This window comes from Ptychodera flava, chromosome 3, assembly GCF_041260155.1.
Source record: "Ptychodera flava strain L36383 chromosome 3, AS_Pfla_20210202, whole genome shotgun sequence".
In the NCBI taxonomy this organism is placed as follows: Eukaryota; Metazoa; Hemichordata; class Enteropneusta; family Ptychoderidae; genus Ptychodera; species Ptychodera flava.
In genome coordinates, this window is record NC_091930.1 from 41897282 (window position 1) to 41969370 (window position 72089).

Sequence of the window (72089 nt, forward strand, 5' to 3'; positions counted from 1 at the left end):
GTTTGCAGCATTTTAAAGACCAGTCACCCCCCCCCCCTCTCGTGCATTTTCTAAAGCAATGTGCTTTACATCAAACAGGAAATTGAGTACTTAACTAGATGTATCTCTGATATCATCTTGGAAGGTTGCATAACTTTGAAACAAAGTCGGTGATGTACATGTGCAAGATATTAAGGTTCCAAGACAAGAAATCGACCTTTCAAAGCTAACTATTCCTTATTGGTAAATAAGCTCGGAACCTCCTTAAATTATATATTTTCTGAAAGCCTAGATATAGGGGAACATTTTTGTTACCATAGTGTCATCATTGTTTACATAGCTATCACGTACAGGTAATTTGCATAACCTTTCAAAAATCGGTTTTCCCTATGTTTTGTTTCAATGCTTTGAGATATATGGCTGAAATTTGTGTGAGTGCAAGCTGTCCCAGGGATCTTTAAAAGTGTGTCTCAGAATTTTTTTAAACCTTCTTAAACAATTTTTATGACAGAAAATCTTCCAGAGCAGCGAATTTAACCCTAGTTAATTTTTTTTAAATTATGCTAAAAAACTAAGCAAGATATAAAAAATATGAGACACACTTTAGAAGAGTGTTGTGTGACAGCTTGTATTCCAGTGAGTTTGAGTCAGAAATGTTGAAGTATTGAGACAAAACATAGGAAGACCGATTTTTGAAAGGTTATGCAAATTACCTGTCATGTGATAGTTATGTAAACAGTAGTGACACTGTGGTTACCAAATTGTACCCTAAGAAAATATATAATTTATGGAGGTTCTGAGCTTATTAACCACCAGAGAATTGTTAGATTAAAAAGGTCAATTTCTTGTCTCGGAACCTTAATATATTTTCAAATAATTTAATGTTTAAAGTAAGTTGCCATAACGTTTGCTAATTTTTTCAGTATTTTTATTGAGTGTCCCTATAGTTTGTTGTTTTGCTCTCCATGTTGACATAAAAAGCATTGCAGCCATGACATGTATACACTGAATTTTTTTTTGCGCACAATGACATTTTAGTCCTGACTGAGCTCTATTTGTATACACAGTGATCATGTGACCGACAGTTTCAGTCCAACAATCGTGCAGTGATGGTAAGGAAAGTTCCAAAAAGTCAGCAGGTCACTGAAAACAGTCACGGCTAAGCTGCCAACAAACCGTCCAGTAGTCGTTCTCTCCGCTGTCGTTATCATGTTGCGAGTGTTGTCGAGGTGGTCAAATGTCAGACATTTTCAACGTATCACAAACACTGCGATCGGGCGAAGATTCAAAATGTACGGGACGTCAATGAGGTAAGCTTAATGCACAGTGCACCGCGACTCGGCAGTGAAGTAGGTAGCTATCTAGACACTACCGGGTCACCGGGTCAGTACTGCCGGTTGTGAGGTAGTGATTGATCGCTTTCAAATACGGCCGAGTTATGGTCACGTGACCTCTTGCAGAGAGGAAGTCTGGACACATCGCCTCCTGAAATTTTGCACAATTTTTTTAATAACCACTGGGACTTTTTTTGTATCAAGTCAAGCGCAGAAGCTGTATAAGTGGAACTTGGACCGTGAGTAATAATACTGAAGCGTGGAGAGCAGTAGTTAGTGGTTTTTTGCCACCAGAAATATTGGCGCACTGTCTGCCTGGATTCCTACTCGTCTTACACTACGGAGACCCAAATCAACGGAATATACAAGAAGTGTATAAGCAGCTTTGGTGTCAGCTATGTAGTGCTTGCTGTAGTCACCTCTCTTCAGTGCTTACAGCGTGGCAGAATTAATACGCAAGTTGACATTGACATTCCGTAAACAGCACTGTTCAGGCAAAAACAAGGAGCAGTAGATTAATATACTTGCTCCAAGTCTGTGGGCGTTTCATATCAAAAGAGAATGAATTCAATGAATCAAATTCAGAAGACTGCCACGCTAAACAGTTGGCTGTTGCGTAGATCGCGGAGTAAACGCCTTGACTTGGCTAGCAGTAACTCAGCTGTCGAGAAAAGCCAGGTGACAGGGGACCAGTCTATGGATAAACATCACTTCAATTGAGTAGTGACGCGAAGTTGAGTCCTTGCCCTTTGACAAAAAAGAAGCAATTATCTTCGGTCCACTGGTTCTATTTTGTCACTCATGGGAAGCAATAAAACGTCAATTCGTGATCCTGAAAATACTCTATAATGAACATACTGGTGGACATTCAAACTGAATTGAAGAACCCAAGACGTGACATGGAAGTTGAATGACATGACGTGAGAAAAGAAAGCGAGTTATATTTAGCGATTCTGTATCGACCCTTCAAGAAAGTTATGAGAAAACCTTGGGAGAAAGTGAACCAAAGGTGCGTAATCTGCTATAAGGGATGAACAGACAGTCGAACCCAATTACAGGGTGAGGTACCCATAACCCAATACAAAATGGATCAATGAGGAGAAAAGTGCGGCTCAGGGGCACAACACCGTGCTGGAGCCGCGAACTCAACATCGGTCATGCGTCCGGCGGGTCTGTCATCGGGATACAAATAGCCCATCATCTAGCTACAAACGTGTAGCTCTATACGGTGAGTGGGTCGCGGTGACCTTTTGGTTTTTGCGACCTCGCTCACCAGTTGCGCTACACTGCCGTTGGTACGTGTGTTTTCAAAATCATCTTAACACCTGTGTCACTCACTCATTTGTACAAATACTGGAACTTTTGCTCAAACTTTCCCAGATAACACTTTTCAACAATTCTCTTGCCAATAACAATAAGAATCTGGTGGCACCGTGAAAAGTTTGGAACTAGAGAAAAATTACGCAACATTTTGCGATATTTGAAATTCAAAATGGCAGCCATCCCTGTATTAACTCTATAGGGAAAAAATTAAAGTTTGAATTTTCAAAAAACTAAAATGTTGAAAATTTTTCTTTCTGCATGAGCTTTAAAATGAGTCCCCACAAATGACAGATCAGAAAAGCATTGTAGAAATTGAGAGTCAAATATCTGTCCCCGAGGCGCGTTTTTAGCTCAAAGCAAAGCGGATACACCGTTAATGTTTCGTTTGTCAATGATGTTTGTCGAGTGCGATCGCTGTGACCCAGGCGATTTTTAACCCCTAAACTGACAAAGTTAGTGTAGATGATTCTGAAGTGTTCTATTTTGATAGATAAGTACAATGATACACAGTAGAACGATATATTTGGTACCCCGAGTGCACGACACTGATTTCGCGCTTATTTTGAGAACAAACATACCAACCGGCCGGGCATTGTAGCATGCCGGAAAATGCCGAGAGAGTTTGACCGGTTAAGAAGGGCTTGACTACGCAGTTTCTGCGTAGTGAAGCTTCATTACGTATTCATGGTGACCCCTGGCCAGCTGTCAATAACTTTGGGGGCTTTTGTCTTTTGGCCTGCTTTGCATATGCGTCGTTAGACACGACCTGCCAATCACCCAGGTAGTCAATTAAACTATTAATTGACTGTTTACCGACCCAATTAACACTATCCAGCAGTATCAGTCATATTTTAATCGCGTGGCCCGGGTGGGCACAACGTAGGAACGCGTGTATTTCTGTGTGTACGTTTCACTTGTGTGTGTTGTTTGTACCATCGTGTGTCCTTGTTTCACCTACAGCATTACCTTCAAGGTGACAGGCTTACTATTAATGTTCAGTATCATTGCACCGAGTTCTGCCCACGGTGAAAACCACCTGTTTTGCCTACTAATTACTGCCCGTCGCTGCCCGTCCTGAATGTAGCCTATCTATAGCTACAGTAATCACATAAATCATTTATCAGTTTTGATATATACTCCTAAATTGTAAGTTTGATCAAAATCGAGACCACATTCAAGGGCTATGCAGACTGTCCATGCATGGTCCATGTAAGCACACACAGTGACAAGGAAGGCGGCAAACACCTACTCACCAAGCACATCGAATCGGCGAAAAGAAGCGTAAAAGCTAGGCTTATCGCCAAAACAAACGCGCCAAGCGCTAACAAAAACCCATACCAAGCGGCCCTTTTCAGGGCCACCAAATACTCCAAAAAGGGAACTACCAAAAAATACCATAAGATGACATAGAACACACAAACACTTAAAAGAAATAACAAAAATCGTACACATAACAAACAACTGAAACACAACATTAAATACAAAATAAACAATCACAGTAACGTAACAGAAAACATGGCCGTACGTGAAATAAATCAGCTATTTCCAAAGAAAAGCCGACAACAACATGAAATTCAACAACAACCTATCATCGCTCAAACTATGAAACTCCGAAAAATAGTACTAGGCAAAAGCCTTAAAATTCATTCGGACACCAACAAACCAAACAGAATAAAACCACCTCAGGATTTCAACAAATAAGTCGTATAATGTGACTACGCTACATCGTGAGACACAAACAATCGTAACAACACCATTCAAAGAAAAGTCAAATTGGACTCCACGAACAACAAAAAAACAAAAACTTGAAAGCTATCTGAAGCTGCTAAACTCGCACTTCTAGAGATACCCTTTCAAACAAGGAAACAAAACATGTCGCGTGCCAAAGAATCGCGATAAACCAGCTTGCAAACATTGGACAAATTTTGGGAAAATAACCCTTCGACAAGGGTCGGTTTTTCGTTATTGTCAACACAAACGATTACGTACTCGAATGCGAAAGGCAATTACGTAACACTCAGTATTATACACAACAAGCCAGAACAAATAGTAAACAAAGTAAATGAACTATTATTTAAAATGTACGAGAACAAGCACATCAACCAGGATACTTGTAAGTATCTTGATCCAATAAACATAAAATCCGTACCCCGCAGTGGTACTTATTGCCTAAAAATTCACAAACCTCCGCAAAAATCTAAAAGACACACCAGTCAAAACAAAATTTACCGAAGTAAAGAAATATAGAACAAACAACCGAACCACCAAACGGACTCACAACGTGACCAAAATTAATATACTTTCCTCGCTAATCGAAAGCAAGACCACTAAAATGCATTAAAATAAATTTTCACAAACACAAACAAAGAAAGAATCTACACTGCGACTGATGAGAAACCACAATCGGGTTTCGAAACGCAAGCGTCAAAGGGCGACTCTATCAACTTTGTAACAACATAGGTCCGGCTGCGTCTCGCCATAAGCTTTCCCCACACAAACAAAAGATTACCGTACACACTAATCCAAACTTCTCTACAAATATCCAAAGCGAAACAAACATTTCATTAACACAAACAATCGGATAAGAATGTAGGAACACATTTTCGAAACGAATCAACACAAACTCGACACAAAAACATTTAGGATAGTTAGGTGGGGAGCCTGTTTCACATTTTTTACATCTCGCTATACTGTCTATGATTCTAAAAATAAAGTCATCTGCCACTTTTTCTGTATACGCGGTTTGGCAAAACTCATCTCTTCAATCGAAAGTCGGGCGATTTCATGGTTCTTTGGGGCACTTAAGTGTACGTCGAGCTTAAGGAATGTAGTTACATTCGCGATGTTTTATTCGAAAATTATTTATTCCTTCAAGGGCAAATGCACATAATTTATGCTGTTGGAAATACTGGCCGCTCATAAACAAGACAATAAACTCAATATATGTGCATTTTTACTTATATTGTCAAAGTACCACAGACACCCACAAAAAACCAAATGGTTCAGTCCAGGTATTTGCAACTCTGCCATCCGACTGGTCAACAGGAAATCAACCATAGGTGTCTTTTGGCACGCGTATACGCCAGTCACCTAGGCGACGGTAATCTGCACCACTTATCACCATCGGGAAGGTACTCCTCCCCATATACCACTGGTGATCCAACCCTCAAGGCACTGCGTCATTCGACCAAGCATTGTTATTGTAATTTCCTGCATAAAATTAACAGCGAGGTCAACCGGTCAAACTCTCTCGGCATTTTCTCCTCATGGCGCTAACGGTGAGCAAGGTCGCAAAATACACCATTTATATCTACCGCTTCACCTTAAAGCTATAAATTTGCAGTTACCCATCGTCCCCGATCCCTGACCGTACTGATAATGACCCTGCAGAAATATCTTGAAACAGCAAAGTCCGCGCTTCAACTGTACAGAAAGGTCGAACATTGGTTAAAGGCATAATTTTTATAGTTAAACAGGATTTTTCTCCTTCAGTCCGTGCTGAGGACGGAAGTATCATGTATGCAGAAAGCTATTGAGGATTGAAAGACGGAAGATTGATACATGATACTTTACTTGCAGAGGGAGAACGAATCAAATTCGATGAAGCGACGTAGGGCAATGTCAAGTCATAGAGGTTCGGTCAGGCCAAAACTATACTGAAGGACGAAGCAAGTAAGACAACAGAGAAAGCTAAACTGTCGCTGGTCTTATAAAACACAAACGGACTAGAAAACATGTTATTAGCCCCAAATCAGTGCATTGATTTAAATACTAAACTAGTAACATTTGGGGAGTTAACGGGCCGGGTGAACGATGTACGGACCGGTTTCCATAGTTACAGCAAGTCGGTCGGGTGAACCCCTTTGACGTTTTCGTTGTCCTTTGACGTTTTTGACGTCGCGGTAGACGGTTAACACTAATGTAAAATATCCATAAGCGCACTGCTTCTTTGACTTTCGTTAAAATCTGTTCGATTCTGGTCGATAGAGAATGCCCTGCATGTAACTAAATATCATATAGTGTTAACTGTGAAGAGGCATGTGATAAAACTATTATTGCCCGAATACATAGATTATGTGCCCTCGTAGCAAGGGCCAATTTGCCCTCCTGCTGTCGGGCCAATTGTCACATGCTCCTGGACACAAAAACTCGTGTATTAGTTTGGCCGCGGCCCTGTCACCGAAATAAACTAATCTTTACGGCCATCTTCACCAAATATGACCAAATAAAATTAAAATGATTAATATCACAGGTATGCGAATATGTTGAGAAGTATACAACACAGGTCTGTGGGGTTTCAATATCTCTTGTGATTTTCATTTTTGATTTCACATCGAAATTTTTAAGATGATTCGCAAAGGTCGGAAAGTCTGTCAAACAAAGTCCAATTTGCTCTCTCCTCCGAGTTGATTATGTTGCAAAATAAACACAGGCGTTATGTGAACCGGGTAGTTTGAAAAAGTGTAGTTTATACTACGTTCCGACATTCTGATACGTAGTCTTGCCACCGAGGTTTAAAACGGACTTGTCTGGCCTGCAAATGAAACTGCCCGTTCTAGTCGAAAAATATACACAATAATGGGTTGCGTTATTACAACGGCGGACTCCAGAAACACTGAGTTTGTCAAAACACAAATTTCACCTGATGTTTTCATTTTATTGTGACACGAGAGTGTTTTTGACTGTAGAGAGTCTTCGAAGTTCCGCATCGAACGAGGTAACTGACTGTAGGATTTATGTATATTTTTCGACTAGAACGGGCAGTTTTATTTGCAAGCCAGACAAGTCCGTTTCAAACCTCGGTCGTAAAGCTACGTATCATAACGTCGGAACATAGTATAAACTCACAGCATTAACTACACTTTTACACACTACCCGGTCCACATAATTCCTGTGTTTCAGCAGTATTGATTTATCGCATTGAGAACGTTTTGTGAGTAAAGGCAATCTGTTGGTTTACTTTAAAGCTCCATAAGCTGTCTTTTTTGGTTATTTTTTTCAGAACTTTTGTTTTGTGGTTTCCCTACACTTTCTGCATTGAATCCCTAAACTGTAATTTAATGCCAAGTATTTAGCATATCAACACAACCTATATGAGTATAATCTACATTGTTATTGTCGAAAATTGTATTCAAGTCCGGACTAGAATTCATTTGTAAACAATAAACAATGATCACTACACACATACAAGCTGTGTTGACAAAAAGAATACTCGAAATTTCAGCATGACAAACGGATTAGGGTCAGACACGGTAGTTGATATACAGAAGCAGAATACTGAAAAAAATGCCAGAAAGTACAGCTTATGTCCCTTTAAAGAGATATCAGTTGTATTCAAGTTTGTACCTGCTACATATCAAAGTTTGACCACTGGGAAATCAGACTGAATCATGGGACATTTCACGTTCTTTGAGGTGTGAAAGGCGGGCCACTATTGTTAGAATGAAGAGGCATTTCCAAGAACATGCAAAGAAAGTTTAGAAATTTGATACCACAGAAATTTATTTCGTGGATTATTTACTTTTATTTTCGACTTCAACATCTTCACGTATTTTGCTAAAATCCCCTGTCTTTCTCCGCTATTTTCTAAAGGTTTGTTATTCGTTATGACAAAATAATTTGGGTTGTAGCTTCATTGTATTTCACTTGGGCGCCCAACACAAATCTCTGGGCTATCTTACGAGACTAAATTGTTAGTGATACATATCATACATTCTGTATAAATCAAACTTGAAATAATTGGTGCAAATAGTATTCTATCAACGGTCTGGAAGCGCTCTCTCTCTCTCTCTCTCTCTCTCTCTCTCTCTCTCTCTCTCTCTCTCTCTCTCTCTCTCTCTCTCCAGTTCTATCATAGTTCTACCATAGTTCTATTACAGCTGTATAAGTTTCACAGTGTTTGTATATCTTTCTGACATGAGGATGTACTTTCGATTGTCAAGTCCAGACGTCATTACACCTATGCCAAAGGGATGCACACGTTCCTCATTGAGGTCAAGTTTACGCAAGCGCCTTCCATCTGCGCCGAAAATATGGATACCGTTGCCACAGCAGACGTAGATGGCGTCGTTTTCGTCGACAGCAATGCCGCGAGGCTTCCCACTGTCCGCCCGGGGTTCACCGTCGACGACGCAGCTGAACTGTGCGACTGCCCTGCCGTCCGCCTCGAGGACCTGAATGCGACTGTTGCCATTGTCCGCGACGATTAGTTGCTGGCGGCTGTTGGAGGCTATGGACCATCGGAATTCGAATTCTCCCGGTAGGCTTCCGTGTCTTCCGATAGTGTTAACCAAGAGACCATCACCGTTGAACACCTTAAGATCGTGGCAAAACCAGTCCACGACGTAGATTAGGTTGTTTGACAAAACCGTCACATCATAAGGTTCCGTAAGGTGTCCGTAAGGTGTCCGAGTCCGAAATTCCCGAGGATGCGGCGGTTGCCATGGTCATATAAAAGCAAGCATCCATTGGCAGAATCCGTAATCAGCAACTTGTTACCAGGGGCTTTACAAATACCGGTGGGGAAGCAGGGCTGCTCATATCCTGGAAGCGGGACGTCCCCGGCGAATTCGCCGTCGCACTTAAACTCGGACAGCGATCTTGCGTCCGTCGCGAAGAACTTGCCCTCCTCTACGGCAGCGACTGCCCAGGGCATCTGCCAGCCTCCGGGTCGGCGGAGTTCAGTGGGCAGAACCATTCCGTCTCCGTAGCTCGGGTCTCCCACTCTGTCGACTTGCCACCGGGCATCGAAGGTGTCCACAAAAACCTCCTCCCGGGTATTTGCTGCGGAGAAGTTTCCGCTACGTTCGTTTGCTGCGGGGGCGTGGTGCACTTGAGACGCGCTGGCTTCCGCCGGATTTATTGAAGTAGAAGAGTTCCCCGTTTTGAAGTCAAGCGCAACCAGAGCTACCTCCTCATAACTTGTCTCCTCCATCGCCAAGCACGAAATTTCATCCGTTTCACGTAAGAGCCTGTCACAAACAGCAATAGCCTCCGCAATTCTCGATTGTCCTTTCATTAACTCTTCTTTGTACGAAGCGCAGTTCAGATTGTAGTCTTGCAACAAACCCCTCATGTGTTCGTCTATTTCGGAGTCGTCTTCGCCGGCAATTCCCGCGTTCATATCCATTCTAGATGTCGCCAGGAAAGCCGCTTTCTGGTCCGCGTCTGTTTGCACGCCCAAACACATTGCTCGCAGTTCTCTGAAGCGGTCTTTGCTCTTTTCCACGATATACGGCAGGCAGACGAGAGAGTGGCGTGCGTGATCCCCCGATTTCACACAACTGAGGCAAATTGCAGTCTTGCAGGTGTGACAAAAGACCTTCACCTGGTCCGTTCCATGAACCCCGCAAAAGGCGGACTTCAGCTGCAGCAGGCGATCGAGGATTTCATCGCAGGGCATGGGCGAGCCATCTTCACCAGCCTCCTCCTTCGCCGCGTAACTTGCTTTTGAAGAATTCACTATACAAACGCAGCTGGTTAGGTAGTAGTTGATGGGCAGAGCCTGGATGCCCAAGACCGGTAGCTGCAGTATTGAACGACAGAGTGCACATTTGAGGCTGCGGCCGTCCTCCGTCGCGATGTTGGACAGACAAGTGAAACAAAAGCTGTGCCCGCAGGGAAGCAGGCGTGGTTCCTTGAAGAACTCCAGACAAACTGAACAGCGGAGAATATCGGTATCCATGTTCAAATCTACAAAGTAAATAAAAAAGAACATGTCAAAATTGTCGCACTTGAACTGTAAGAATGTTCATACGTATTGAATTTTACCTATCTTTTTAAACATCTTCTATTGCTCCATACACACGTATAAATTTTTGACAGTGTCTAGACCTCTTGACGTATTTGCAGTGCTGTGCGCAACTCCAAGGCAAAGGTTAAAATTCGTCGTTTTCGAAGGACGACGACTAATGTGAACCCAAAACCATCATTCTAACTGCAAAGATAATACGTTTGTCACGGTATTGATTCTTGATGCAATATGGATTTCCGAGGTTTGATAATATACTACATGTCAGCTCATATGCTCCCAAAGTGTTTGTGATTAAAAAAGATAAAATAATCTGATCTGTAATTTCTGCTCGTTGTAATGGAATCGTCCATGCGTACAACTGAACCAGATCTCGATCACCCAGAATGTTAATCTACTCAGTACTGGTCGCACCTACTGCCAAATTATTAAACGCACTGAAATGTAAATTGATTATCATAGTTCATCATCAATATGAGTAATATAAGGCGTTTGTGTCTACACATCTAGATCTAATGCTGTGGCAATATTTCCTCTATTAGAAACCCATCCCGTGTTACACCTCGGCTCTTTAATGACATTCGCACTCCCAAATGTTATGCTCTTTTAGTCTATCACTTATTGGGTTCATTTAGAAGCTCATGGTGAGCGAAAAGTTTCTCAGGTCCAGCCATGTTGAAGTCGAAAATTGATCTCATCCACAGAGAGTTAACACAGGGATGGAGGCCATTTTAAACTTTGTTTCCGGAACTGTGGGGCATTTTCTTTGTTGTACATACGTTATGAGTCGTAACCCCTAATATTTCTTCCTTTTTTCAAAATGGACTATATCTAACATTCCCCTAAGTTAAGGTTTTCCATTTAGAGGCATGCAATACCTCATTCACGAGTATCCCGCCCTAGCGAAAAGTAAGAATTGCAACATGGGAAGCACAAAGGGCGATTAGTTTCCCAAGAATCAACATATAAAAAGAAATAAATTTTTAATTTTATCCCACGGGATAGCCGCCAAAGCTGAAAGGTATATTTGGATGGCATACAATACCTGTCCTTCTATACTGTTTGCGTTTCTGCTCAAGCGGCAGAATTAGTTACAAGGCTGTGCAGCAGCATTGTGCGTGGGTATCGACCGTGTTTTTGACCTGTATGCATACATGCTGTCCTTGGCAAGAATTTACTTAAAATCAAGCGGCAGCATACTCGTGCATATGTCACGGCCACTACTAGGGAGGGATTCACCATTTGATATCCGTGTGGGGACGGGGACGAAAAGAGATTGGATCACGAAACAAAATTTATCATTTTACCTGTATAGCGACAATTTTTAATTACAGCTTTAAAGCGTTTTTGTCAAGTAGAGGTACAGTAGCAAGCGACTTTTTTAATGAAAAGGGAAAATCAGATCAAGCTTGCACTCAATCGTATAGCACTTTAACGTTTATTACATTTGAATATGACATTAAATACGATCTGATGCTACCAGTGATAACCGCTGCCTGGCTGTTTGAAAACTTTTGCGCCGCGCATGCGCTTACCCCCGGCGACACACGTTCTGAACAGTTCATATAAAGTGTACAGTGTCAGTGCATGGAGAAGCAGTATGTGTTTGGTTGTCAGATTCTGCTGAAATCATTTCCCCCATTTAGCAGACTGTGCTCTCGCTGTCGCTCGTAATGTTCGTAACTTACGACAAAAATGACAATTTAGGGAAAATAACTAAAGTACGATCGGAGAATAACGACAGTTTTTGTTGATTTTGAACTAAGATTATGAATTCTTGGGAAATACTGTCTATCTCATCTTTAAAAAATTATCCTGCCATTTTCATCGGCCGTTGATCGACAGCGAAGTTCTCGGGCATGCAACTGTTAGGTGACGGCCGTAGACTTTGACCAGAGCTACAATGAGCATGCGCGGAAAGGTTTCAAGATCCCTCGATGGCACTCACGTACTCTGTATTGGGGTAGTTTCGAGACATCCAAGCACTCACAAGAGGGCAAGGAAAATCGAACAACGATCCTGCCCGTGATCGAACCAGGTAGCGCAAACTTTTTGTCTGTGTATGGGGTAGAAGTATGATAGCCCAGGAATGTTTGGTCGATCATACATTTGCCTTTTTTGCGAGCTGCCAATTAGCTTTCAGTGAATTTGCAAAATCAATAGTAGTAGTAAGTATGAGAACCAGATAACAATCAGCCTGATTTATATATATATATATATATATATATATATATATATATATATATATATATATATTACATATATTATTTGAATGACCATTTTATATTGCATAAACTGATCAATCAGTGATTACACAGAGGAAGTTATTATTTATATTACAATATACTAAAGAGTATTGTGTAATGAAATTTGGTTCATTGAACAATATTCATGGCCCGATTGACCAAAATGGCACACTTTATTTGAAATAAGGAAAGCTGTCAGTAAGGAAGAAACAAACAAGCATTTATAACTTGTGACGTGCCGTCATGCAATGGATCTTTTGAAAAGTGTATCAAAACTTTAGTGTTCGGTGTAAATAAAGAAACATAATTCAAAAAATTCAAAATGTAATTTTTTCATTACTTTGCTTTGTCTAGCTGGTTTTGCCTCAGTTTCCTATCATGAATACATTCATCATTTCCCACCTTGAAATAATTCATTGAGAACCAGAAGTGATTGAAAAAGATGGGCGGGAGAGTATGTCATATTTTCATAATTTGTGCTTACTAACGGTTTTCGAACCAAAATCGTAAATTTAAGCAACAGCTAGGAAAGACTAGGGAGAGAAGAGTCGGTTATACTGTTTGTCTCGAAAATTCTTCGGCTCCTCCTTCCCCATATGTATCAATTGGTGTACCCCCTAGGCCGTTGTACTTTATACATTGTTAACCGTCCTCGACGGTGACCTTGTCCTGTCTGGTTGGCAACGCTTGAACACCCGTGACGCACACTCGGGAGTTATCGGTATGTGCAGTTGACGGATGCCACACTTCTTGTGCGCTACTAGTACCTACATCGTTTCTTAATTCTTTACTCTTTCTGTCATGCTGGTTTTGTTATCCGTCCGGGCGTGAGCTCGTATGTTTTTTTTTTCGATATCACAAACCATAAAGTCATTTGACTTCGAAATGTAAACATTGCAAGCTGATACATACTCTACAAGTAAGAGGTAGTACGGTCAATCATGCCGAGGTCGGTCGTCTGCAAAGTTAAAAGTCGCCATCCATTGAGGAAATGGGTGCCAAAGACCTGGGATCTTCTTGTGAGACTGAGTGCAGCGCTCTTTTCTTATCCCTGCGCATGACTGTTTGGTGTGCTCGTCTGTGAGTATTTCACACACACCAGCAGGTGAAGCAAAAGTTGCTGGTTTACAATCGATGAACAAAAAGTTTGACTCTCAAACTGTTACAATATATACCAAAGATTTTAATGGCTTACTTTTCTAGAGATTTGGAATTTTATCTTTCCAATTAGAGATAACATGGGGGTACTGGTTATTTTGAATTTCAATAATTAGTAAACATCGGGTTATTTTCTTCTACCTTGATTTGCAGTGGCCAACTATTTTTATTTTTGCCTTTTGGAGAGAATTGTTGAAAGTTTATTTGAGGTAAAGATTGGGTCTTTCATTTTCAAAGCGCGAACTCCCTTAATGAAAAAATAAGCTAAACCATGCTGTAGATAACATATTTGTCTGGTTGTCAACTCAGCGAGGTGTGGATTGAATCTCCTGATATGTCAATGGTTGCCGGTTCAGAGAGATGAATATGCAATACGTATAATCAGGCACAAACCCACCTGCCAATTTTCATAAATCGTTACCACGGGTGTATTAATTATAACTATAATATTCTAAACACAATTTGGACAAAATTAATATGTTTAGCAAAAAATTGATAGTTGGTTTGTAAACATCACCACGCCCATCACTACTCTCCCGTTCCGCGTAAGCTCCCTGTTTCACCTCTCACTCACTGAAAATCTCCCACTACCCACTATTTTCTACATATTTCTGCTTCCGTTTTTGGCATAAGCCCGGCAACATCTGAAGTTCTGGCGAACTAATGAAATGTTTCTTCCCTCCGATCAAAACAAAAACGACCACCTACTGGAACTTCGCTCGATGGCACAGAATAAAACTTTTTCTACCCCGAAAAACTAAAAAAAAAAACCCCACTCATCAACAGCTTTTAAGCACGGGCAGCTGCTAATGACAAATGGACTGCCTATCAGCTGCAGATTCCTGTCTTTTGGTCCAAACATTAGCAAAAACAGACCTTTGGAACCCAAAACAACAAAACAAAACCTCATATACGGCAGCCATATTCGATTTTAATCGCCAAACACGCCAACAGGCGTGATTTTGAAGCAATTTGTCTCTTACATATTTCACGCTTTTATATAACAGCAGGGCCCAATTTGTAATGAAGTTTCGGACCTTGAACTTGTCTTATATGGGACTACAGGATATCCGTAATGATGTTTATAACAATGTTTTACACTGACTGAAAGCTCGATATCGCAAAATAATATAGATAGCTGCGCTGGTATTTGATAGTGGTTATATAGTTAGCCAAGTAGCCTCCTTTTTCCTATTCGTCGGTATAGAAAATACTCCTTGTGGCAATAGACTAGTCAGTGGTAACAATACCTTCAACAAACTACTGCCCCCTCCCTCTCTCCTCTCTCTCTCTCTCTCTCTCTCTCTCTCTCTCTCTCTCTCTCTCTCTCACTCTCTCTCTCTCTCATTTTGACAAGGTTGGCACACAAGCCGCAGGTACCCAAGATCTAAGCCTAGGTGGCGTTTGTTGCTCAAATATAGTGTGTTTTTTTTCCCTTACGATCTGGCTTTGCTAAATGTAGCGACAGAAAAAAAAGGAAAGCCTTTTAACTCTGTCACGAGATCATAGCAATATGGTATGTTTGGATTTTACATTCACTGGCAAAAACAGACCATTGTAGCACCAACAGCTGCGCACATGCAACGCTTTACATTGTTAGCGAGGCTCGCGTGTGTGCGTTGTGTATAAAGCCATCGCTCAATGCTTAAGTTCAAGGTCGCAGAATGTGTACCTCTGCGAATGAAAAGCTCAAGATTATGAATGAGCTTCATTCAATCGCTCATGAATCATGCAGTGAGGATATGCTCTGTGGTAAATGTGCTTACCGTTTGTCGACCAACAGTAACGGCAAGTACTGGTTCCTGAGTAAAACCTAAAAATCTATTAGCATGTCATGATTATTTATACAATGCAGTGTTGTTTTCCTAAATACGTGGACTTGATGACTGAAAAAAATATGGTTGAACGGGGACTCGAGTGGCATTTCCATGGCTTGGCATTTTAATTCTCTTCGGGATCCGACGGCGATTATCCCGAATCCCGTGTCAAAATAACGATAGGCATCCTAATACGACATGCAGCTGTTGTATAACGGTAGCGCTGCCCCAGTTGGTGTTCGCACAAGGTCACACAAATTCTCTTTTTTGAGTGTCTTTTTTGTTGTCTGGCAGTGCCTCACTCCGCCAGTTAAATCTCCCGCTTACACGCCGGGGAGCTATTTTATCATTCACAGAATTGTTTGGGAGTTTGAAGGTCAAGACATTATTTATTTCATTTCAAAACTACACTAATTGAATATCATTTTCCCCCAAAAAGCACTGTGTGGAACATGTCTACAGACATATCATGTAAACAACCATGAACGCCCATTGTCTGAGTGTGCTAAAAAGCACATTTTAAAAATTGGGTTCCTCATGTAATAATATATGAAAACTGATATAGCGGCGAGGTACCGTGTGGATCGTAATAGCTCCGTTACAATAATCTCCTTTGATCATCAAACTAATGTGTTTGCAAATGGCTGGGAAACCTAAGATTTCTTTTAATTGTCATAGTATGCACCCCACGGGATTGTTTTACTGCTGTCGACCGCCAAAATCCTTCGCCGCGATGCGTTTCACTTCAAAACCGCCTGCCAAAAAGCGAAATTTCTTGACCCGCATACATACATCACTTAGTGACGAAAATGTGTCGCTGATCACAGTCCGTCCTAGACAGGCAACTGAATAGTATCACGTGAATAGCTTACCTTTATCTGTAAGTCAATAACAATAAGGCGAAACCTACCTCGTTTCACGGAATTATGATGAGCTATATCGAATACAGTACCATATACGATATATACTAATCCACACTGAACTAGTTCATTTACATTTTCTGAATATCCTCACTAGGTAACTGGACCCTTTCCTTTACGAAATTCAGGGGGGCTCCCTAGTTCAGGTAAAATGGCATCTGTAGCAATACCATTGGCTTAGGGCGACATAAAACTAATAAATAAGCAACGATATCCAGTGTTGGAGTTTTATATTGACTGGTTTAAAATATACTTTTGATGGCATTATCCCAGAAGAGCCTGAATTGGCTTTTTACGACGTTTTCACGATTCGTTTTTCTTTAACTACAAATCACATTTTATTGTTCTACCCCCACCCTGATGAATTAAAAAAAATCTCCAGATAGGCTGTCAACGATGAGCAATAAGTTAAGAATGCAACGTAATTTTTGACATTTAAATTCTAGTCTGAACCAGAATTGTTTTGCCAACGACAACTATGTAGTTTACAGATGTATAGACTGAGTGGACAAGCTAGCTGAATGTAATGTATCTCATAAGGGACTGGACACAAATTACAGGGGGGGGGTGGGCCGGTGTTTTTCGCGCAAGCATTTTTGAAGGGTCATAAAATTTTGTGCAAGCCTATGGGGGAGGGCACCTTTTTTATGCATCAAAGCTGAAATTGCATGTGCATGTATTAAAGAATATGGAATACTGAAAAAGAAAACATACCTCCTGGCACTTTCATTTTCTGTCATTTCCATTTTCCGCGCGCCCTTCGGGCGCAAGTTTAAGGGTATAATAAGCAATATATTGATGATCCAAGCAGCCACATTGATTTAAGTTGTCATGGTTTCTACTTATCCAACTCCTCTATTGTACATATAAAATGTCCCTATAATGACGCTTTAAATAACAATTTGGGAGATCACTTATTTGATATCATTCTACCATTGACAATACATTTGGTATAGGTCGGTGTCAAATGTTCATAAAGTTGTATGTACATTTTTCATTTTTTGAGGACATTGACGGAATACAAACTATTCAGTATAGTGAAAAATGTCATCAATAACAACTGGAAGCTTCAGGTCGAACAACTTTTGAATAACAATTAAGGATCAGATAACCTATGAGTTATTTGTAATTTCCTCTTAGCCTACAATGTACATTTAAAGTGAATCAACATTTCGGTGAAATTCCAAAATCAAATTTTTTGCACAACCATGGACTTGAAACCACTCTAGTCTAATCATGAACATTAATACTAATAATTAGGTGTACATAAATGCACAGATTTACTGGTTTTGTATTGGAAAAAATATTCATAGTTTCATCATAGGTTGCCATGCGTAATGAATGGACATTTCAGTGAAATTCCAAAATCAAATTTCTTGCACAACCATAGACTTGAAACCACTGTAGTCTAGTCATGAACATTAATACTAATAATTAGGTGTACATAAATGCACAGATTTACTGGTTTGGTATTGGAAAATAATGATCATAGTTTCATCATAGGCTGCCATGCATAGTGAATGGACATTTCAGTGAAATTCCAAAATCAAATTTCTTGGACAACCATTGACTTGAAACCACTGTAGTCTAGTCATGAACATTAATACTAATAATTAGGTGTACATAAATGCACAGATTTATCTAGTTTTGTATTGGAAAAATAATATTCATAGTTTCATCATAGGCTGCCATGCATAGTGAATGGACATTCAGTGAACGAATTCCAAAATCAAGTTTCTTGCACAACCATTGACTTGAAACCACTGTAGTCTAATCATGAACATTAATACTAATAATTAGGTGTACATAAATGCACAGATTTACTGAATTTGTATTTGAAAAAAAATATTCATAGTTTCATCATAGGCCTGCCATGCATAGTGAATGGACATTTCAGTGAAATTCCAAAATCAAATTTCTTGCACAACCATTGACTTGAAACCACTGTAGTCTAGTCATGAACATTAATACTAATAATTAGGTGTACATAAATGCACAGATTTATCTAGTTTTGTATTGGAAAAATAATATTCATAGTTTCATCATAGGCTGCCATGCACAGTGAATGGACATTTCAGTGAAATTCCAAAATCAAATTTCTTGCACAACCATTGACTTGAAACCGCTGTAGTCTAATCATGAACATTGATACTTATACTTAGGTGCACATAAATGCACAGATTTACTTAGTTTTGTATTTAAAAAAAATATTCATAGTTTCATCATAGGCTGCCATGCATAGTAAAGCGACATTACCGATGAAATCTAAATATTACATTTTTTGTACATGCATGTACTTTTTATCTGCCACTTCATGCAAAGTACATTTACATGGCTTATCACACACATATGATTTGATATTTTTTGGACAAAGCGTTATATCGGCCGCATTTCGCCTTCCTTTTGGAGGGACTTCAAAAGTACAGCAAGTCAGAAGGAGGTCTTGAACGCATTGCGGGTTTGTTAGGGGGGTATTGAGTTACAGGGGAGGGTAACTAATTTTTATGCACGGATAAGGGGGAGGGTCACTAATTTTTGTGCATGAACTTTTAAAGGGTCATAATTTTTGACGCAGCGGTGTTTCGAAAAACACCGGCCCACCCCCCTGTAATTTATGTCCAGTCCCTAATCCTTGGAGAATGGCAAAAATACTCGCTTCGCTTCTTGTGCGCTTCTAGTACCTGCATCGGTCTTTTATTTGGTTAAAGGCAGTGTAAACAAGAGGAATGCTATAAATGCAAGATAAATAGTGACAGGTTTTCTTTTTCAAAATATATTTTTGAATTCTCAATTGTTTACTACACCGTCATGCTGGCTACTTTTGTTATCCGTCCGTACGTGAGCTCGTATGCTGTTTTTGATATCACAAGCCATAGAGTCATTTGACCTCGAAATGTAAACATTGTAAGCTGATACATACACTACACGTAAGAGTTAGTACGGTCAATCTTGCCGAGGTCGGTCATCTGCAAAGTTAAAATTCGCCGATCTTTGACGAAATGTGCCCTAAAGACCTGGGATCTTCTTGTTAGACTGAGAGCAGCGCTCTTTTCTCATTCCTGCGCATGATTACTTTTGGCTTATCGACTGCTTGGTGTTCTTGTCTGTGAGTATTTAGTACATACCAGCAGGTACTAACATGGACGATACATGAGCAAAGAGTTGCTGGTTTACATGTGGATGGAATATCTGCAATAACGCGCCTCATGGACAAAACGTTGGTCGCTTAAACTGTTACAATATATCTCCAAGATTTGAAACAAGGTTTTACACTGACTGTGAGCTCTATATCGCAAATAATATATAGCTGCGCTGGTATTTGATAGTGGTTATCTTGCAAATGTACTCACTAGTTAATCAAGTAGCCTCCTTTTTCCTATTCGTCGGTACAGAAAATACTCCACGATGCTGGAAATTGCACAGATGTGTGGTCGAATATTACCCCCTGTGAAAATGTTGCCTTTCAAGAACAGTTCACAGGTGTAATCGAGAACCGTTGATATATTAGACTTCTTGGCGTGTTGAGTGAAAGAGCCGTCGCCTCTCTATGTGGCGATGAACTTGCCAATGGCCTTTTTTTATTGGTTCCGTTGCAACGTTGAGTGGGGAAATGGCCAATGACGACGCGGCTCGCCAACCACGTGACAGCTGACTGTACCTGTCGACATGGTCAAACCAGGTCAATCGATTGTCGGGGTCGTGCCTATCTACCAAAGTACACCGTCAATAGCCTTCAACCTCAATAGAAATTACACGGTCAACAAAGTTTGCCCATGCGTTTCTTGGGCTGGGCGGGAACATGACCTCTGTTGGTCTTTTATCAAGTTTGGGCAAATTGACCTACTTGCGATTTTATAACTCCCTGTAGGTAATTTTGCTGCTCAAATTTGTCGTTACGTTAAAATCATCAATATTGCAACCCACACAGACAAGAAATGATGTGTACATGAGAGCAAATAGCCGACCACACGCAGTTCTAATGTGTAAGTGAAGAAGAGACCTACTTCACCCCGCGCGCTAAAACTCATCGAAGCATGTTTGAAGAGGTTGCAAAGGAATACTGGAAATGGACAATATTTTCGAAAAATAACTTTATTATATATGTTCTTCTTTGTTCCTGTTTTGAAGCCATCACAAATGACTTATGAAATGCCCCGCCCTGCCCGACATTTCAATTGAGAATTTTTTCCCCAACCGTTCGCCACATTTATTGACATAGTTCACCCTACTCTCATTGACCCACGTTTAAGGTTACTTTATGAGTAAATGTTCTTAACGTGCCTTGCTGTACGTCTTTGCACGTTTGTCTGCAGGACGCATACATGGCGTCGGAGAATTTTCCAGCGGAGGAGAGAACATGGTCCCCAGCCTCACCACGAACGGGGAGAGGGACCGTGCCGCTCCACCACTTGTGCGTAATAGTAGTAGGCCTAAGCAAATCGCCGTGCCCAGAATTTTTGGGGAAAAGTTGCAGTGTGGACAAAATAGACAAAGGGACTGACCACACCTCTTAACTTTGCCTTCTACTATAGGCAATGTCAAGTTTGAGTCAAAACCAAAGTTTTGGTGGATCACTCTGTCAAAGAACACAGCCTTGGACAAGCTCTCCTCAATATGTCCACAGCGCGATTATGATTCATATATATCACGATTCTGCACACATAAAAATATCGTGTAGATAAAGAATGTTTCCAACACACGTGAAATCAGCCAAAAGAGCTGCAATTCGAACATGGCTTTTTACGCTATAATACTTATGCCTGTTTCTGAATTAATTTAAACTGAACTTTCAGTCAATGGTGAAAATATCTTTAATAAAACAACTGCCGTCTCTCTCTCTCTCTCTCTCTCTCTCTCTCTCTCTCTCTCTCTCTCTCTCTCTCTCTCTCTCTCTCTCCTCTCTCTCTCTCTCTCTCTCATCATACACGTTGCGGCATGTGGGCGTACTTGTCGCCCACATGCTGCAAAGTGTATTTGTAAAAGGGTAAGCTATTGACTACCCATGACCTAGGCCTAGATAGCGTAGAACTTCTTTTCATCTTTAATACGATCTTTCTTTGCTTAATGTAGCGCATGTTTGGAAATTACATTCAGTACCAAAAAACAGGCCATTATGGAACTAACTGCTGTACATATACAACACTGTACATTCAAGGCCAAACAATTGTTGTTAGCGTATGTGCCTTGTGTACATGGCCATTGCTCTACGCATAAGTTCAAGGTCGAAGGATGCGTACCTCTGCGAATGAAAAGCTCATGATCATGAAGTGAGGATATACTTTGTGCTAAAATGTGCTTACCGTTTGTCGACCTGAATACAAGTTGGATGTAAGCATATTATGATTTAAAGCTATATACAATACAGTGTTGTTTTCCTTAATACATGAGTTGATGGCAGAAAAAATGGTTGAACCGAGCCTCTAGTGGCATTTTTACAGCTTGGTAATTTAGACGAATTCTCTTCGGAATCCCTGTCAAACAACGAATGGCATCCGAATACGACAAACAGCTGATGTACGACGGTAGCGCTGCCCTTACAAGGTCATACATGTTTGAGTGCCCCTTGTTTTCTGGCAGTGCCTCACTCCGCCAGTTTAAAACCCTGCTTTCGCACCGGGGAGTTATTTTATTATTCACAGAATTGTTTGGAGTTTGAAGATCAAGTTATTTCATTTCAAAACCACACTACTTGCAATACAAGTGTTCCCCGAAAGCACTGTGTGGAACATGTCGACAGACATATCATATAAACAACGCTAGACGCCTATGTCTGTGTGGGCAAAAATGCATATTTTAAAATCGGGCTACACATGTAAAAATAGAAGAAACGAATATAGCAAAGTACCGTGTGGATCTTAATAGCTCCGTCATAATAAACAGTCTCCTTTGATCATCAAGCTTATGTGTTTGCACACAGGCGGCAGGTGCAAACCAAAAATTAGATTTTTATTTAATTACTATTTCAAACCCCTATGGGATTGTTTTACTGCCGTCAACCGCAAGAATCGTTCGCCGCGATGTTTTCACATCAAAACCGCCTGCCAAAAGCGAAATGTTTAGACCCGCATACATACATGACATAGTGATGAAAATGTGTCGCTGATCACAGTCCATCCTAGACAGGCAACTGAATAGCACCACGTGAATAACTTACCTTTATCTGTAAGTCAGTAAATAACAATACGGCGAAACCTACCTAGTTTCACGGAATTAGGATGAGCTATACCGAATACAGTACCATATACGATATATACCAATCCACACTGAACTAGTTCATGGAAAATTTCTCAATATCATCACTAGGTAACTGGACCCTTTGGGGTACGAAATTCAAAGGGGTTCCCTAGTTCAGGTAAAATGGCATCTGTAGTAATACCATTCGCTTAGGGCGACATAAAACTAATAAATAAGCAACCATATCCAGTGTTGAAGTTTTATATTGACTGGTTTAAAATTTAATTTGATGGCATTATCCCCGAAGAGCCTGAATTGGCTTTTTACGACGTTTTTCTTTTAATACCAACCACATTTTATTGTTCTAACCCCCACCCTGATGAATTAAAAAAATCTCCAGATAGGCTGTCAACGATGAGCAATAAGTGCAAGATGCACCGTAATTTTTGACGTTAAAATTCTAGTCCGAACCAGAATTCTTTTGCCAACGACAACAATTCAGTTTACACATGTATAGATTGAGTTGACAAGCTGAATGTAATTTATCTCAAATCCTTGGAGACTGGCAAAAATACTCGCTTCGCTTCTTGTGCAATTCTAGCGCCTGCGTCGTTCTTTTACTTGGTGAAAAGCAGTGTAAACAAGAGGAATGCTATAAATGCAAGATAAATAGGTGACAGGTTTTCTTCTCAAAATATATATTTCGGAATTCTTAATTGTTTACTACACCGTCATGCTGGCTACTTTTGTTATCCGTCCGTACGTGAGCTCATATGCTTTTTTTGATATCACAAGCATAGAGTCATTTGACCTCGAAATGTAAACGTTGTAAGCTGATACATACACTACACGTAAGAGGTAGTACGGTCAATCTTTCCGAGGTCGGTCGTTTGCAAAGTTAAAATTCGCCGATCTTTTTGACGAAATGTGCCCCAAAGACCTGGAGTCTTCTTGTTAGACTGAGTGCAGCGCTCTTTTCTCATCCCTGCGCATGATTACTTTTGGCTTATCGACTGCTTGATGTTCTTGTCTGTGAGTATTTAATACATACCAGCAGGTACTAACATGGACGATACATGAGCAAAGAGTTGCTGGTTTACATGTGGATGGGATATCTGCAATAACGCGCCTCATGGACAAAAAATTGGTCTCTCAAACTGTTACAATACATCTCCAAGATTTGAAACAAGGTTTTACACTGACTGTAAGCTCGATATCGCAAATAATATATAGCTGCGCTGGTATTTGACAGTGATTATCTTACAAATGTACTCACTAGTTAACCAAGTAGCCTCCTTTTTCCTATTCGTCGGTACAGAAAATACTCCACGATGCTGGAAATTGCACAGATGTGTGGTCGAATATTACCCCTGTGAAGATGTTGCCTTTCAAGAACAGTTCACAGGTGTAATCGAGAACCGTTGATATATTAGACTTCTTGGCGTGTTGAGTTTAACGTGAAAGAGCCGTCGCCTCTCTATGTGGCGATGAACTTGCCAATGGCCTTTTTTATCGGTTCCGTTGCAACGTTGAGTGGGGAAATGGCCAATGACGACGCGGCTCGCCAACCACGTGAAAGCTGACTGTACCTGTCGACATGGTCAAACCAGGTCAATCGATTGTCAGGGTCGTGCCTATTTACCACAGTACACCGTCAATAGCCTTCAACCTCAATAGACATTACACGGTCACCAAAGTTTGCCCATGCGTTTCTTGGGCTGGGCAGGAGCATGACCTCTGTTGTCTTTTATCGTTACGTTAAAATCATCAATATTGCAACCCACACAGACTTGAAATGATGTGTACATAAGAGCAAATAGCCGACCACACGCAGTCCAAATTTGTAAGTGAAGAAGAGACCTACTTCACCCCGCGCGATAAAACTCATCGAACCATGTTTGAAGAGGTTGCAAAGGAATACTGGAAATGGACAATATTTTCGAAAAATAACTTTTATTATGTTCTTTTTTGTTCCTATTTTGAAGCCATCGCAAATGACTTATTTACTGCCCCGCCCTGCCCGACATTTCAATTGAGAATTTTTTCCCCACCGTTCGCCACATTTATTGACATAGTTCACCCTACTCTCTTTGACCCACGTTTAAGGTTACTTTATGAGTAAATGTTCTTAACGTGCTTTGCTGTAAGTCTTTGCACGTTTGTCTGCAGGACGCATACATGGCGTCGGAGAATTTTCCAGCGGAGGAGAGAACATGGTCCCCAGCCTCACCACGAACGGGGAGAGGGACCGTGCCGCTCCACCACTTGTGCGTAATAGTAGTAAGCCTAAGCAAATCGCCGTGCCCAGATATTTTTGGGAAAAGTTGCAGTGTGGAAAAAATAGAAAAGGGGACGGACCACACCTCTTTACTTTGCCTTCTTCTATAGGCAATGTCAAGTTGGAGTCAAAACCAAAGGTTTGGTGGATCATTCTGTCAAAAACCACAGCCTTTGACAAGCTCTCCTCAATATGTCCACAGCGCGATTATGATTCATATATACCTCGATTGTGCACACACACAAAAAAAATATCGCGTACATAAAGAATGTTTCCCGCAGACGTGAATTCAGCCAAAAGAGCTGCAATTCGCACATGGCTTTTGACGCCATAATACTCATGCCTGTTTCTGAATTAATTTAAACTGAACTTTCAGTCAATGGTGAAAATATCTTATAAAGAAAGCAACTACCGTATCTCTCCCTCCCCCCCTCTCTCTCTCTCTCTCTCTCTCTCTTCTCTCTCTCTCTCTCTCTCTCTCTCTCTCTCTCTCTCTCTCTCCTCTCATCATACACGTTGCGGCATGTAGGCGTACTTGTCGCCCACATGCCGCAACGTGTACGTGTAAAAGGGTAAGCTATTGACTACTCATGACCTAGGCCTAGGTAGCGTAGAGCTTCTTTTCATCTTTAATACGATCTTTCTTTGCTTATGTAGGGCATGTTTGGAAATTACATTCAGTACCAAAAACAGGCCATTATGGAACTAACTGCTGTACATATACAACACCGTACATTCAAGGCCAAACAATTGTTATTAGCGTATGTGCCTTGTGTACATTGCCATTGCTCTACGCTTAAGTTCAAGGTGGAAGGATGCGCACCTCTGCGAATGAAAAGCTCATGATCATGAAGTGAGGATATACTTTGTGCTAAAATATGCTTACCGTTTGTCGACCTGAATACAAGTTAGATGTAAGCATATTATGATTAAAGCTATATACAATACAGTGTTGTTTTCCTAAATACATGAGTTGATGACAGAAAAAAATGGTTGAACCGAGCCTCTAGTGGCATTTTTACAGCTTGGTAATTTAGACGAATTCTCTTCGGAATCCCCTGTCAAAACAACGAATGGCATCCTAATACGACATACAGCTGATGTACGACGGTAGCGCTGCCCTTACAAGGTCATACATGTTTGAGTGCCTCTTTGTTTCTGGCAGTGCCTCACTCCGCCAGTTTTAAATCCCGGCTTTCGCACCGGGGAGCTATTTTACCATTCACAAAATTGTTTGCAATTTGAAGATCAAGACATTATTTATTTGACTTCAAAACCACACTACTTGCAATACAAGTGTTCCCCGAAAGCACTGTGTGGAAATATCGACAGACATATCATATAAACAACGCTAGACGCTCATTGTCTGTGTGGGCAAAAATGCATATTTTTAAAATCGGGCTACACATGTAAAAATAGAAGAAACGAATAGAGCAAGGTACCGTGTGGATCTTAATAGCTCCGTCATAATATACAATCTCCTTTGATCATCAAGCTTATGTGTTTGCACACAGGCGGCAGGGGCAAAAAAATATTTTTTTATTTAATTACTATTTTATCACCCTATGGGATTGTTTTACTGCCGTCAACCGCCAAAATCGTTCGCCGCTATGTTTTCTCATCAAAACCGCCTGCCAAACGCGAAATTTTTTGACCCGCATACATACATCACATAATGACGAAAATGTGTCGCTGATAACAGTCCGTCCTAGACAGGCAACTGAATAGTACCACGTGAATAGCTTACCTTTATCTGTAAACCAGTAACATACCGTCAGAGAACCCGACCACGATTCACGGTATTGGGATGCACGATACCTCAGAATCTCCTCTCATATACTAATCCGCACCGAAACTAGTTCATACGATAGACAATTCCCCAATATCATCTTGCCAGCTGGACCCTTTGGGTAACCCGAAATTCAATGGGACTCCCTAGTTCAGGTTAAATGGCATCTAGCGATAGCATTTACTTAGGGCAACCCCAAAAAACAAAAAAAAGTCAATAAATACGCAAGGATATCCAGTGTTGCAGTTTTATATTTACTTGTTTAAATGATATATTGAATGATATTATCCTCAAAGAGCCTGTATATGTCAAAGTTATTACGGCCGGGGATGGGCCGGCAAAATCCAGGGGAGGGGGTATCACCTTAAATTTGAAAATTGCAAAGGGGGAGGGGGTCATGTATTTTTCAAACGGCTCAAGGGGGGTCACTTAATTTTCATAAGTATCCGTTCTGTCAAAAAGCAGTTTCAGTGTTCAGAAATATTCTTGGAGATAAAAATGATTTGCTGCATGATTTCATTCTCTGAAGTCATTTAACTGTAAATCTGAACAAAAGTATAATTATCTGTCACATGAACATCTTGCCTTGGCAATTCTGAGGCTTGTCTTACTCTAAATTGAGCTCACTGAGGGCAATGAACAATTCCTATTACTTACATATTAGAGATATAGCAAGTTTTGTCAGGGAAATTACTTAACAGTTACCTGTAGACTACTAGTACCATGAAAAGTGAAATTATACTTTTAGGTGAAATTCCAATATAAATATTGTTGTCAACATCTGAACTTTCAAATACCCTTTTTTAAATCAAATTGATTTGTATCAATTGTCAAACACCTAAATTAATTTAGTTTAGTATTGTAAAAATGTTTTGTAAGAGTATTACATAGTTTTCTCATAGACTACCATGTATAGTGAATCAACATTATCAACAGCTGATTATCAAAATGTTGTCACACACGCTTGCGCAAAAATATTGAAATCCACCCGTAGTTTCTATCCAATCCCTCTGAGGGGTAATGTCAAAATTATGGCAAGTCAGACGGGAAAATTTGAACAAAAACACCTTGTGAGTTTGTAAGGGGTCATTTGAAAAAATCTAAGATTTTTTTTGGATTATATTCCCCCCTCCAAAGGTGTTCGTGTGTGCAGCTTTACGCAAGCAAATTGGGGGGGGGGGGTGTCATGACTTTTTGTCATCTGAAAAGGGGGGATTCATCAATTTTTTGGTGCAATGGGTAGGGGGGTTCACTTATTTTGACTGATGCGCGGGAAGAAACGCCGGCCCACCACGGCCATAATAACTGACGCTCCCTAAGTAGCCTGTATAAAATTTAATATATATATATATATATATATATATATATATATATATATATATATATATATATATATATATATATATATATATATTAATATCATATCAAATCATATCATATATATCATATCTTCGTTCAGGCTGTACCTTTTCCGTTATACACTCGGGTAAATTTTTAAGAATGTAAACTATTTCACCTTCTTCCGCTCTCTTCTCTACTTAGCAACAAAACTGTTGACGCGAACAGATTTATTAAGGCGATGGCAAGATAATAGTTGGAGACGAAAGTACCCACGCATGGCAGTGACGGTCCGGCTGATGGCAGACAATTCATTGTAGTCACACCGACGTCAGCTATAAGGCAAATCGAGTTCATGGTCATTTGAACGTCAGAATTCGCTCTTTGTTAAAACAAGGTAGCCTCGAACGAGTTGGACCGTTCACTTTAAATTCTACGATAGAGTCAAGGTTTACAACCTAGGTGCTGTCAGTATCTGGAAAACCCGGAGGTGGCTACGCTGATGATAGCCTTGATATTTTTTGTATTTCAACAAAATGACCGGTTTCTTCGATGCTCACCACCCGTGTGCTCATTCTGAGTGTCAAAGCATTGTCAATCTATCGGCTGATTGTTAAATATTGAGAATAGGTGACTGGTGGACTGTGGTAGTGGCTATGACCGGCTGGCTACGGTTGACTGCTGCCTCCATTAGCGTCCTTGGACTGTACGGTAATTATTAAGTTATCGCGAGTGAACAGTTTAGTTTTTCCGCCTCGAATGTGTAAAGTGTTCAGCCCTGCAGCGTTATTTACCAGGCTCGTGTTACAAGTAGTGGCAACCCTTGAGGCCGTTAAACCCCTACAAATTTGAATGCACACTATTGACAGGCTAAGTTTTCACGTTTTCTGAAAATCTTGAATTTTATTTCCCCCTTACAGATAACACAGGGATGACAGCCATTTTGAATGTCAAAATATGGGTAAATATCGGGTAATTTGTTTCTCTAGCACCCAACGTTACGGACAAAGCATTTTACAGTATGATAGATTTCTCCCATGCCAATTCAATGGACTTATTGTCCGACAATGGACCCTTGTCGGAGGACGGTGAGTTCGAGATTCTAGCACGGTGCTGCGCCCCTGCTGAGAAAGGCACGTTTCTCATCAGGGCTCCTTTGGGGTAAGTTGGTTATGCATAACTCATCCTGTAATTGGGCTAATGCCCGTTGGATGATGGACCGATAAAAAAATTCAAGAAACAAAGCAGAAGTTTCTTTTGCTTACACTTAAGTGTGACATTGTGCAACAAAGCGGGTAGTATAATTAAGTTAAACAGAGATTTGTGGGTAAAAAGTTGCACGGTAAGACACTGTGTATTTCTAATGAAAACTCCAAACCTACGCACACGGGCACGTTAGAAATATCAACTTCAAAATAGGCAACTGCAATCCGTCTTTCTTGTGATTTGGAATCAGTGTCTTCATTTCTTTTATTTTCATAGTACTTTCAGCATATCATCAACTAAAATATGACGTTTTAAAAAGTGTCCAATATATGGCTCTTTTTATGGATTTTTATAGCTCTTTTCGTGCGAATGATGACGTCCGGTCTATCCTGTCTGTTCCCCCTGAAACTAGATCTTCAAATATATTTATCATGCAAAGGCAGGTAGACCATACAATACGCGCATACCGTAGATAGACAGCATATACTGTGAAATATTCAATATTGTGAGTTATGTCCGCTGAGCTTCTTAGTTTCAATGTACGAGGAATGAGAGATTTTGTCAAACGCAAAGCAATTTTCAGATTCTGCTGAAATCAAAAAAGCAGATGTAATAATCTTACAAGAGACACATAGCAGTGTTGAAATAGAACGTAAATGGAAGAATGAATGGAGAGGAAATATTATATACTCACACGGGTCTCACTCTAGCTGTGGTACAGCAATTCTTTTCCGTAGAAATTTAGATTTTTCCTTAAAAAATTATTTTACAGACCATCAAGGGAGATATATTTTTGCGGAAATTTCCGTTGATGACTTTAAAGTGGTACTGGCTAATTTCTATGTCCCAAATAAGGAAAATGAACAGGTTAATTTTTTGAAAAGAGTAAACTCTGTACTGCATTGCAATTTTCCATACAGTAAGATAATTGTTGGAGGAGATATTAACATCCCTTTAGATCCACTAATGGATAAAAGGAGTAAAATACCAGACCCAAGAAATTCATTTAGGAATGATATTTTTTCATTCATTGAAAGTCATGATCTTATAGATATTTTCAGACATAATAACCCACACACTTATAGATTTACTTGGAGAAGAGGCGGTGTTGCCTCGAGACTAGATTATTTTTTCATTCCATTTAGCTTTCAGAAACAAGTCAAGTTATGTGATATCATTCCTGGGGTAAAGTCCGACCATGACGCCATTGTTATTACTATTGAAATATGTAAACAAAAACCAAGAGGACCTGGTTTTTGGAAATTTAATTGTAGTCTTTTGCATGACAAGGTATACACTGACAAAATGAATTCTCTTATAAGAGATACTCTTAATGACGCTGAACTCGCTACTCTCGATCACCAATCACAGTTTGAATTTTTAAAATATAAAATTAGAGATGCCACTGTTATTTATTCTAAAAAGAAAACGAAAGAAAAAAGAGACAAAGAAAAAGAAATTCGCCAAAATTTACATAGACTAGAAGAATAAATTGATGAGAATCTTGATGAAATGTTTTAAATACTTATGAAACTCTGAAAAGAGAGCTTGATGTGATTACAGACGAGAAAGTGCGAGGATCAGCCATACGATCCAGAGCTCAATGGTATCAAGATGGTTAAAAAAGTACAAAATATTACCTAAACCTGTAAAAAAAGAAATATACAAAGAAAAATATAAATTTGTTAAAAGATGGGAATGGTGAAACTACAGACCAGAGGGAAATTCTGTGCAAAATAAAAGAATATTACATCCATCTTTACACGTCTGCGCATCCGAATTTGGAGAAGGCTGACATCTATGGTTTCTTCCAGGAAGCAAATATACCTAAGTTAAGCAAGATAAACGGGCCCTTTGTGAGGGGTTACTAACAAAGGAAGAAATTTATCAAGCGTTAAAAAAGCAACAAAAGAACAAAACTTTAGGGAGCGAGGGTCTACCTCCTGAGTTTTATTTGTTCTTTGGGATGAATTGGAGATGCTTTAAAAATTCTCTAAACTGTGGATATCAAGGTGGTGTCTTATAACACAATAACAAGCTGTTATTACATTATTGCCAAAACCAGAAAAAGACCACCAGTATTTAAAAAAACTGGAGACCAGTTTCACTACTTAACTCTGATTATAAAATTGCAAGTAGGTGTATTGCGAAAAGACTTTAAGGTATTCTTTTAGATATCATTCATTCTCATCAGTCAGCTTTTATACCAGGGAGGAAAATAATTGATAACATTCGATTGATTTTAGATATGGTTGATCTATGTGAAAATACTGGAAAACCAGGAGCTATGTTATTTGTTGATTTTACCAAAGCTTTTGACACTCTTGAATGGAATGTTTTTAAAGCATTAGATTTATATAACTTTGGTAACTCCTTTAAGGAATGGATTGCAGTATTCTACAATGACCTTGAAAGTTGTGTTTTGAACAACGGTTATTCAACAGGATGGTTTAAATAAGAAAGAGGGATCAGGCAAGGCTGTCCTTTGTCCACAACTGTATTTGTTATGGCAATAGAACTTTTAGCCATTGCTATGAGAACAAATACTCAAATTTAAGGAATTTCCCTGCCAGATGGTCACGTAAAAACTATTTGTGGGTTTGCAGATGATACTACTCTATCGCTGAGCAATCAAGATTCTGTAACACGTGCTATTGCTTTGTTGGAAGACTTTCATAGTTTCTCAGGCTTAGATATTAATTTAGAAAAGACAGAACTGCTACTATTGGGCAGCTTAAAGCGCAATTGGATAGCTATGGATTGTATTACACCAACTAGTGGACCTATTAGATACTTGGGAATTTTTTTAGGTCACGATAAAAAGAAAAACCATCTGTTCAATGTATATACCAAGATAAGAAAAATGTGTCACAAACTAGATATTTGGAGATCACGTGACTTGACAATTAGAGGGAAAGTAACACTGGCAAGGGTTTTTGGAGCCTCAAATCTGCTGTACGTTATGAATTCCATTTCTATTCCAGATGATTGTATTAAGAGAGCGAGAGCGTATTTATTCTACTATTTATGGAATGGAAAGAACATTTCATTAAAAGTAGCACTCTGATAGGCAACCTCGATGAAGGTGGTTTGAGAATGATAGATTTGGAACTTCAGAACAAAGCCTTCAAATTAGCTTGGGCAGAAAGAATTATCAAAACAAACTTACCTTGGGGAACTATTGGCAAAAGCTATTTTAGTAGATTTGGGGGGCTACAATTTTTGTTTAGTTGTAACTATAGTATAGACAAAATGACTATTGTAATTCCTTCATTTTATAAAGATATTCTAATATTCTGGAAAGAATTGTACAGTTATACTCTACCAACTAATTTTCAAGAAGGTATTTCAGAAATACTATGGAATAACGAAAACATTTTGATTAGTGGTAAAAGTGTTTGCTATAATGACTGGCTCAACAAAGGAGTCAAACACATTGCTGATTTATTAGATGACAAGGGTGAATTTATTTCTTATGAACGTTTTATAGATAAATATCATATAAGTACTGATTTTGTTACATATTACGGTTGCATCAATGCTATACCAAATTCATGGAAACGCATCATGCGTGGGAACAATAGTGAATGTAGAGTACCTTTGATTGAGAGAATTAGAATTGATAAAGGGAAAGGTGATACAAGGGACTTCTACAGACTTTTTGTAAAAAATGGTTTTGTGCGTGCTACTTCAGAATCCAAATTTTATAACCTAAGTGACAACGATCAACATGAGGTAAATTGGAAACAAATATGGAGACTTCCATATAAAATAACAACAGAAGAGAAGGTCAGAGTCTTCCAATTTAAAATTCTTCATCGAATCTTGCCCACAAACCTATTTTTATTTCGTAATAAAATTAACCAAATAGCAATTGTAAATATTGTAGTCAAGAGGAGACACTTGAGCACCTTTTCTGGTATTGTAAAAATGCGCAGAATTTTTGGAAAGGCTTTGAAGCTTTATGTAATTCAAGACTAAGTAATAAGCTCTCACTATCATGTTACACTGTACTTTTTGGCATTCGCGATAATCAAGAAACAATTCTTCTAAATCATCTTATTTTAATTGCAAAATTTCAACTTTCCGCCATTAGATATGCCAATACTAAGTTAACTGTCAGTTTCTTTGTCCAAAAAGTGAAAGAAGTAATGTACATAGAACAAAAATTTCTCACCCAAAAAAAAGTTTGAAGCAAAGTGGGCTCCTTTGGGCCAATTGTAATGTTTAGGCTCGTACACTTTCTTTTTTCTTGTGTTTGTTCTTCCTTTTTCCTTTGTGATGTGTTTTTCTCTGCTTTGTTTTTTTGTTCTTAATTGAAATAAAATGAGAGTACTGAAAATATTATCACATCAGTGTTGCCTATAATTGGCTATTCATGATGTTGCGCTACTAGTAGCATCTTTGACATTTGAGTTTCATCAAGACCTTGTTTTACCGTCTAATTCATCACTCTTGTAACCAGAACGTAAACTGACGACGTTCACCACTTGTCCATATTTGGGAAAACATTATTACTGCTGTTCCGGTTTTGTTTTTTGTTTTTTGACGGAGAAATATTTACCGGACTAAAACTATCTCAGAAAGATAAACATATCTTCATTTATTTAGCATTGACTCTCACCACCTGTCTGAAATGCCTTCCTTGAGGTTGTACTCGCCTCCGGGACAGATACAATACGGACTCTCAATTTTCTTATATTTCTTCTCTGATCTACAACTTATGAGGGGCTTATTTTAAAGCTCCTGGAGTTAGAAACATTTTCACGTTCTCAGTTTTTCGAAAAACCAAAACTTGTATTTTTCTACGAAGAGTTAACCCAGGAATAGCGGCCACTTTGAATTTTAAATATCGGTACATATTAAATAATTTGTTTCTCTAGTTCCAAACTCAATTTCATTCTTCTGATTTTGTAAGAGAATGGTTGAAAGTTTCATTGAGCAAAGTTTGATATTTACATCTTCAATTACTTAAGATCAAGCATATTTTAAGGAAACAAAAACCCATTACATAAGCGATGGATGTGATAAGACATCTTCAATTACACGATGTATCCGCTACTCTAGATAACTTTTTTGCCTTATTTTAATGTGTATATCAATTTTGATGACTCAGTAAATTTTCAATTTCAAATGACTTTAAAGAAAATGCATCGCACGATTCTGTTGAAAGCTTTGGATGTGTAGCGATGTAGTACCAGGTGGCGCCGAAAGAAGGGTCTCATTACAGTCTGGTCACGATTCTAGCCATTGGGCATATGCGTGTTCTGCAGTCTGCACGCATTAATGAAAAATGTGTCGCGTCAACAACAAACATTCAGTGAATCGTGAAGCCTACCACTGCCTCTTGATAAATTATCCATCTGGCCAGGTGTGTAATTATAAGTCGTCGACTCAGATCATGGCAAAGGTATTTGAGAGGACAAACCTACTCAAGACCGTCACATATGGTCAACAGTTAAGGGGGCACAGAGTCGTTGTTATTAGAGCCGTTAAACCGATTACGTTTCCTCCTCGATACCAACAATGACAGTTGAGTTTTCACTTTTAAACACATTGAGTTAAGTAAACAAAAACTAATAACGCAGAAGTAGTTTGATTGATGCGAGAAGAAAATGGAATATTCAAACAAACACAGTCGACAAGGACATGGTCAAGCCGTTTGAATAGACAAAGCAAGACTGTTTTCACTTGACAATGGAACAATGAATATAAGTAATGTGATAGTATAAAAAAATGTTGATATTATCTTTAAATGCTGATAGTTAGTTACATATGTTAATTTTTCCAAAGAAGAAAAATGGACAGCGAGCAAGAGCAAGAGCATTTTTACGGTGACAAATTTACTTGATGAGTGTCAGGTACAGGTGCTCTGAATTTTATGGACTTTGCGCCGTGTAATTGACAGATATAAGCTTTTAAATTAGCTCAAAGTAGCCTTAACACCTTAACCCCCTCCAAAATAAAAATAAAAACCTCGGGTCAACACGGAAAATTTATACAAGTTGAACAAATTACCCTACATTTAACAACAATACAAAATGGCCGCTATCCCTTCGCAATTTCTAAGGAGGAAATGGGATTTTCCATGTACACAAAATAAGCCGGTAAAAACTATATTTTCTCCATCATCTTCAAAATGGTATGCGATAAAGGAAAAAGATTTGCAAAGGTTAGTAGAGAATAGGTAAGCCGTTCAGAACCGAAATTTGGCTTGGCTGTTGTGTTATGGCGTAATGTCGCTCACAAATTATCCTTTATAACAACAGTCTGTATAAAGGTTGTGGCCGGACACATAGCCGGATTTTGATGAAAAGACTATAGACAGTAAAATCCGATATTGTCAAAACTATTATTTCCTTGGATTGTTAACAGCTTGTGTTCAGGAGTTGAAAGCTCAACATGAAATGACTCGCAGAGATTTCTTTACTGAAGGAATAGGGATTAATTTATACTCAAGAGTCTTGTGTTGGGGAAGAATATTGTAAGTCTAAGGGGTCAGGCGATGTCAAATTTGACAAGAGGTTAACTGCGAGACACATTATATATTATTGGCCAAGCGCAGGACTGTGTGCCAAAAGGGTAACGTTCTCGTGCCTCATGATGGGTACTCAGTCCCCTGTTTGGACTATAACGATTTTTATTACATGCCTCTCTTACATAAATTTCATCCCAGATTTCTGTGCTTACATGTACAGATGACAATCATATAGTTTTTGTCCCTGTTAGACAAAATTTGTTGAAAAAATAAATCGATTTTCATCATGGAACGGTGTATTGATTTATGTTCAAATTGCAGTTATGCGGTTTATCGATTTTTAGGCATAACTGTGCGAAAACTATATTTCCTTTGTAAAACATACAATTTGATCATTTTTGAATCATTTGTTATCAAGCTAAGAATGCTGTCGGTTCAGATGCAAAAAAAAAGAAAAAAAAATTAAGACGCATTTAAGATAAATATGTCCCATAATGAAAATGTTAATTCTCGTCGCCATATCCTCGATTTTCAGCGAGGTTGTAACATTCTGAAAATACTTCCTACGTCAGCTCTACACGTGTTGGACTATCCATCAAAACCTAATGTCACGAAAGTGAACTTAATAATTTTGTTTCACGCGTATGTTACACATTTCAGGAAAGTGGCTTAGACAACGGATAAACCTTTTTGCCTGAATCCAGGAGTACATTGAATTACCTTTTTAATTTTATCGTCAAGTGAATTCCAATACCCCATTACTTTTAAAAATGACGATTACACATAGGCAAAAGGATGAAAAAAATGTAAAATTCTCCACTCTGAAGACGTGTAAAGTTGAAGACTGAGAGTTTTCGTAGAGATTTGAAGGCAACACAATCCAAGCTGTAGTCTGCCATCTTAGTGTGATTATTTTAAGTTGCAATCATTTATCTGAAAAAGTCTGTCAAATATTTTGAAGAAGGGAATACTTAGGTTTGCATCGCGCTATTAGGTACTTATGGATTTACAGTCACACTGTGACCCTCACAAATATGAATATTCTATGATATCACATACCTGCATTGTACCAGCAAGTCATTCGCAAATTTGATACCTAACTTAAAGATAAAATGCTGCTTCCAGGCAGTCATCCTTTCTACGGACAATGACTGCTATCTAACAGAAATTATAATGTAAGCACTGATTGGGATAATCGTTGACTAGCTAATCAATTTTTGAGCTATGATTTTCCGTTTTTCATTTCAAAGGCTCTTAAAAACGCACAGTACGAACCACATGTCAAAGGTCATTTCGAGGTCAGGCGGTAAATGTTTGAACTGAAAGAAGTAAGGAGAGTTCAGTTAAAATTAAGGTCATTTATTGCGCTCACATGGCAAATGTTTTTTTATCTTGCATTTGGTGCGTTGGCGCCAACAAACATTCCTTGATTTGTAAAGAAAACATTTAATAATTCTGCTGCAGATGATTTATCTTGTTGTTAACAGAAAAAAAACCAAACAAACTAATCTATGAATGACTAATTTTTAATACTGCAGTGAAACGTATCTTCAACTGATCCAGTGAAGATACGATGCGTCCAAACATGAAAGATTTATTTTTTGCTCCATGAAAAGCGCGCAAAGTAATAACACCGCCGAGATAGCTCCGATCAACAAAATATACATATTTTAAAAGTGTGATTAGTTGAACTAATTATCATTGATTAACACGCAAGCAATGCATCTGGTAAGGTCAGTCAGTTTGAGATATGACAATTTGTTTAGAAATACCAAAGTTACCATGAAGGTAACACAGATATACTTCGAGGGCAGTTACAGGGCATGACAGAGGGAGCGAATCAGAAGATTTATGTCACAACGGCATACTGACTTACGTCAGAAGGTCACATGAGTCACAAGCAAACCACAGATTAGAGTACAGAAGCTTTTTGATGCTATGCAAAGAGGCAAATCATCTGTGTACTCTGCTGTGTAACTACTGATATTTTACCGTCGGTTACTGAGTGCCAAACCATGGGCGTTGCGCAACGAGAATTTTGTGGGATTTCGTGGCATTCACCACTGGCAATTAGCCGTTTATGACTTTGTTTGTTCAAGAAGTACGATTAATGTGTACGAGAATAGTACTATGGAGTGAGTCCTGACACCTACCTCGTCAAACTTAAAAATAATTTTCATATAATATTCACTTCGCATACATCGACAAGCTAATATAATATGTGCATGGGCGTCGCACTTACGCCAAGTTTGAATTTGATCGATTGGGGACGCCGTGTAAAGTTTGATACTAACTAGCGAAACAAATAACACATTGTTAAATACTCGAAATGGACGCCATTCCTGTGTTAAGTCTTTAGGGATAAATTTGATTTTTAATTTTCAAACGCAAGCCAGTGAAAACTGAAGTCGCTCCATTAGCTTTATAATGAACCTTAATAACTGGTAGACAAACAATGAAGCATTTTAAAGTTTTAGAGTCTGAATATCTGGGCCCAAGGCGAATTCTACCTCAAGTAGGATTTGAGCGCCCTGAGCCAGCAGCTGGGCTAGTGAAGGGTCACACTTGCTCGTAAGGCATATGGGCCATTCAGTAGTATGCTCCTCGAAAATGAAAGACAAGCTTTCGCTCAAACTTCTCTCAATGAAATTTACAAGAACTCTCTTAAAAAATCAAGAATAATAATCAGGAATTAGCAAGCTAAGTTTGGAATTAGAGAGACAAATTTTCTGACATTTACCTGTATTTGAAATTCGAAATGACGGCCATCACTGTGTTAGCTATATGAGCAAAAAGTTGAATGTTGAAAAATTAAGACAAGTGCAAATGTTTCACACTCCAAGCGATTCAAAAGGAGCCCCAACAAGCTGTTGATCGGAAAAGAATGTTAAAAGATTGAGAATCGGAATAGGGCCTAATTGTCCTCAGGCTGCATTCTGCCAAAAACTACAAACCAAACTTTAATATGGACTGTGATGGCACATTAGCATGTTATAGTATTGTTTCCAGTTTGCAATTTCCGATTTACATGTTTTTTAAAATGAATTTCCCTCATAAACCTTGAACCCAATGCGCCGAAACATAGTTCTGCCAGGGTCCGAATTCCCGTTGAAGCGAGCCATGGGATTTTTGATATCACGGAAATTTTAACCTTTGCTTCAAAGGCGTATACAAAGAGCGTTCAACCCAAGTCGTCAAGTACGTTCTCCTGCCATTAGCTCAACTAAAATAACTGGAACGTTTCTGAAATAAACGTTCGTGTAACACAAAGCAAATCTCGCTCATTATAATCTCTCTCTACTCACACAGATCGGGGTCCGCCTTCGGTCAGGAACAAGAGTTTGACTCAAGGGATCTATGACCAAGAGACGATACGCTTGTTGTTAAAGCAGGAACGCTCTAGCGGACATGCGCATTCGCATGCTGCATACAGAAAAAATACTTTGGCTCCATCACGTACAGTGACTGTTTCCTGACAAGCCCAGTTTATGATGTTTGACGTCTACCGGCACACCTTACTCGAACCACAGAACACCGGGTCGTGCAAGAAACATCATGCAGCGTACCTTGCATTCACCCAAGACCTTAGAGTTATATGCGTCTCAAGATTGAATACAACTTCTAGAAACGTTCTTCCATCCTCTTTCTAAATTAATAAAAAAACTTTACCGTTCAACCTTTGCGGTGGTGGCACAACAACACGGAACCTTAAAATGACCGATTTCAAATTTAAAATGCGGCCATTACTTTGCTAACTCTATGATAAGATTTATATAAAAATAAGAGGGGAAATACTATTTTGTCAATGTCGGCCCACAGAGTAGGTAGAATGCGCCACGTGGACACATAATTTTACTGTATTTCCTCAAGGAGCTTCAAAATGAGTTTGTTATTTAAGTGGCTGATAAGACAAATATTGCCACATTTAAAAATTATGTGTCCACGAGGCGCATTCTACCTACTCTGTGGGCCGACCTCGTCTATCGTGTCAAAATGCCAGATAGTCCTGAGGATAATTTCTATCAGTACAAATGAAGTTCCTTGCATACAGTATACAGAAATATCCATGTTCTACTGCAGAATTTTGAATAACCTTGGCGAGAATTTCAGGTTAAAATTAAAAAAACGTTAAACGCAGACAAGGGTAAAGGTCATTATAATGTCATGTATATAACAAACATTTTCATTGGCGGCAACTGCAGGAGGGCAATCAACTTCGCCAATCAGATGTTACGTTACTTAGTAATTAAAATGGCTGCCTCTACTGCTACCCAGTGTGCTTGCCATGTCGTCGAGACAAAAAGAAAGGAGCAAATTTGCTCCTTTACAGAAAAATCACGGGCAAAGTTGCTTGAGTGTAGTAGAGTATAGATAAGTTCCGATGGCGTGGAGAAGGAGGTCGCTCAACAATTACTCGGTGAATGCACTGATTTGGTCAAAATCCGAAAAGTACAGATCTAAATGCGGTAGAACATTAAATTTCTATACAAGTATGTGTAAGGTATCAATTCCACCACATGACAACTTGCTCAAATTTCCTCTTTCAAAAAGTCAACTTCTAGAGCCCTTTTCAGGGTTCGGCCCACAGACTAACCTTAAGGTTATAGCAATAACATCAAATCTGATAAGAGACCACTAACGCACACCCTGATTACGTCCTCGCACTTGCTCAATCAAAAAAAAAAACAAAAAAAAAAACAGAAAAGCTCAAGGGAACCTGGTGGTAGAAAACTACATGATTGGTCAATACTTTGTATGTCGTCGTGATTGCATTGAGACCTTTCCCTCGTTCACAGTTATTGTAAATAAAGCTCCAGAGGCAACTTTTGGCGATTTTAGGGACAGCCGGGAGTTCAGAACAGTTGATAAGGGATAACACAAATCGACCGTTAGTGGGTAATTTTCAGGATTACGCCAAAGTGCTACAATCATTTTATGAAATTACTGCGTTTAGAGCCCTCAAGACTGATGAAACCTCTCTGAATCATGTTTTACCCACCAAATTAGACACTTTTGGGTAGCGACCGAAAGATAATGTAGACTTCGAGAGGCTTGAGTGACTGTCTACTTCATATTATTTGTCAGGCCTTTGTTTTATGTTTTTCGCTAGATGGTTGGGCAAAATTGCAAGAACAGATATTCCCTTGTTAATCATTTGACAGGGTGATTATTTGGAGAGAGATTGACACACATCAGTGCTTAGTCTAGTGTAAATACAGGGTTCCTATGCATCTCGTGGATATATTTTGACCTACATTTTTGTAATTCTTTGGGGTTTTGATGTTCCCAAAATCCAATATTGCCCCATATTTGGGTTCATTTAGCCGCCATCTTGGCGGCCATCTTGGATTTCGACAAAATCGCTTTAACGTTTGTATTACACATCATTGGAAAGCAGAAACGTCTTTTTGACTAAATCTCCGGATTAGGGAAGCCAATTGTCTCTAACTCTTATATGTAGAGAAGACGCGGCAGGTGCGCTATCAAATTTTGCTCAATAAATTGGTCCTGAATGACAACATGTCATCAAGCACAACATTGAATGCCCTAAAATGAGCAGCAGATTTGCGGTCCTGCTGTTTCCAATGCCACGGTTCATGTTTTTTTCTTTATCGCACAGGCGATTGATGTACTATGAAGTCAAACGGCAATACAAGTGTATTGGTACTGTATATCCTTGGCCCTGATTGCTCCAGACACATGACTGTATATGTTTTCATAATATACTGCATCGTTAGCCTTTCCAATTTCAAAATTGACTTTGTCCACTTTATTTTTAGTTTTATTACAAATTGCAATACACTGGTATGATATACTAGCATTAAACAGACCTTTGGTCGGGTGTACCACTCGGACCATTTTCCTCCATATACGCACGAGTGTAACTCGTGCGTATATGCTGTTTACCGGTCAAACCTTATCTAAGCACAACACCTTTCGCCACACAATCGAAATTCAATTCCATAAAACGAGAATAAATTTGATTGAAGAAAAATCTCTGAAAGCCGTCTTGACCATTGTACATTGTTACGGTACATCTGTTTTTAACTATCACACTCTGATGTGTTTGACGATACCTATCAGCTATGTGAGTCCGTTGTAACCATTGTGTATATTGCGCAATCCACACTCAGCTATACAGAATAACACTCGTCAATTTGCTTACAGACATCCTCGAATATGCTGACACTGACATTAAATGTGCAAAAGTGACGGCGAGAACAACAATAGTTTTTAAGGTAGAGGAGTTTATAGCTTATCATTTAGAGCCGATGATAAATCTATTACTTTTAATTTAATGAAGCTTGTTTAGATTTACTTAGAAACTGCAACAGATGTGAAATTCCTTAAATTTGTTGATCGCCATACATTGTTGTGGCAGAACACGCGAAAGTTTAACGTTTACATCTTCAGCTACTAGATTGAGATCAATAATTCTTTAAGGAAACAACGACCATAACATATGGATGTTATAAGAGCACAATGTTCGATTACTTGAGCATGATGTCGGTGATACTCTAGATATTTGTTTTCCTATTTTTAAAGTGTAAATCAATTTTAATGACGGTACAGATTTCTAATTTCAAAATGACTTTACTGAGAAAATGCAATATACGAATCGGTTGTAAAATACTCAGGTGTTGCGATAGAGTGCCAAGTGGCACAGAAAGAAGGGTGCATTACAATTCAGCAGGAAGGTCACGATTCTACCCATCATATATCTTCTACAATCAAACTGTCAAAGGGCACCTGCCACTTGTTTACTAGTGTGTCGCGTCGTCAACAAACATTTATTCAATCGTGAAGCCTGCCAATGCCGCTCAATACCCCATCTAGTGTGTTATTGTGTTTTAAAGCGGTGAACTCAGATCGTAGCGAGGGTATTCGCGAAAGAAAACTTACTCCCGACTGTCAAAATATGGTTATCCACACCGTACGTTGCCATTGCTACATCATTGTTACAGCTGTTAAACTGATTGTGTTACCTCTTCGATACTAACAATGACAGTTGAGATTTTACTATGAAACTTGTTGAATGAAAGTAAACAAATAAAATGACACAGAACAAGTTTCATTAATGGAATATTCAAACAAACACAGTGTACAGCGATATGGTCAGGCCATTAGACAGAGCAAGAATCTTTTCACTGTGTAACAATGGAACATAAATATAAGTAATTGTCAATGTACTGGTGGCAAAAAAATACAGTAAGTATGTTTATGACCCGTTCGCTAAATGACTTATTTGTATCACTGCTATGTAAGTTTATCTCCAACTGGTCCACTTTGGGAAGTATACGTCTTGATGTGAAAGACTTTTAGTGTTGCTCAAGGAAGAGGGCCCACAGTATCAACGCCTCTGCGGTAGCTCGGCTCAAGGAAATATACATTTTTATAAGTGTGACTAGTTAAAAGAGAAACAAAATCAATGATCAACAGGCAAGCAATGCATCTAGTAAAGGTCAGCCCAAGGGAATATACATGTATACAGTGTTAATAGTTAAATAAACCAGAAATCATTGATTAACGGGTAAACAATGTCTCTAGAAACGTTCAGGCTGAGATACGACAATTTACCAGGAAATATCAAGTTTAACCTTCAAGGTAATACCGAGATACTTCGAAGACTAGTTACAGCGGATTGACAGAAGGAGCTAAAGGGAAGATTTTAATGAAAATGACATTTCAAACTATGTCATGAGGAGGTCAAATGAGTCATGAGGAGACTAAAGTATAGATTAGAATACAGACTGGTGTTTGCGTTGACTCTATTTAAAAAGGTAAGTAGTCCGTGTGCTTTATTTCGGGACTGTGTGTCCAACTCAGCGGTATGTTTTATTAAATTTTTTATGAAGTTAGTGCAACGAAGATGAAATGGGATTAATCTTTTTACTTCACGGTAACGATTTACCTACAGTGCACAATGATCGAAATATATTGTCACTACACTACATGAGATAGCTCTAGCTCCCGCCCAGGTCTACTTATTTGTATATTGTCGAACGAGTAAATATCATCATGGCCGATGACAGTCACCGCTGACAATTTGCCATTTGTGACCGCGTTGTCAAAGAAGTACGGTTAACATGTACATGAGCAAAGTACTTAGACTTTACGTTACTAAGATCAATGCAGACACCTGTAGTGACAAACTTTAAAGAAAGTTTCATGTTATACCGATTAAAAATATTCACTTCGGATATGGTGGGATTAATCGAGATGCATACTAAAAGTGTGCTTGTCTGTTATTCTTGCGCCATTTATGAATTTGATTAATTGAAAAATGCGAAACGTAAAATGGAACCATAAAATGGTAACCCCGGGGTCAACAATTAATAATATCGTTCAACAACGTGATAGAAGCTTGTAAGCCTCAAGACATTGTCATCGTGCTCGGTACAAGAAGTTTACACTGTTTTGTCAAAAATCTAATTTCAATCATATTTTTCTCACCTCCAATTTCCCCCTTCATCTGGACAACCCTCTTTCTATGTTAAGTTTCAATGCTAGGTAAAGGGTACCTTTTCAACTTTAACACTTATACCATTTTACGACAGCCGGCGTTACCTCCCATCCAGGCAGAACGACGCCTTGGAATACGTGACACACAAGCATGGTACAATTCAGGTAACATGCTGCTCGAATATTATCGACAACATTTTTGCTCAAACTTGACGTCACTTCGACTCTTTCTAAATCAAGTATTAAAAATCACTAGACGTTGTGTAAAGTTTGGTACTAGCTAGAGAAACAAACAACACACATTTAAATAATCAAAATGGACGTTATCCTATGGTAACTTTCAGAGATAAATTTGATTTTTAATTTTCACAAATACAAGATTTAATAAACTGTAGTCACTCCACAAGTAGTAGGCAAAACAAAAAGGCAAAGTAAAAAAGTTTAAGAGTCTTGATATCTTGGCAAAAGTCGAATTCTACCTCAAGTAGAATTTTCGAGTCCAGTGCCAGAGCTGGGTCAATGGAAGGACACACGTATATGTAAGGCGTATGGGCCATAAAGTAGTATGCTTCTCGGAAATGGATGACTTAAGATTTCGCTCAAACTTCCCTTAATGAAACTTTCGAACACTCACTTACCAAATCAAGAATAAAAATCAGGGGTCAACGTGCAAAATTTGGAACAAGAGAAACAAATTATTTGTTATATATCAATACTTGTCATTCAAAATGGCGGCCATCACTGTGTTACCTCCGTGAGTAAAAAAGTTGAATTTTGAAGACTAAGACGGTGCTAATGTTTCACACTCAAAGCATTTCAAAACGAACCCATGCAAGTTGTTGATCAGAAAAGAATTCTAATAGTTTGAGAATCAGAATATCTGTCCTCAAGGCGCATTCTTTGTGATGCCGTTTCTGAGACGCTTTTCACTTGGCAATATCCGACTTTAGTGTCTGTTGAACCTAATTCATTGGAACTCTAACGTTCACTGAGAGTCGATGTACTGTACCAGGAAATTCAGGTAGAAGCGAGTCAAGGGATTTTCAATAAGTGATTTTTTAACCTCCGCTTCACTAGTGTTTACGTAGGTCATGCCTGTCGAGTCTCAAAGTGCTCTGTATCGACATTAGTGCTATCCAAATCACTAGAATGTATCTTCAATAAATGACCGCATAAAACAAAGCAAATTTCTCTCGTTATAAAGTCTCTGTACTCACACAGATTAGAGTCCACCTTTGGTCAGAACAGGAAACAGAGTTTGACACACGGGATCTGCGACCGAGAAGACGATCTGCTTTCAAGCTATAGAATGAACGCTTTTGCAGACATGCGCATCTGCATGCCCGCTTACAATTGGATACCTTGTTTCCACCAGGTCTGGTAACCGTTTGATGACACGCCCAGATTGTGGCGTTTGACATTTAACGGCACTGATTTTTCGATTTCTCAATCAATTTCTCGTAACCAAAGGACGCTAGGTTGTGATAATGTAGGAAATTCAACTAACGTACGGTATTCAACCGCTATCTTTTATGCGTCTCGAGAGTAAATAAAACATCTGGAAGCGTTTTACCATTCCTTTTCAAAATTCATAAAAAAGCACTTCACTTGTCGACGTGCACAATTGGCAGTGTTACCATAACAACAAATTACCTAAAATTAAAGTTACCGATACTTCAAATTCAAAATGCCGCCATTCCTGTGTTAACTCTAGGATGAAAGCTAAATGCACCTAGGGGACAGATATTCGCACTCTCAAACGTCTACAGCTCTTTTCTGATCTACCTACTTGTGGGGGTTCATTCCAAAGCTCTTGCAGAAAGAAAGCGTTTAACCATCTAACTGTTTTGAAAATCCAGAATTTTTTTTACTAACGAGTTAACACAGGAATGGCGGCCATTGTTAATTTCTCACAAGACTTTTGGTAATTTGTTTCCCTAGTTCCTAACTTTGCACGTTGACCCCCGATTGTTATCATGGTCCACAGTACTAGAGATTTCCCATAATACATCATGAATTGTACCAACGTAGATTCCCCTGTGAAGTCTACCATGTCTCCCATGTGCAGACAAATTCCTGACTAGTCGTAAAATTCTGAAATGTACTTTTACCATTAGTGGACTAGTGTATTGGTACTGTATATCCTGAACCCTGATTGCTCCAGACTCAAGACAGTGTATGTATTCATAATATACTGCATAGTTAGCCTTTCCGATCTCAAAAATGGACTTCGTGCGCTTTATTTTTGGTTTTATTACAAATTGCAATACACTGGTATGATATACTAGCATTAAACAGACCTTTGGTCGGGTGTACCACTCGGACCATTTCCCTCCATATACGACGAGTGTAACTCGTGCGTATATGTTGTTAACTGGTCATCTACGCACAACAGCTTTCGCCACACAATCGAAATTCACTTCCATAAAACGTGAATAAATTGGATTGAAGAAAAATCTCTCAGAGCCGTCTTGACCATTGTACCATTGTTACGATACATCTGTTTTCAACTATTACGCTCTGATGTGTTTGACGATACCTATCAGCTATGTGAGTCCGTTGTAACCATTGTGTATATTGCGCAATCCACACTCAGCTATACAGAATAACACTCGTCAATTTGCTTACAGACATCCTCGAATATGCTGACACTGACATTAGATGTGCAAAAGTGACGGCGAGACCAACAATAGTTTTAAGGTAGAGGAGTTTATAGCTTATCATTTAGAGCCTATGATAAATCTATTACTTTTAATTTAATGAGGCTTGTTTAGATTTACTTAGAAACTGTAACAGATGTGAAATTCCTTAAATTTGTTGATCGACAGATACATTGTTGAGGCAGGACATGCAAAAGTTTGACCTTTACATCTTCAGCTACTAGATTGAGATCAATAACTCATCTAAGGAAACAACGACCCATAACATATGGATGTTATAAGAGCATATGTACGATCACTGAGCATGATTTCATCAATACTCTAGAAATTTTTTTCTGATTTTAAAGTCTTAATCAATTTTAATGACGGTACAAATTTCTAATTCCAAAATGACTTTACTGAGAAAATGCAATATACGAATCGTTTGTAAAATACTCAGGTGATGCGATACAGTACCAAGTGGCCAAGAAAGAAGGATGCATTACGAATCAGCAGGTAGGTCACGATTCTACCCATCATATTCTTCTACAATCAAACTGTCAAAGGGCACCTGCCGTTTGTTCACTAGTGTGTCGCGTCGTCAACAAACAATAATTAAATCGTGAAGCCTGCCAATGCAGCTCAATACCCCATCTAGTTTGTTATTATAATTGTGTTTTAAAGCGGTGAAATCAGATCGTAACGAGGGTATTCGCGAATGAAAATTTACTCCCGACTGTCAAAATATGGTTAACCACACCGTACGTTGCCATTGCTACATCATTGTTACAGCCGTTAAACTGGTTTGGTTACCTCTTCGATACCACCAGTGGTAGTTGAGATTTTACTATGAAACTCGTTGAATGAAAGTAAACAAAAACAAATGACACAGAACAAGCTGATTAATGGAATATTCAAACAAACACAGTGGACAGCGATATAGTCAGGCCATTTGTTCGACAAAGCAAGAATCTTTTCACTGTGTAACAAAGGAACATGAATATTAGTTATTGTCGATGCAGTGTACAAGTAATAAAGTAAATATGTTTATAAATGATGATTGTTGGGGATTTAGCAGGTGCTGATCTGTCCGCTGCCTCTCCGCTAGGAGACTCATGCCGTATGTTGTGGGTTCGAACCTGATTGAAAACTACCCGTACTTATTATGCATTATGTATTTTTTCTAGAAGAAGATGGACAGCATATAAGCACTTTTAAGGTGTCAAATATACTTGATGAATGTAAGATATACATCCTCTGAATTTTAACGCGGAAATCTTGACACGAGGGAACAAATAACCCATCCCTTCGTTATTGCTTAGGAGGAAAAATATTTTCAGCGTTCACAAAATAAGCAAGTGAAAACTTTATTTAGTAGTAGTTCTCTATAAACTTCCAATGAGTCCAAACATGTGATCATGCAAAAAAAGATTTGTAAAGATTAAAGGACATGTAAAGTGATTAGAACTGAAGTGTAGCGAGACTGTTGTGTTTTACTGGGTAAAATATCACTCACCAATTAACCTTTATAGCAACAGCCTGTGAAAGGTCTTAGCAAGACACATAGCCTCATTTTGATGAAAAGGCTGGGAAAAGTAAAAATACTAATGAGGACTTTCAAAAAGTTTTGTGGTAGATATGGCGACATTGTGGCCAAATACTACACCTCAGTCATTCAAATGATTAGCGACAGCATTCCTAACTTTGACCTATTACAGTGATTCATATCCTATATTATTTCATAAAATATTTAGACAATTTTGGGACCAATCCTGACGGGTGTAGCATGCTAGCAGGGTACGCTTACCGATTCCGGACACCTGGTACCACCACTAACTACCAGTGGTTCAGGATGGTCCTACCACACTTTGTGTATCACAAACGTCTCATTGGTCTGGTAATGCATTACTTTGCATGGAAATGTTAATTGGACCAATCTTATGTCATATTCTATTGATGTAACCTTCTCGGATAGATTATTGACAGCGTGTGTCCAATATTTAAGAGCTCAACATGAAAAAAACTCTGAGAAATTTAGCTAATAAAGGAGTGGAAACGTGTGTTAGAGGAGACTATTATAGTCTAAGGTGTCAGACGATGTCAAAGGTAACACAAGGTTAGCTGCACGATACATTTGGCATCAGACGCAAAAGATCAAAAGGTTAGGATACGTTTATTTTGGTTGATTAATAGCCGTATGCCGACAGTATACGGCAGAGTGAAGCTTTACACAACATTCAAGATATTCAAACAACGGATATTGTTGCTCTGTTATGAGTGCAACGCAAACCAAGACAAATATGTCCCATAATGACAATGTGAATGCTGTCGCCATATCTTCAATTTTAGGCGAATTTGTATCATGTAATATAGTTTATAAGTCAGCTTGGCATGTGTTTGACTAGGCTATGCATCAAAAACTGAGGTTGCGGAAATGAAATTCATTTTCGGTTTCATACGTTTGTTACGTATGTTAGAAACGTGGCTTTGTGTTTCAAACCAAATATAAATTAAATCCCCCTTTTTATTTAATCATCATATGAATTCCGACACCCCTATAACTTTTAAAAATGAAGACTATACATAAGCAAACGGATGAAAAAAATGTAAAAACTTTCTATTGCGAAGGAGTATAAAGTTGGAGACTGTGAGTCACAACACAGTCCAAGATGAAACTGCCACCATGGTTTGACTATTTAAGGGTGCCATTATTTATCTACCAGAGTGTGTCGGGTATTTTGTGGCAGGGGATACGCTGGTTTGTATCGCGCATACTAAGTGTTAGTGGAATACAGTAACGCTATAAGCCTAACAAAGACTGTTTCACTCTAACATTGTATAAGCAGGTCATTTGTAAATTAGATATCCTTTCGAAGGACATTAGCTGCTCTCTGAAAGTGAATGTAATGTAAGTATTGATTTCAACCATACTTGATCCGGTAATTAAATCTTTAAGTTCTGACTTTCTGTTTCTAATTAAAAAAAACAACTTAAAGAAACACAGTAATGCCATTGCAATGTCGGCAATGGCAGTTTGAAACGTACGAAGTACTCATAGTTCTAAATGAGAGTTCAGTCACCCATTCAAAGTCATCTGTTGTGATCACCTGGCAAAATGTGTTGAACCCTGTATTTAGTGTGTTGGCGTCAACAAATATTCCGTGATTTGTAAGGTAAACACTGAATTAATTATATTCTACCCCCGATGATTATCTAGTTGTAAACCGAAAAACACCCAGTCACTAAATGACTTATTTGTGACACTGCTGTATAAGTTTATCTCCAACTTGTCCACTAATGATATGGTGTTGATCGATGAAGAGCGCGAACAGTAATAATGCCACTGCCGTAGCTCGGCTCAAGGAAATCTACATTTTTAAAAGTGTGACGAGTTAAACAAGACACAAAATCATTGATAGTAGGGTCAGTCCAAAGAAATATACATTTTTAAAGTGTGGGTAGTTTAATCAGAAACAAAATCACAGCCGGTTTATCTCTCACCCGGACAGAACGACGCCTTGGAATACGTGACACACCAGTCATAAGGACACTATAGTGCAGATTAGAAACGTATGTTTGTGTTGACTCGATTTAAAAAGAAAAGTAGCCCGTGTACTTTACCTCAGAACTACCGAATTTTTACATTTGGTATTACTAACAGTGTGTCCAACTCAGCGATAAAATTTATCAAATTGTTGATTGGCAAGGGCGAGAGGAAAGCCAAAAATTAACGGGCGAGGCTTGCCGAGCCCGTTAATTTGGCTTTCCTCGAGCCCGCGCCCATAAGTAAACGTTAATGGTCAGAGTGGAGTCTGTTATTTCCATTATATTATCTACGAACCGAAGGAAACCGTCAAAAACTTGCGAAAATTTCCGGTGCGAACGACAACTGGGACCCAGAACTGAGCAATACTCGACAAAATGTCACGCACTGTAAAAAATTGGTAAATCCGGAGATATTTTCAGAAAAAAGTATCTCAACTTGGCCGACAAGTGCTCCATTTTATTTTGTGATTGATTATGATTTACGTACAAGCTGTAAATTTACGATACTTTGAGTTGTTCATCTTATTATTCATATTCACGGGCTTGTTAACAAACCATTACTGTGTATTTGTGGTCAGCCACGTGGTTCACCTCGACCAACCAAAATGCGACAGCCAGGGCATGGTAATATAATTCATTGTAATGAGTCACCTACAGTGCACAATGATCGAAATATCTTGTCACTACACTACATGAGATAGCTCTAGCTCCCGCCCAGGTCTACTTATTTGTATATTGTCGAATGAGTAAATATCATCATGGTCGATGACAGTTACCGCTGACAATTTGCCATTTGTGACCGGGTTGTCAAAGAAGTACGGTTAAAGTGTACATGAGCAAAGTACTTAGACTTTACGTTACTAAGATCAATGCAGACACCTGTAGTGACAAACTTCAAAGAAAGTTTCATGTTATACGATTAAATATATTCACTTCGGAAATGGTGGGATTAATCGACATGCATACTTAAAGTGTACTTGTCTGTTATTCTTGCGCCATTTTCGAATTTGATAAATTGAAAATTGCAAAAAGTAAAATCTAACCATAAAATGGTAACCCCGTGGTCAAAAATTAATAATATCGTTCAACAACGTGATAGAAGCTTATAAGCCTCAAGACATTGTCTTCATGCTCGGTACGAGAAGTTTACACTGTTTTGTCTAAATCGAATTTCAATCATTTTTTCTAACCTCCAATTTCCCCCTTCATCTGGACAACCCTCTTTCTATGTTAAGTTTCAATGCTAGGTAAAGGGTACCTTTTCAACTTTAACACTTATAGCATTTTACGACAGCCGGTGTTACCTCCCATCCAGGCAGAACGACGCCTTGGAATACGTGACACACCAGCATGGTAAAATTCAGGTATCATGCTCCGAGAATATTATCGACAACATTTTTGCTCAAATTAAACGTCACTTCGACTCTTTCTAAATCAAGTATTAAAATCACGAGACGCTGTGTAAAGTTTGGTACTAGCTAGAGAAACAAACAACACACATTTAAATAATCAAAATGGACGATATTCTATGGTAACGTTTCAGAGATAAATTTGATTTTTAATTTTCACAAATACAACACCTAATAAACTGTAGTCACTCCACAAGTAGTAGCAAAACAAAACGGCAAAGTCAAAAGTTTTTGAGTCCTGATATCCGGCAAAAGGCGAATTCTACCTCAAGTAGACTTTTCGAGTCCAGTGCCAGAGCTGGGTCAATGAAACGACACACGTATATGTGAGGCATATGGGCCATAAAGTAGTATGCTTTCGGGAAGGAACGGCTTAACTTTCCGCTCAAACGTCCGTCAATGAAACTGTGAATCACTCACTTACTAAATAAAGAATAAAAATCAGGGTCACCATGCAATTTGAGACAAGAGAAACAATTATTTGTCATATATCAATACTTGTCATTCAAAATGGCGGCCATCACTATGTTACCTCTGTGAGCAAAAAAGTTGAATTTTGAAGACTAAGACGGTGCTAATGTTTCACACTCAAAGCATTTCAAAACGAACCCATACAAGTTGTTGATCTGAAAAGAATGTTAACAGTTTGAGAATCAGAATATCTGTCCTCGAGGCACATTCTTTGTGATGCCGTTTGTGTGACGCTTTTCACTTGGCAATATCCGACTTTAGTGTCTGTTGAACCCAATTCATTGGAACTCTAACGTTCACTGAGAGTCGACGTACTGTACCAGGAAATTCAGGTAGAAGCGAGTCATGGGATTTTTGATAGGTGATTTTTAACCTCCGCTTCACTAGTGTTTACGTTGGTCATGCCTGTCGAGTCTCCAAGTGCTCTCTATCGCCATTAGTGCTATCAAAATCACTAGAAAGCATCCTCAATAAACAATCGCATAAAACAAAGTAAATTTCTCTCGTTATAAAGTCTCTGTACTCACACGGATTAGGGTCCTCCTTTGGTCAGAACAGGAAACAAATCTTGACTCAAGGGATCTGCGACCGAGTAGACGACCTGCTTTCAATCTGTAGAATGAACGCTTTAGCAGACATGCGCAACTGCATGCCCGCTTACAATTGAATACTCTGTTTCCCTCGGTTCGGTAACCGTTTGATGACACGCCTAGATTGTAGCGTTTGACATTAAACGGCACAGATCTTTCAATTTCTCAATCAATTTCTCAGAACCAGAGCACGCTGGGGTTGTGCAATGTACAACATGCCGCTAACCTACGATATTTATCCGCGACCTCCTATGCGTCTCGGGAATAAATAAACATCTGGAAACGGTCTACCATTCCTTTTCAAAATTTATATAAAAGCACTTCATTTGTCGACGTGCACAATTGGCAGTGGTACCATAACAACAAATTACCTAAAATTAAAGTTACCGATACTTCAAATTCAAAATGCCGCCATTCCTGTGTTAACTCTAGGATGAAAGCTAAATGCACCTAGGGGACAGATATCCGCACTCTCAAACGTATACGGCTCTTTTCTGATCTACCTACTTGTGGGGGTTCATTCCAAAGCTCTTGGACAAAGAAAAGTTTAACCATCGAATATTTTGAAAATCCATTTTTTTTTTACTAACGAGTTAACACAGGAATGGCGGCCATTGTTAATTTCTCACAAGACGTTTGGTAATTTGTTTCCCGAGTTCCTAACTTTGCACGTTGGCCCCCGATTGTCATGGTCGAAAGTTTCATTTAGGAACATTTTGAGGAAACGACAGTTAAGTCTTTCACTTTCGAAGCGCATACTACCTTAGGAACAGAGCAGTGTAAAAAATGCCTTTCAAAATCTAATAGTGATGATTACGCAGACCTTCAATGTGTTCTCTTTCTGACTCAAACAAAACAACAGAATATGGGAGCCTGGCGATAGGGAACGGCATGATTTCTATATACGTGACATATCCTATTTGCTTAGTGACCCTTCCGTCGCTATCTAGAGTAAATAAAGGTCGTAAGGCAACAGTCTGCTGATTTCAGGGGTAGCGGGCAGTTCAGTACCACTGCATTGATCAGAGATGAAGCCGGTCGACTGCTGCAATGTCAGTGAGCATAATCAGGATAAAATTACTGCTTTCAGCGCCACAAAGACTGATAGATCCTTTATGATCCGTGTGTTACTTACCACATTATAGACAGTTTTTGTAGTGACCGAAAGATAAATACTGAAAACGTCGAGACGCTTGGATGACAGTCCACTTTACATCGAAGAAGCATGCTCTGCTCATTTTGAAACAATTCAGCGCCTGGTGATGCTACGGGGAAATATCAACATATGCACAAACGAGTTGCAGTTGATACTGGATTGGGCCTACGCCATGTATAATAACGTCAATAGCACGCCCCAAAGTGAACAGTACGCTTTACCTGGTTGATAACCAAGGTCGTGAAGAATGTCGTTCGGACTAAACATTAACGAGAAAACTGTGATAGATGTCAACGTTCTTTTTAGAGGGTGTTCATAATATGAGTGTAAATTACGCGATACTCCAAGTCATAGGGTGTAGCTTTTTTGATTTATGTCAAATGCTCGACAATGATTGGTAGCGCCACTGCTTGCATTCGATCGATCTGTTTTCATTGCATAATGACAGCCACGCCTACTATGAACATATGACCTATTTCAGGGTTTGAGACAACATGACACATATACATTTACAACCCTTAAGATCGACGTTTTAGATAGCGTCGCAAGGTTTGGCCCTGTCCACAGTCATTGAAATGGAATATCCTTTTAAATTGTGCAAATATTAAAGGAACTGTTCACAACATTCGACGGAATATGCATGAGCTTAGATTATTTTCGATTCAGGGTACCGGCTTCTGATTGCTAAATTCCAAATACCTGACAGAAAACTGTGATAGATGTCAACGTTCTTTTTAGAGGGTGTTCATAATATGAGTGTAAATTACGCGATACTCCAAGTCATAGGGTGTAGCTTTTTTGATTGTTAAATGCTCGACAATGATTGGTAGCGCCACTGCTTGCATTCGATCTGTTTTCAATGCATAATGACAGCCACGCCTACTATGAACATATGACCTATTTCAGGGTTTGAGACAACATGACACATATACATTTAAAACCCTTAAGATTGACGTTTTAGATAGCGTCGCAAGGTTTGGCCCTGTCCACAGTCATTGAAATGGAATATCCTTTTAAATTGTGCAAATATTAAAGGAACTGTTCACAACATTCGACGGAATATGCATGAGCTTAGATTATTTTCGATTCAGGGTACCGGCTTCTGATTGCTAAATTCCAAATACCAGACTGGCGCTCCGGCGGGGCTATCACCTTATCTTCAAGAGATCAATAATGTCTGGGAGTGGGTGTAACCAGTGACGTATTTCATCAAAATATCCAAAACTACGGTTAGTATATTATTAGCAAAGCGCTTTAAACACAATGTCGTTTTTTTTTGGCTCACGTGTTTACCCATCCGAGCATATGTCGCAGCAATGTCTGTTGTCTGTCTTTCTGTGTGTTTGTGTGTCTCTGTGTCTGTCTGTTGGTCCAATATCTCAAAAACGGCTCATCAGATCAGAATCAAATCTTGTACATAGATTCAGTTAGCAAATGGCAAGAACTGATTAGTTTTGGTGGGTGTGGCTTGCATCCTTTTTGCTAATTTGCATAATTAATGATTTTAGAAAAAAACCCAGATATACATTAAAAACGACTAGACACAATATGATGAGATTTGCTACAAATGTTGATCATACCAAGATATTTCAGCAGGGGGAACCATTAAGGGGTGACATGAAATATAGTTGCTAATTTGCATATTTTATTAGCTTTCCGAATTAGAGATATATTTCTGATTTGACTCGATCAAAATCGACCAAACTTGGTATGTAAATTAAAGATACTATGATTTAACATTATTGAAAGTCATTGAACAGTTTAACTTCAGCCAATTCCGAATTTGCATATTTAATAAACTTTCCCAATTAGGGATATATCTGAATTAACTTGATTGTTGTTGTTGTAACTTGCAATATACATCAAAGATACTGTGATATAACATTATTGAAAATCAAAAGACATTTTTACTTCAGCCAATTCCTAATTTGCATATTAAGTGAATTTTCATAATTAGGGATATTTATCTGAATTGACTTGATAAAAATTGATGAAACTTGCTATGTATATTAATGACACTATCATACAATATTATTGAAAGTCATCAAGCATTTTCTCTTCATCCAATTCCTAACTTGCATATTTAATGAACTTTCCTAATTAGAGATATATATCTGAATCAACTTGACCACAGTTGACAAAACTTGCTACATATATTGCAGAGACCATGATACAACATTATTGAAATATATGAAAATCATTAAGCATTGTTACTTAAGCCAATTTCTAATTTACATATTTAATGAACTTATTATGGGTATATACTAAGATTTACTTGATCAAAGTTGGCAAAATATGATATGTACATTGATGATTATACCAGGTTAAAACAATATCAAAAGTCATTACACATATTCATGTCAGCTAATTTATAATTTGCATGTCTAATGAACTTTCACAGCTCGGCATGTATGACTTGAAGGACTTGGCCAACGGTAATTACACTTGCTATATAAAGTGGTAATGCAATACAGCAGTCAAAGAACTTTAATATTTTTATTTCAGCTAATTACATATTTGTATACTTCATCGGCGGTGATTATTGTTCATTATGTTCATCATCATAGTTTCAATGAAGTTGCAAACAAGTGGCACAGTTACAATGTACACATAACTGCAATATATAATGAAACACGTGAGCATTTTCAGTTCGTATCTGGTCTCTGTTTTCAGTTCAAACTTGACGACGTGCCTCCGGAGGATAAGAGGATATATGAAAAAACATGTGACCACAAGTAACCCTGGCTCCTTGTTTGTTTCTTAAAGCGTATTTATTCATCTATTACGTATAATGATTATTTTTATACAAAATAAAGAATAAATAAGGTGTTGTATTTGTGTTCTGTTTGTCAATAAAGAACGGTGTTTGTTTGCTTACTTGTGATTATTTGTGTTTTGTCTATCTGTCTGAGTGTCTGTCTGTATGTTTGTTTCTTTGTTTGTTTGAAAAGTAAAGTCAATAAAAGATGCTTTAAAATGTTCTAATACAATCCTATATATATATATATATATATATATATATATATATATATATATATATATATATATATATATATATATATATATATATATATATTACGTGTGTGTGTGTGTGTTTGTATGCCCACCACTCTCTCTGAAAACTCACCCTTTTAGTAACTCACAAGGGTTGCACCTGAGCTTGCCAATTGCCAAACCATCCTCTTTTCAAGTCACGCAAAAAAAAAACAAAAAAATAAATCCCTGGCAAATAAAATATCGGATGTATGCGGAGAACATTACCGGGTCAAACTGTATCCATTTTGTAATTTACTCTAGTAATGTGGAAAGATTAAAAATTGGCGAACTTTCACATCGTACTTCAATATCTCCTTCAGCAAAAGTTAACCCTTTTAGCGCAGTAATATTTCCCACCAAAATTTTAGGGTAACATTTTACCAGTTTTTATGAATTTGTCTGTTATTGTTATGATAATTTTGAACCGAACAGACATCATATTTCATTGGCTACAGATTTTTATCAAAATGTTGGCAAAAATCTGAAAAAAATTGACTGGGGTTACATTTTATAAAGGTGATAAAAATTGACTTTGGGTCTCAAAGGGTGATGTACAAAAATTGATCAAAATTCAATTGGACCATTCAAATGCAACAGTGCGCAATACGTATACTTAGCGGCCGAACAGCGCGGTAAACCGCCAGTTGACTCCTTTTGGCACAAAACATATTGAAATTTGCAGCGTTTACGTGGACAGATTCGTATAAGGAACAGAAAACAGAGCAAAACTCCGAGTCGTCGAATATGCTTTCAAGATACATACCTCACTTCGTCACAGGTGTTGATTGCCTCTTCAGCCCAGCTGGCTATGTGTTGAGAAGCTCGCTGAGACCCACTTTACACACTGCAGCGTAGTACTTTGTGCTACGTCGGTGACCCTTGAAACGGCTTCCAGGTGCAACGCGCACACTGATTCAAGATTCTATCGGACGGTGTAAATTGTTTCATCCAAAACGAAAATATTTCTGAGTTTTTAAATTCCTTTTCAAATTATTTTCTGTCAATTTTGTGGATTCAAAGCTTGATTGCTTGTAAATCTTACTCCAATTAAGCAAAACCGTTGAAGTTAGTCCTTGAAAAGAAAATACAACTATCGATTTTGTATTCTATACGGAAATAATCGTACGTAAAAAAATGTCAAACGGGCATAAACAAACAAACAAAAGCAAACAAACAAGCAAACAAATTAACAAGGAGCATGAATTCCTTCTTATGTAACACTACATCTTAGAATATGGCTTTTTCCCGAATATTTTGCTATTTTCGAATTTAGTGTGTTTTTGCTAAATATATCCAAGACGTCGTAACAGTTGATGAATGTAAAGTTGTCGAAGGACCGTTGTGCAAACAATGCGTTGTAAAACATCGCAGCACTTCGTCAAGTGAAAGCCGAAAAGTCAGTTTTCTATTTATCTTTGTACCTTTTGTGGTCGTCAAAATTTAAAGAAACTAGATTTAACTCAGCCTCAATAGATGCACAGCTAATTATTAAAAATGTCAAGAGGTTGCGATACTCATTTTGTTTATATCTAAGCCACTATGAAAATTCTTTTGTGGTTTTAAGCTAGAGAATAGCTTTTACTTCTTTAAGATATCTACATTTTAAAAGTGGAAATTTTCCACATTATTGTCACCCTAGAAGTGAGATTTCCTGTTTAAATCTCCCTTATCAAATACCAAATGCACTTTTCAAAATTTCTTCCTCCAAAATTTTCGATGAACTAAAAGTTATCTCTAAAATGGCCATGTGTCAACACCCCTGAAAAATGAAAATGCGGCTAATGATGATCTACTTGGTTCTGCGGTCCTCCTTTCATAAACTTGCACGAGATAAGTTCGAAGTATCTACGCACAACAGCTTTCGCAACACAATGGAAATTCACATAATAAAACGAGAATAAATTTGGATTGAAGAAAAATCTCTGAACGCCGTCTAGACATGTCTTTTTGTCACCATAGTTACGGTACTTCTGTTTTCAACTATTACACTATGATGTGTTTGACGATACCTATCAGTTATGTGAGACCGTTGTAACCATTGTGTATATTGCGCAATATACAGAATAATTTGCTTACAGACATCCTCGAATACGCTGACAGTGACATTGTATGTGAAAGGTGACGGCGAGAACAACAATAGTTTTTTAAGGTAGAGGAGTTTATAGCTTATCATTTAGAGCCTATGATAAATCTATTACTTTTAATGTAATGAAGCTTGTTTATCTTTACTAAGAAATTGTAACAGATATAAAATTCCTTAAATTTGTTGATCGACATACATTGTTGTGGCAGGCAACGCAAAAGTGTGACGTTTACATTTTCAACTACTAGATTGAGATCAATAATTATTTAAGGAAACGACGAACCATAACATATGGATGTTATAAGAGCACATGTTCGATTACTGAGCACGATTTCATCAATACTCTAGAAATTTGTTTTCTGATTTTAAAGTCTAAATCAATTTCTAATTTCAAAATGACTTTACTTAGAAAATGCAATATACGAATCGGTTGTAAAATACTCGTTGCGATGTTGCGATGCAGTGCCAAGTGGCACAGAAAGAAGAGTGCATTAAAATTCAGCAGGAAGGTCACGATTCTACCCATCATATATCTTCTACAATCAAACTGTCAAAGGACACCTGTCATTTGTTCACTAGTGTGTCGTGTCGTCAACAAACATTCATTCAATCGTGAAACCTGCCAATACCGCTCAATACCCCATCTAGTGTGTTATTATAATTGTGTTTTAAAGTGGTGAATTCAGATCGTAGCGAGGGTATTCGCGAAGGAAAACTTACTCCCGACTGTCAAAATATGGTTAACCACACCGTAAGTTGCCATTGCTACATCATTATTACAGCCTGTTAAACTGATTGTGTTACCTCTTCGATACCACCAGTGGCAGTTGAGATTGTACTTTGAAACTTGTTGAATGAAAGTAAACAAATAAAAATGACACAGAACAAGTTTCATTATAACAACACAGTGTACAGCGATATTGATAGGCCATTCGTTACACAAAGCAAGAATCTTTTCACTGGGTTAAAATGGAACATAAATATAAATAATTGTCAAAAAATTAAGTAGGTATTTTTATAAATGATATTTTTATTAGATATGTTAGTTTTGTCCAGAAGGAGATGAACAGCGTATAAACAATTTCAATGTGACAAATATACTTGATGAGTGTAAGATATACATCGTCTGAATTTTAACGCGGAAAACGTGATATGAGGGGAACAAATAGCCCATTCCGGCGTAATTGCTAAGGAGGAAATAAGATTTTCTGTGTTCACAAAATAAGCAAGTGCTATATTCAGTAGTAGTGCTCCATAATCTTCAAATGAGCCCACCATGTGATAGTACAAAATGATTTGGACATGCAAAGTGCTTAGAACGAAATGTAGCGAGATTGTTGTGTTTTACGGGGTAAAATATCACTCACCAATTAAACTTTATAGCAACAGCCTGTAAAAGGTCGTAGCAGGACACATAGCCTCATTTTGATGTAAACTCAGAAAATTAAAAGACTAATGAGGACTTTCAGAAATTTCTATGGTAGATACGGCAACATTACATAAGCAAACGGATGAAAACAATGTAAAACTTTCTATTCCGAAGGAGTATAAAGTTGGAGACTGTGAGTCACAACACAGTCCAAGATGAAACTGCCATGATGGTTTGATTTTTTAAGGGTGTCATTATTTATCTACCAGAGCCTGTCGGGTATTTTGAAGCAGGGGATACGCTGGTTTGTATCGCGCATACTAAGTGTTAGTGGAATTACAGTAACGCTATAAGCCTATCAAATACTGTCACACTCTAACATTGTATAAGCAGGTCATTTGTAAATTGCATATCCTTTCGAAGGACAATAGCGGCTCTCTGATAGTGAATGTAATGTAAGTATTGATTTCAACCATACTTGATCCGCTATTCAAAACTTTAAGTTCTGACTTTCTGTTTCTACTTTAAAAAACAAAAAACACTTTAAAGAAACTCAGAGTACGAAACAGAGGTCAAATGCCATTGCAATGTCAGGCAATGGCAGTTTGAAACGTACGAAGTACTCAGAGTAAGCTGTTCTAAATGAGAGTTCAGTCACCCATTTAAGGTCATCTATTGCGATCACATGGCAAAATGTGTTGAACTATGTAATTAGTTTGTTCGCGCCAAAAAACATTCCTTGATTTTTACGGTAAACACTGGATTAATAATATTCTACCTCCGATGATTTATCTAGTTGTAAACCGAAAAACACCCCGTCACTAGATGACTTATTTGTGACACTGCTGTGTAAGTTTATCTCCAACTAGTCTACCCAATGGTATGGTGTTGCTCAATGATGAGCGCGCACAGTAATAACGCCTCTGCGGTAGCTCGGCTCAAGGAAATATACATTTTCAAAAGTGTGACCAGTTAAACAAGAAACAAAATCATTGATTAACAGGCAAGCAATGCATCTAGTAAGATCAGTCCAAAGAAATGTACATTTTTAAAGTGTGAATAGTTAAATCAGAAACAAAATCACAGCTGGTTTTATCTCCCGTCCAGGCAGAACGACGCCTTGGAATACGTGACACACAAGCATGGTAAAATTCAGGTAACATGCTCCTCGAATATTATCGACAACGTTTTTGCTAAAACTTAACGTCGCTAAGGCTCTTTCTAAATCAAGTAATACAATCATTAGACGCTGTGTAAAGTTTGGTAATAGCTAGGGAAACAAATTACACACATTGAAATAATCAAAATGGACGTTGTTCTGTGGTAACTTTTCAGAGAAAATTTTGATTTTTAATTTTCACAAATCCTAGACCATATAAACTGAAGTCACTCCACTAGTACTAGGCAAAACAAAAAGCACGGCAAAAGTTTTAGTGTCTGGATATCTGGAACAAAAGGCGAATTCTACATCAAAGTAGAATTTTGGAGCCGGCAGCCGAGTCAATGAAAGGACACACATACATGTAAGGCACATAGGCCATAAAGTAGTTTGCTTCTCGGAAAGGAACGACTTAAGCTTTCGCTCAAACTTCCCTCAATGAAAATTTGAACCACTCACTTACCAAATCAAGAATGAAAATCAGGGGTTAACGTGCAAAATTTGGAACAAGAGAAACAAATTATTTGTTATATGTCAATACTTGTCATTCAAAATGGCGGCCATCACTGGGTTACCTCCATGAGCAAAAGAGTTTGAAGACTAGGACGGTGCAAATGTTTCTTACCCCAAGTGTTTAAAAATGAACCCATACAAGTTGTGGATCAGAAAATAATTTTAAAAGTTTGAGAATCAGAATATCTATCCTCGAGGCACATTTTTTGTGATGCCGTTTCTGTGACGCTTTTCACTTGGCAATCTTACTTTAGTGTCTGTTGAACCCAATTCATGGGAACCCTAACGTTCACTTTAAATCGGCGTCTAATAGCAGGAAATTCAGGTAGAAGCGAGTCATGGATTTTTTGATAAGTGATTTTTTAACTTCCGCTTCACTAGTGTTTACGTAGGTCATGCCTCTCGAGTCTCCAAGTGCTCTCTATCGCCATTAGTGCTATCAAAATCACTAGAATGCATCTTCAATAAACGATCGCATAAAACAAAGTAAATTTCCCTATAACGTCTCTGTAAAGTCTCTGTACTCACACAGATTAGGGTCCTCCTTAGGTCAAAACAGGAACCAGAGTTTGACTCAAGCGATGTGCGACCGAGTAGACGATCTGTTTTCAAACTATAGAATGAACGCTTCAGCAGACATGCGCATCTGCATGCCCGCTTACTATTGGATACCTTGTTTCCATCAGGTCCGGTAACCATTTGATGGCACGCCCAGATTGTAGCGTTTGACATTTAACGGCACAGATCTTTCAATTTCTCAATCAATTTCTCAGAACCAGAGCACGCTGGGGTTGTGCAATGTACAACATGCCACTAACGTACGATATTCATCCGGGACCTCCTCTGCGTCTCGAGATAAATAAACATCTGCAAAACGGTCTACCATTCCTTTTCAAAAATTAATAAAAGAGCACTTCATTTGTCGACATGCACAATTTGCAGTGGTACCATAACAACGAAATTACCTTAAATTTTACGATATTTGAAATACAAAATGCCACCATTCCTTTGTTAACTCTAGGATGAAAGCTAAAGGCGCCTAGGGGACAGATAATCGCACTCTCAAATGCCTACAATTCTTTTCTGATCTGACCCCTTGCGGGGGTTTATTGTAAAGCTATTGACGAAAGAAAAGTTTTACCATCTTTAATTTTGGAAAATCCAAAATTTATTTTCGCTATAAAGCTAACAGGGGGTTAAAGTCTTAAACTTTCCAGGCGCATACTACCTTAACAATAAAGCAATGTAAAAATTGCCTTTCAAAATCTAAATTAAAATAGTGATTGATTATGCAGACGTTCAGCCTATCCCCCTCTTAATTCAATAAAAAAACAGAATATGGGAGCCTGGTGGTAGGGGAAACGGCATGATTATTAAATACCTGGTATACGGTAGTGATTGTGTAGTGACCGTTCCCTCGCTATCTAGACTAGGTGAAGCTGGGAAGGTAACAGTGCAGCGATTTCAGGGGTAGCAGGCAGTTCCGTACCGTTGATCAGAGATAAAGCCGATTTACTGTTGCAATGGTAGAGAGCAATTTTCAGGATAAAATTACTGCTTTCAGAGCCACCAAGGTTGATAACTCCTTTCTGATTCATGAATTCATATTGATTCACATTCACATTGTACACTTTTGTTGTGACCGAAAGATAAATAATGATGAATTCGAGAAGACTTCCTCTGTTTACTTTGAAACAATTCAGCGCCTAATGATGTTACTGGGAAATATCAACATATGCACAAACGAGTTGCAGTGGATACAGAAATGGACCCAAGCCATCTACAGTGACGTCTACAGCACGCCCCGAAGTCAACAGTACGTTTAGCACATGGTTGATAACCAAGGTCGTGAAGAATGTTGTCCGGATTAACGATTAACAAGAAAAGTGCAACACATGTGAACGTTCTTTTTAGAGGGTGTTTATAAAACGAGTGTAAATTACGAGATTCTCTGAGTCATAGGGTGTAGCTTTTGTGATCGAATGTCAAATGCTCGACAATATTTAGTAGCGTCACTGCTTACATTCGATCTGTATTCATTGCATGATGAAAGCCAAGCCTACTATGAACATATGACCTATTTCAGGATTCGAGAGAACACGACACAGAGAAAAGACATTTACAACCCTTAAGCTCGACTTTTCAGACAGTGTCGCCAGGTTTGGCCCTGTATACAGTCATTAAATTGGAATGGGAGATCCTTTTCTATTTTGCAAATAAAAAGGGAACTGTTCACAACATTCGACCGAATATGCTTGAACTCTGTTCCATTCCGGGTACCGGATCCTGATCATTGCTAAATTCCAAAAAATTAACTGGCGCTCGGGCGGGGCTATCACCTTATCTTCCAGAGATCAATAATGTCTGGGAGTGAGTGTAATCAGTGACGCATTTCATCAAAATATCCTACTCTACGGTGAGTATATTATTAGCAAAGTGCTTTAAACACGTTACCGTTTTTTTTTCTGTATTCAGTTCAAGCTTCACGACGTGCCTCCGGAGGATAAGAGGAAATATGAAGCAACATGTAACCATAAGGAACTCTTGCTCCTTGTTTGTTTATTAAAGCGTGTTTATTTATCTATTACGTAACATGATTATTTTTATGTAAAATGAAGAATCAATAAAGCTTTGTATTTGTGTTCTGTTTGTCAATAAAGAATGGTGTTTGTTTGCTTACTTGTGGTTATTTGTTTTTAATAACTCACAAAGGTGTAATTGCAGCTGAACTTGCCATTGCCCAACCATACTCTTTTCAAGTCACGCAAAAAACCCACAAAATAAACGCCGACAAATATAAATACCGTAGGTATGCGGAGAACATTACCGGGTCAAACTGTATCCATTTTGTAATTTACTCTAGTATGTTGAAAGATCAAAAATGGGCAAACTTTCACATCGTACTTCAAGATCTCCTTCAGCGAAAGTTAAAGTACCACACTTTTGCGGGTTACCACGTGATCAAAATTCAAATCGGACCATTCAAATGCAACAGTGCGCAATACGTATGCTTCATGGTCAAACAGAGCGGCAAACCGCAAGTTGACTCCTTTTACAACAAAACATGTGGGAAATTTAGAGCGTTCATACATAACCGTGGAAAGATTCTTATAGGGAACAGAAAACAGAGTAAAACACCGAGTCGTCGAAGAAGATACTTTCAAGATACATACCCCACTTCGTCTCAGGTCACGGTGTTGATTTCCTCTGCAGCCTAGCTGGCTATGTGTTGAGAAACTCGCTGAGACTCACTACTCAGTACACACTGCTGCGTACTTTGTGCAACGTCGGTGACCCCTAAAACGACTGCCGGGTGCAATGCGTACACTGATTCTATCGGTCGGTGTTAAGTGGTTCATCCCAAACGAAAATATTTGTGTTTTTATATTTATTTTCAAGTTATTTTCTGTTAATTTTGTGGTTTTATAACTTGATTGCTTGCAAATCTTACTCCGATTAAGCAAAAACAGTAGAAGTTAGTCCTCGGCGTACGAGGACGCAGTTATAAGAAGTATAGCATTGCATTTGCGGCGACCGTGTTACCTAGTATTTGGAAAATTATGCTTGGGCCATGTAAAGAAAATTCTTTGTTTACCGTCCTTTGATGTTTGAAAAACCTACCAGCCAGGCAGGCAAGCAAAAAAAATATACACAGAGAAAAACAAAAGTGTATTAACATAAGCTCAATTTTTTATTTGTTTTTCTTTTAGAAAATAATATTTTTATTTGTAACAGTGTTAACATAGTGTGTTTTTTTTAATTTTCTCTGAAAACAAAGGATTTTATTTAAAGCACCTTATCGTCCAGCAGTGACGCATGCGTTTCGGTGCTACCTTCGGAAGCACTATACCAGCGCTCTTACGCTGAGATGAATCCTGACACAATGGACTTCTTTCCTATCTATGTTTTCCCTTTATTAATTCCTTAAACGGTTGCAAGGAAGTCACTTGGGCATTGTGGAACAAGCGTACCAAGCACACAGCAGTTTATCCTACAGATACCGCCTAGTTGTATGTGTACCAACGACATTTTCATCGGATCAGGGGGCGCACTAACATTAGGCCTGAATACTAAAAGCTTCCAAGACAAGTAGTTGACCTTTTAGGCTAACAATTCTCTAGTGGTTAATAAGCTCAGAATCCCCGTAAAGTATATATTTTCGGAATGCCTAGATATAGGGGAACATTTAAGTTGCAATAGTGTCACCATAGTTTACATAATTATCAAGTGACAGGTAATTTGCATAACCTTTCTAAAATCGGTTTCCGTATGTTTTGTTTCAATGCTTTGAGATATGTGGCTTAAATTTGTGTGAGTGCAAGCTGTCCTAAGGATCGTCCAAAGTTGGTGTCAGGATTGTTTTAAACCTTCTAAAACAATTTTATGCCAGAAAAACTTCCAGAGCGGTAAATTTAACACTAGTTGATTTCTTTAAAAATTGTTCTCCCAAAAAAACAAGCAAGATATAAAAATCTGAGACACACTGTGAAAGAGCGTTGTGACAGCTAGCATTCCAGCAGGTTTACGTCAGATATTTTGAAGTATTGAGACAAAACATAGCGAAAACGATTTCTGAAAGCTTATGCAAATTATGCAAATTTCTCTGTAATTTATTTAATTTTCAACCTTTGTTCTTGCGTTGGAAACTATTTGATTGTATGTTTGTGCGGAACTGCCTTTTATCTTCTTATGACTCCACAGATAACAGGCTTTTATGGCCTATGCGTAAATAGATACTGTGCTAGACATAGACCTCTATTACACATCCCCTACTGTAGAGTTGATGTTACAAAATATGGCCTGATTCGACGTACTTCACGACTTTTAAATGATTTGATTGATAAGGTTTGCGATATCGATGTTTTTGTAGAATCTCATTCAACTTTTAAAAGATATGTTAATTTGTTTTTGTCATTGTTTGATGTTTAGGGTACTTTTTTATTTGTTTGAATTTTAGTGTATTTTATCCTTTTCTTTATTTTCTTGTCTGTAAGTGGCTGCCTGATGGCGCTGTTGATGAGCAAATAAATAAATAAATAAATACATACATACATACATACATACATACATACATACATACATACATACATACATACATACATACATACATACATACATACATACATACATACATACATACATACATACATACATACATACATAAATAAATAAATAAATAAATAAATAAATAAATAAATAAATAAATATTTTTAAATGCTATCGCTGCACTACAATTGTACGTCACAAGCGGAGAATGCATTCTTCTCCGCAGGATATATACGTATTATTAGATATGAATGTTATTAATAAAAGCAGATCTTTCTTCGATTATGGTTGAGATTCCCTTCTGCAACACTTGAAAAATCACTGAACGGATTCACGTGGTTTCGTTTTCTGCTGCACAGGTAAAATCGCTGAACTGGTTACACTTGACACAGCCGTGTGTCTGATACACCGTAAACGGCTGTGTTCACTGTACTCCATGCGCGTTCAGCGCCCAACAATTGAAAAATCACTGAACGGATTCACGTGGTTACGTTTTCTGCTGCACAGGTAAAATCGCTGAACTGGTTACACTTGACACAGCCGTGTGTCTGATACACCGTAAACGGCTGTGTTCAGTGTAATCCATGCGCATTCAGCGATTTGTTTTCATATAGATGTAGGCCTACTGCAAGAGTGGGAAGGAAACTTCACCCTATTGAACCTGTTTATGATTTTGCAAATTTTGCAAAACGCACAGGAAGCTCGACGCTCACCAAATATAAATCTGATATATTTTATTAAAAACATTCATATTTCATAACGTTTTTATATAATTTGCGAAGATTTAAAACTACCTTAAAGTTTTCTACCTGTGCAACTGTGCAATAGATTTGCATTTGATTTGTTTTTCAATATTAATTCATTATGCTTTTTTCTACCTAAGGAGTCCCACCACGTTGAACTTGACCATTCCGATCCTCAACTTAAGCTGATATAGTTCCACCCAATACATCCAGCTTTTGCCCTGAAGAAGGCAACTTCTGTGTTGCCGAATAGTCGGTATATTTTAAATAACGATCATAAGAAGACGAAAAGTATTGGTTGAACCGCCTCCTTTATACACTTACATTTGTATCTATGCCATGATCATGGTGTGTCCCCACTCTACGTTTGGCTTCCATGGCTTGTCGTTGGACCACAGAGTAATATCATAGACAGAGTGGCAACACTTGCATGCATTTGTTCCATGGTCGTCTCGGTAGACTATTGGCTTTTCATATTAAAATAAGCTTCAAAGGTGTTAAACTTTTTGGAGGGTTGGTTTGTGGTTGATAATTACACGAGATCATGCGAAACATACGACGAGATGGCATCGTACTGCCAGTCGCGTAGCAACCATAGTTACTTTGTGAGCTCTCAGGCCAGAAACACTGCCTCACGCCAATCAAAACATAACACGCCAGCAGTTTCATAACATGTCCTTTCTTGGCGCACGTGTAAAAGACGGTGCGACTGACCGTAAACCATTGAGTAAAACCAGACAGTATCGATAAAGACTTTCAAATTTGGTTCAAACACACTCATTATATATTCATAAAAATATGAGAGGAATTTTTAAAACGGTAAAACCCACTTTCCTGAAGCTCAAAACACTCGCGTTTTCGCCAGCACATCAATTCCGATCAGCACCACACGACAACTACAACACAAGCTTTGTCGAACATACTTTCGCTTAACAATAGGTGAAAATCCGAAAATTACCGAAGGGTGCATGGTCGGCACTCTCGGAAAAGAGAGCCAAGAGCTTCGTGAGGCGAGGCAAACATGGATTGCTTACGTAACCGCTTCACGCCTTAAACAATAGCTGTTGCCACTCTGTCTATGATATTACTCTGTGGTTGGACTGACTCTTTTCAGAACACTCTCCTTAATTCATTATACTTGGACGTGGATCACGCTCTCATCAGATACGTTTCATGTACATGGTAAATAAGCTGAATACGCAGTACTGTCCCGACATTTGCATAATTTATCTCTGCCACTCAACTTTTCAGAATCATTTATTCATTTAAAATACGTTTCTCAAAAAAAATCAACAAGTGTCATTGTATTGATCTAGCTTTCTACGATTTTACTAGATACCATGACTCTGTATCAATTCCAAATAACCGTCACAGACAAGTTCAAAGGCAGAAGCCATGCTGAATATCAATGCTACAGTACTCTAAATGCGGCCCCATCTGTTCACTGTTATTGCAGTGTGTGCAGTGATTAACATGAGCAGTATTGCATATGTAAAGATTTTTTGATAAAAATATGAAATAGATCAAATTAGGGTCGGTTGGTAGCGTTGAACGGATATACTTTTCTTCTCGCCGTAAGTGAAATTGCCATCACCCAAGTGTACTGCAACAAGTTCATAAACTGTCTTGTATTATCGATACGGTACTGAAACGGTAAAATTCAAGGAGCCTGCCACGGCAGGCCACACTTACCGTAATAGCAGCAGTCACTGATTTTTAAGACGTAATTTCTACGTTTTTGCATCTTTGCAGCAGAGCAAGTGTCATTTTTTGCCATTACAATGTCAGGTTCATTCAATGACCGAGCTAGAAAAATCACGCTTCAAGCAGTGCGCTATGTATGATTACCGCTCTACGGCCGATTCATGGATGACTACGCAGCGGTTTGCAGATAGGGTTTCCCTGAACAACATAATATAATTATTTCCTGAATACTTGGGTTTATGTGCCCGAGAGCAGGTTGCCCGACGCCAGGAGGGCAAATTGTCTGCTGCTGCGAGGGCACATAAACCCATGTATTCAGGCAATCTTCACAGTTAATGTTATATGACATTTAGTTACATGCAGGGCATTTTCAAACAATTTTACCATTATCGACCAGCATCAAACAGATTTTAACGAAAGTCAAAATAGCAGTGCGCGTATGGGTATTGTACATCTAGCGTCCACTTTGAAGTCGAAAACGTCGAAGGGCTTCACAGGACCGGGTAGCCGTAAAAACCGGTCAGTACATCATTCAACGGCTCGCTAACTCCCCGGATGTTCCTATTCAAATCGATACACTTATTTGCACTCACATCGAGGCATGTAATAAAGCTCTCTCTCTCTCTCTCTCTCTCTCTCTCTCTCTCTCTCTCTCTCTCTCTCTCTCTCTCTCTCTCTCTCTCTCTCTCTCTCCTCTCTCTCTCTCTCTCTCTCTCTCTCTCTCTCTGGTCTCTATCCTACTGTCCTAGTTTATTGACCTTGTCCAATATAGTCGTCAAAGAAACTAAAAATTCATTCTCGCGAGCCAGAGCAATAATTTCCGCTCCGCTGACCTACGCAAAAATCAAGAGATATACTTAAAAATTATAGGTTTAGAAAATTCAAAAGATAAAAAAATTAACACCTAAAGAGATATTGGGGCTTAAAATTTAATCACTCTGTCTGATTAGATATGAGGGAGTCACTGTTTACTTTATTGGTAAACAGATCTATTCTTTGATTTTACATGTATGCTCCGTTGACGCTGCATAAGATTATACCTTATACGTCGTTAAAATATGATACCACCAAATGCTTCTTTGCACGGTATAAGCGCTTAAAAGCACCGGTAAGAAAGTGGGGTGTACACAAGAAGTTCTCTTTTTCCCTGAGATGCGGGCCCTGTCTTTAAATTCGCTGGTGATACTACCAAAACTTTCCTCTCAGTTGCAGTTCTCGTGAACCAGGTCAGCAACCATCCCTTCGTTGCTCGCCCTTAAATTTACAATCAGTGCATCTCTGGTCGCCGCTTTCCCGGTGCGCTGTCGCCATTTTATGAGCATCTGGAAGATCACGTGGGACATCCCATAGGGTTTGTTGTCCATTTCCAGCCTATTAATGGCTGCATTTGCGAAGCCAAGGTTTCTGGCGAGGATCCTCCATCTAATCCCGACGCCATTATCTCCTGCCACGATGTCGAAATCCCCGTCTGTCGCCTGCATTTGGGAAGACTCTAATGAGAACAGAACACAAGAAATACTTCATACTCTGAGTCTGTTGCTGTCTTTGTCTTAGTCAGTAGTATGTTCGTCAGTCTGTGTGGCCGTCTGCTTACTCTGTACATTGTGACTGCGCTTGTTTCGTTTTTTTCTCTCCGCGGCACCATTGCGATGTCAGGAAAGTTATCTAACACGCATTTGTTTTGATGTTTCCTACGATCCCTTTAAATAACATTTACAATTAAAGGTACCTATCAGTATCTTCCAAGTCTAAACTCTTCAGCTTCACTAAAAAGTTTTTTTTTATCGGAAAGGGAGGTGTCTTTTGCGAAGACGTAGTAAAACGGGCACTATTGATTTAAGGTAGAACGCACCTCGAAAGTGAAAGACTTAAACTTTTGCTCAAATTTTCCTTCAGGAATCTGTCAACCATTTTCTTTCAAAATCAACAATGAAAATCGGGGGTTCAGCGTGCAAATTTTGGTACTAGAGAAACAAATAACCCAAGATTTACCAATATTTAAAATTCAAAATGGCCGCCATCCCTGTGTTAACTCTATGGAGAAAAATAAACTTTTCGCATTTCGAAAAAACTAAGCGGGTAAAAAGTTTTCTTCACCAAGACCACAGAGTAATATCATAGACAGAGTGGCAACAGCTATTGTTTAAGGCGTGAAGCGGTTACGTAAGCAATCCATGTTTGCCTCGCCTCACGAAGCTCTTGGCTCTCTTTTCCGAAGAGTGCCGACCATGCACCCTTCGGTAATTTTCGGATTTTCACCAATTGTTAAGCGAAAGTATGTTCGACAAAGCTAGTGTTGTTGTTGTCGTGTGGTGCTGATCGGAATTGATGTGCTGGCGAAAACGGGAGTGTTTTGAGCTTCAGGAAAGTGG

At 38.6% G+C, this 72089-nt stretch overlaps 1 protein-coding gene across 1 annotated transcript; it reads right to left on the bottom strand.

Annotated features, from left to right (window-relative positions):
• Nucleotides 1–8136: 8136 nt before the first annotated feature.
• On the bottom strand, nucleotides 8137–45560 carry LOC139130059 (tripartite motif-containing protein 3-like). The gene is made up of 2 exons (XM_070695776.1): nucleotides 45471–45560; nucleotides 8137–10328 (listed from the first exon to the last, which is right to left on the bottom strand). Exon 2 carries the CDS (start codon nucleotides 10318–10320, stop codon nucleotides 9007–9009), a length of 1314 nt encoding a protein of 437 aa, XP_070551877.1. The 5' UTR covers nucleotides 10321–10328; nucleotides 45471–45560; the 3' UTR covers nucleotides 8137–9006.
• Nucleotides 45561–72089: the final 26529 nt, after the last annotated feature.

Excerpts from the sequence above, each read along its gene's own strand:
- LOC139130059 (XM_070695776.1), bottom strand. The coding sequence starts at position 10,320 with ATGGATACCGATATTCTCCGCTGTTCAGTTTGTCTGGAGTTCTTCAAG.